This window comes from Mauremys mutica, chromosome 26 (genome assembly GCF_020497125.1).
Source record: "Mauremys mutica isolate MM-2020 ecotype Southern chromosome 26, ASM2049712v1, whole genome shotgun sequence".
NCBI lineage: Eukaryota > Metazoa > Chordata > Testudines > Geoemydidae > Mauremys > Mauremys mutica.
In genome coordinates, this window is record NC_059097.1 from 5,930,090 (window position 1) to 5,983,938 (window position 53,849).

Genomic DNA, 53,849 nt, shown 5'->3' on the forward strand with positions numbered 1-53,849 from the left:
ACTTGGTGCTACTTCCATAGACTCCTCCCCTTTTTCTATGGGACTGGCCGCTCGTCTCTTTTTCCTTGGCCTCCCACCGTCAGCTACCACCTGCTTTACCCCTTCCTCATTCTCCAAACCTTCAAACCTGTTCCTTAGCTCAATTTCCCCCTCACTGGCTCTCCTTTTCCTTGGCCTGCTTCTCACGGTCACATGCTTCCACCGCCCATCTGCCTCATCTGGTGGTCCCCCCTCATTGGCCTCAGCCCCTGCTCCCCCCTGTGCCCCTGGGTGTTCCCCTTCAGTTACTGATTGCCATTGCTCCATCAGCTGCTCGAACCCCCTTCTATTCTCTATCAGGGTTTCTACCTGCAGCTCTAGGCCCTGGATCTTTTCCTCCAGCAGCTCTATTAGGCGGCACTTCATGCATACACAGTACTGTTCTGGGTCCCCCGCTAGGACCAGGTACATACCGCAGCTGCTGCATGCTCTCATCCTCGGTGTGTCCTCTGCTGCTTGGCTCATGGCTGCTGCTGTCTCGGCCTCGCTCGGCGTTCGTACCTGGGGAGCACAGGGGATACGGTGCCGCCCCCTTCCACCTCCCCCTGCAAACTCCCTCTCAAACTCCCCTGTTTGCTGCCTCCTGTGCCGCTGCTCGCAGCTGTGCCGCTGCCTGGCTGGGCGGCCGCTTTTATAGGCCCCTCCTAGCCTGGCTCCACCCCCTACTCAGGGCTCAGCCAATCCAGGCTCGGCTGCCCCTTCAGCGGTCTGCCCCTCCGGGCCTCTACAGAGAGATACAAACACTACACAAACAGACGCAAAGACACTCACCTGCTCCTCCAATGGGAACTCCCTCTCAAACTCCCCTGTTGGCAGCCCTGTTTGCTGCCTCCTGTCCCCCATAATTACGTGAGATCCTTAGGCTCGGGGGAGGTCCTTTCGCAACCTGACCACTTCCAGGATCCCAACAGGACTCCACCTACACGCACAACCCCAACCCCCTACCGCGCCCTGCTCAGGGCAGGGGGATGAGGTGGGGCAGGGGGATGGAAGGACCCCCACAATCCCAGCCCATACACCCAGCCCTGACTCCTGCACCCCCCCACCTACCCAGCCCCCCGACATCAACCATGCCCTGACTCCTGCATCCTCCCACATCATCACCCCCCACCCCGAGCACTAAACGGGAGCTTCTGCACCCCCCCTCATTCTCACCTGCCCCCCTCACAGCAAACGGGAACTGCCCCAGGTAAGCGCTCCACACCCCAACCGCCTGCCCCAACCCTGAGTCACTGCCCTCACCCTAGCTCCTGGCCAGACCCTGCACCCCCAGCCCTGACTCCTGCACCCCCATCATGCACCCCCTGCTCTTCCCGATTCCTGCACCCCCTCGCACCCCCCCAGCCCTGACTCCTGCACCCCCATCATGCACCCCCTGCCCCCGCCCTTCCCGATTCCTGCACCCCCTCTCGCCCCCCCAGCCCTGACTCCTGCACCCCCATCATGCACCCCCTGCCCCCTGCCCTTCCCGATTCCTGCACCCCCTCTCGCCCCCCCAGCCCTGACTCCTGCACCCCCATCATGCACCCCCTGCCCCCTGCCCGTCCCGATTCCTGCACCCCCCTCTCGCCCCCCCAGCCCTGACTCCTGCACCCCCATCATGCACCCCCTGCCCCCTGCCCTTCCCGATTCCTGCACCCCCTCTCGCCCCCCAGCCCTGACTCCTGCACCCCCATCATGCACCCCCTGCCCCCGCCCTTCCCGATTCCAGCACCCCCTCTCGCCCCCCCAGCCCGGACCCCTGCACCCCCATCATGCACCCCGGCCCCCTGCCCTTCCTGATTCCTGCACCCCCTCTCGCCCCCCCAGCCCTGACTCCTGCACCCCATCATGCACCCCCTGCCCCCTGCCCTTCCCGATTCCTGCACCCCCTCTCGCCCCCCAGCCCTGACTCCTGCACCTCCCCACACCCTCAGCCCCCTGCCCACCCTGACTCCTGTACCCCCCCCACACTTTCCCATCTGCATCCCTTGCACCAAACGGGACCTGCCCCGGTAAGCGCTCCACACCCCAACCTCCCGCCCCAACCCTGAGCCCTCTCCCGCACCCTAAGTCCCGGCCAGACCCTGCACCCCAACGTTTTTTTTTTCATTTTTTATAACGTGCTCTTATCCAAAGCGCTTTACAATCGTTAGCTAATGGAACAAACAATACTTGGAAAGATCATTAAGTGGGCTGCTGAGTTTTCAAGCGGTCTGTGGAAAAATAACGGAGACGACAAGAACAATCAAGGTACCTCACTTTATTTTCATTTACTTCCTATTACTTACATGGAAAAAAAAAGAATGAAAAATGGAGGCGGGGGGGGGGGAGTCCCAAGGAAGGGCCCCCAAAATGAAGCTGCACACAGGGCCTCACTAACTCTAAATCCAGGGGATAATACTGCCAGATCTAACCCAGCCAACGGCCTGGAAAAGGTCCAGAGCCCCACGCCTTCTGCTCCCAGCGGGGAGGGGTGAGTGGCCCCTCCCGAGAACAAGAGATCTAGAGAAACACTAGTGTGGGTAGTGCACCACCGGGCCCTGCACAGACCCTGACTTAGGCCTGGTCTACACTAGGGGAGGGTGTCGAACTAAGGTACGCAAGTTCAGCTACGGGAATAGCGTAGCTGAACTCGAACTACCTTAGTTCGAACTACTCACCCGTCCAGACGCCGCGGGATCGAAGTCCGCGGCTCCCCCGTCGACTCCGCCATCGCCGTTCGCGGTGGTGGAGTTCCGGAGTCGACGGGAGCGCGTTCGGAGTTCGAACTATCGCGTCTAGACGCGATAGTTCGAACTCCGAGAAGTCAAACTCTACGCGTCGACCCGGCAGGTAAGTGTAGACCTACCCTTAGATCAGGGCCCCCGTTGTGCCAGCCGCTGCACAAACCTCGACTGATATCAGGGCCCCTGTTGTGCCGGGCGCTGCACGGACCCTGACTGAGATCAGGGTCCCCTTTGCATCTGAACAACAGGGGTCAGGAGGCAAATGGGGGCGGGGGTAGTTTAGCCCTTCATTGAGGGATCTCTTCCAATTTCTCATGAAGCAGCCGGATCTCGGCCACTGTTGGATAGTGGCCCGGTTGGATCCGCTGCTCTGGCCGGCCCCGGCAATGGCAGGGGATTGATTAGGTTGGTGTGCCCGGATGGTGCCAGCAGATGAACCATGCCGCAGAGGATGGAAACGCCCTCAAGGAACCTGACCTGGGGGAGAATTTCCTTCCTGACCCCCCAATCTGGTGATTGGTTGGACCCCAACACGTGAGCGAGACACACCAGCCAGGCAGCTAGGAAGAGGATTCTCTGGGTGCCGGCCACCCCGCCGGGTGTCCAAGCATCGATGCTTCAGAGGAAGGTGGGGGAGGAAAAAAAAGCAGAATGCACCCGACCAGCTATTGAGCAGGGAATGGGGGGAGGTTGTTCCTGACCCCTATGGAAAACCATCTTAAGCCCTGATGCATGAGAGTGCCTGAATGCAGAGCTGCAGGTGTTCTTCTCGGAAATTTCCCCCTTGGGAGATCCTCAGGAGACAGCTGCTGTGGAGGAGGGAGGACTCGTACTCACAGCTCCGGGAGCAAAGTCCTTTCCTTCATGATCCAGCCGGTGCTTGGGGGTCTCCCCGTGAGCTCCCACCAGGGTGATGGAGATAGCGCTGCAGGTGCTGGCCGCCAGGCCCTGCCCGGTGGTCACCCAGACGGTGTAGGTGGCCATGGGGCAATGTCAGGAGGTGGTTTGCTCACGCTCCCTCCAGCCGGTGAGTTGGGACATTAAGAGCAGCTCCCAGCGGGCGAAGGAGATTGTTCTTTGGCAGCTCTGCCCTGCAGACCACGTCTGGCTTGCTGACTCGCTCCTGGATGATCGCCTCCAGCTGTGGGCCAGGTGCCAGCTGGCCCCAGTGGGGCCCCTCCCAGCACCCACGCACCTGTGAAGAGACTCACCTGAGCCAAGATCTCGCAAAGAGGATTATCACAGACACGCCCACGCACACCCCATGCTCTGGCGAAGGCCTTGGACGTCTCGTGTCTGCTTTGAGCAACTGAGGAGTGGGGGCGTCTTTTCCACCAATGCCTCGCCGGGCAGCCCTTGCAAAATCCCCCATCGGCCCATGGTGGCACAACCTCCTTTTGATAATTCCCGTTTCTCTTCCAGCCTCGCGATTGCAGAACAGCTCCTGCTGGGCAGAGGCTGGGGCTCCCAGGTGCACCTGGTTACCTCCAATTGCCGGGGACAGGTGGAGACAAAGGGACTGGGGTTGTTTCGAGGCAAAGAGCTTCAAAGTTCGCAGTGCCCTGCCAGGATCTGGGGAACGGTCCCAGGCAGGCAGCGAATTGCCGCTGTTGTGAGCTGTTGGCTGCGCGTGTGCGTTCTCGGTGTGTGCCATCCTGGCCCTGCGCAGAGAGCCGGGCCAGCAGACCTCCCTCGGACCCCCAGTGAGGCCACCAGACACAGCTAGCAGCGAAGGCGCCCGGCCAGGGTTATTGCCGACAGAGCAGGGCAGGGACACCTGCCCCCTCCGTGGCTCCAACCCTGCCCCATCTCTTCCCTCGCAGGTCCCACCCCTGGCCAAGTCGTAAGCCGGAGTGGGGCCAGGAGCCGCGGACCCTCGACCTGCCCAGGGTGGGTGGGACTGAGAGCAGCCCCTGGCCCACGGCTCCCCACGGCAGCCTGCGCGGTGCTTACCCCGACCCGACTCCGGCCGGGGGACGGGGCGTCGGAGCCGCAGCCGGGCCATGGTCAGAGTCACCCGGGCAACTGTGGGGAGCCGCAGACCCTCCATCTGCCCTGGGCGAGGGTCTCAGGGGCAGAGGTGGGGCAGGGAGCAGGGCTCGTGGCAAAACGTGGCCAGACCGTGGTCCTCTGCCTTCCCTCCCTATATTGGCATCCCTGGAGCAGGGTGCTAATGCCCTGGCTGAGTGGTAACGGGGGCAGTACCACATGAATGCCTGGGACAATGCAGTCAGCTCAGTGACAGGCTGGACTTTCCGTTCCCCTCTCGGCCGGACAAAGACACCCGCTCCACAACCCCTCTTTATACCCCAATACAAACAAGCGACGCGTTGCCCGCGGGGCTGCCAGCCTGGGGTGTATTCCTGGCGATTTCATCATGACGTAATCTTTCATTCAAGATTCACCTTTCATTCCTGGCGACTCTGGGCCCACCCTAATTGCCCTTCTGATGCGGGAAAGTAGATACGGAGGTGTTATTTACTCCTTCTCATAACACAAGACCTAGGAGGGGTCACCCAGTGAAATGAATAGGCAGCAAATTTAAACCAAACAAAAGGAAGTATTTTTTTCACACAACCCACAGTCACCCTGGGAAACTCCTTGCCAGAGGATGCTGTGAGGCCAAGACTATAACAGGGTTCAAAAAAGAACTAGAGACATTCATGGAGAACAGGTCCATCGATGGCTATTAGCCAGGATGGGCAGGGATGGTGTCCGTAGCCTCTGTTTGCCAGAAGCTGGGAATGGGTGACGGGGTGGATCATTTGATGTTTACTGTTCTGTTCATTCCCTCTGGGGCACCTGGCCTTGGCCACAGTCAGAAGACAGGATACCGGGCTAGCCGGAGTGGTCTGACCCAGGATCACTGTTCTTATGTTTTTATATTAGTTACCACATTTACCTTGTACATGTTCATTCAATTAAAACATCTCTATCCAGCACGCTCTCATCTGACCTTATCTTCAGGAGAGGCCGACGTGTCCTTGTTATCTCTGGTTGGTACCAGGGTGTTCTCGTACCACCCTTCTGGACGGCGTTTATGTGCCGTGCCTCGTACGTCTCAGGAACACACGTGATTGTGCAATACCGGCCCTTGTCTTGCCAAGTTCTGTGCGCTTGCCAGTGGGCATGTTTTATACTGGCCTGACGTCTGCTCACAGCCAGGCTTTTGCTCACTTTGCTTTATAGCACCAGGGCTTGACTACCACTGTAGTCCAGGCCTCAGGCCTCAGACTGGGCCCCTTCTACAAGGCCTCACGGCTCAAGCTCTCTCTTTCTCCTACAGCAGCAGTGGGAGGAAATGTTTTGGGTAGAGCTAGTCAGGAATGTTCAACAGAACTTTTTTTGTGGGGGGTGGTGGGGGTTAGAAAATACTGTGTCAGTCTGTACCCCATATTCACCCTAGTGCAGGGGAGGGGGAACTTTTTGGCCTGAGGGCCACATTTGGGAATAGAAATTGTGTGGCGGGCCATGAATGCTCACAAAATCGGGGTTGGGGTGTGGGAGGGGGTGAGGGCCCTGGTTGGGGGCGCTGGCTCCAGGGTGGGGCCAGAAATGAGAGGTTCACCTCTTCCACGCCAATGTCACTTTTTCCTTCACAGTAGACACCTTCAGGCCACTCAGCGTCATCTCCTCCCTGGGCTGTAAATTGACAAGCCTTTAATTCTCTGGACTAAAAGGGCTTTAGAGAATTAACATGGTACACCTTAGGCTTTAGGGTTGAGGTGGGGGATGCTATGAGACAGCTACCAGGCGCTCTTGGACTGTGAATGGCCCATCCCATGACGCTTCCATCTTATGGGCCTGGAACGCCTTCAAGACCATGACCTGGTCCCCTACTTTGAAGGAACGCTCTCTGGCATGTTTATCGTACCAGGCCTTTTGCGCTTCCTGAGCATCTTTTAGGTTTTCTCTAGCAAGGGCTAAAGGGTTTTGGAGGATGTTTTGTAGGTTGTTTACAAAGTCCAGAATGTTAGTTCCTGGAGAAGGCGTAAACCCCTCCCATTGCTGCTTCACCAACTGTAATGGCCCCTTAACCTTGCGGCCATACACAAGCTCGAATGGTGAGAACCCTAAACTGGGATGTGGTACAGCCCTGTAGGTAGAATGCAACCGCTGCAACACAAGGTCCCAATCGTTGGAGTGTTCATTTACGAATTTACGTATCATGGCCCCCAAAGTTCCATTAAACCTTTCCACCAGGCCATTAGTTTGATGGTGGTAAGGGCTGGCAACCAAGTGGTTCACCCCATGAACTTCCCAAAGACTTTTCCTGGTTCCTGCCAGGAAATTAGTTCCCGAATCTGTAAGGATGTCGGAGGGCCAACCTACCCTGGCAAAAATGTCTGTTAAGGCCTGGCACACACTTTTAGCCCTGGTGTTGCTTAGAGCTACTGCTTCCGGCCATCAGGTGGAAAAATCCATGAAAGTCAGAATGTCCTGCTTTCCTCTGGGGGTCTTTTTCGGAAAAGGACCCAGAATATCCACAGCTACTCGCTGAAATGGGACCTCAATTATGGGGAGTGGCTGGAGAGGGGCTTTGACCTGATCTTGGGGTTTTCCCACTCTTTGGCATACTTCACAAGACCGGACATAAGTAGAAATGTCCTTGCCCATCCCCTCCCAGTGGAAGGACTTCCCCAAATGGTCTTTGGTCCTGTTCACCCGAGCATGGCCACTAGGATGATCGTGGGCTAAGCTCAAGAGCTTTACCCGGTACTTAGCTGGAAGTACCAACTGTCTTTGAGGATGCCAGTCTTCCTGGTGTCCACCAGAAAGAGTCTCCTTGTATAAAAGTCCTTGTTCTACAACAAACCGGGATCGATTAGAAGAGCTGAGAGGCGGAGGGTTGCTCTGTGCTGCCGTCCAAGTTCCCTGGAGGCTGTCACCTGCTTCCTGCTCAGCCTGGAACTGTTCCCTTGATGCTGGAGACATAAGTTCCTCACTGGATTGTGGACTTGGGCTTGGTCCCTCTGGAAGCGATGTAGGTGATGGGGCTGTTTCCACTGACTGTGAACTGCTCTCTGCTGGTGCACCACGTTTTATTTCAGCTCCTGCTGAGCCTCTTGTGTAGGTTTATCTACTGCTGCCAGTGCAGGGTCGGTGGTGCCCTCTGGCACTGGAGTTGTAGATGAGGTTGCAAGCACTGGATTCAGTGATGGCAATCGTTCTGGTGCTGGTTGCTCCACCAGTTCTGGTTCTGGGACTGCTTCTGGTTGGGTCTCTGGGACTGAATCCACTATGGCTGTTGCAGTTGTTGGCAGGGGATCCGGTTTTACCACCTCAGTTTGGGGCTCTTGTAGAAGGCTCAGGGACAGAGCTAGGTGTGAAGGCTTGCTTGGCCTGGCTGCGTGTGACCATTCCCACCCTCTTGGCTAGCTTCACATGGTTGGTCAAGTCTTCCCCCAGCAGCATGGGGATGGGATAATCATCACGGACTGAAAAAGTCCACATTCCTGACCAGCCCTTGTACTGGACAGGCAACTTGGCTGTACATAAGTTTAAAGAGTTGGACATGAAGGGTTGAATTGTCACATGGGCCTCTGGGTTGATGAATTTCGGGTCCACTAAGAACTGGTAGATAGCGGACACCTGTGCTCCAGTGTCCATCCACGTTTCCAGTGCTCATCATTGCTGCGGTGATCTGACTGGGCATCATGTTCCCAGTGCTATGGCGTCTGCGCTGAAAAAAGGTGCGAAACGATTGTCTGCCCTTGCTCTGACGGAGGGAGGGGCGAGTGACGACATGGCTTACAGGGAATTAGAATCCACAAAAGGGGGTGGCTTTGCATCAAGGAGAAACACACAGAATGGCCCCCTCAAGGATTGAACTCAAAACCCTGGGTTTAGCAGGCTGTTGATTTCATGGAGAGAGGGAGGGGGGAGCAAATGAATACAAAACAAATCTGGTCTATTTCTTGTTTTGGTCCACTCCATCTATCTTATACATCTTAGGCTGGCAGCAGATGGTGCAGTACGACAGCTAGCCATCGTCATCTCCTGGGTGCTCGGCAGAAGACGGTGCAGTATGACTGCCGGCAGGACTGAGTCTCCCGTAGATGAAACTTGAAAAGGGAATGACCTGGCTGAGTCACTCCCATGTCTTCCCAGGTGCCCCTGACCGACCACACCGAGGTCGGCTAAAAGATCACCCAGGAATATGATGACAATGGCTACCAATCGTAATGCACCGTCTGCTGCCAAAAGGCAATGAGCTGCTGCTGTGTAGCAATGCAATCCCACGTCTGCCGGCACCCAGGAGATGTACGGTGACGGTGAGCTGAGCGGGCTCCATGCTTGCTGTGGTATGGCGTCTGCACAGGTAACCCAGGAAAAAAGGCGTGAAACGATTGTCTGCAGTTGCTGTCATGGAGGGAGGGAGGGAGGGGGGTGTAGACGAGTGGATTCACCCCTGTGGCGCCTCCTGCTGGTTGTCCTCGGGAATTAGCTCACTGGAGCGCCCTCTGCAGGCCAGTGATCTGCCTTCCAGCTACTGGCCCCCGTGTCCCTCCCAGGACCCCGGCGCCCCTTTAACTGGGTCTCCCCCTCCCAGGGGAACCCCCACCCCACTATCCCCACTTTGCCTCAGTATTGGCTACTGCCCAGTCTCCGAATAGCCCCTGTTCACTGGGGCAGACTGCAGAATGAGCCACTCATCATAGGCAAAGGGGTTTGGACCTGCTGCCTTGGCCTACCCCTGGGCTGCCCCCTGCAACCCCCAGTACCTCTTGGCCTAACGCTAGGCCGCAGCCTGGGGCTTTCCAGGCAGGAGCTCCCCAGCGCCTCTGCCCTTCCCCAGCCCTGCTCCACTCTAGGTACCTTGTCTAGCTCCGTGCAGCCAGGCCCTTCTCCTGCTACAGGCAGAGGGAGAGTGACTGGGCTCCTGGCTCCCAGCCTTTTATTCAGGGCAGGAGCGGGTAACCAACCCGCTACAGGGGGCCTGACAACGTGTACCCAGAACCACCTGCGACACTGGTTTTGCCCCATCAGGCATTGGGATCTCAACACAGAATTCCAATGGGCGGTGGAGATGACCCACAGCTACCCACAGTGCAACGCTCCAGAAGTCGACGCTAGCCTCAGTACTGTGGACGCAGTCCGCCGACTTAATGCACTTAGAGCATTTTGTATGGAGACACACACTATCGACTGTATAAAAATGATTTCTAAAAAAACAACTTCTATAAATTCGACCTAATTTCATAGTGTAGAAATACCCCCTGACACGGGATAGCCCAGGTCTACACTAGCGGGGTGGGTGGGTGTGTGTGTGTCGACCTAAGATATGCAACTTCAGCTACGCAAATAGCGTAGCTGAAGTCGGCGTATCTTAGGTCAACTTACCTGGGCGTGAGGATGGCGGTGAGTCGACTGCTGCCGCTCCCCCGTCGACTCCGCTTCTGCCTCTTACGAGCTGGAGTTCCAGAGTCGACAGGAAGCATGATTGGGGATAAATTTTATCGCGTCTACACTTGACGCAATAAATTGGCCCCTGATAGATCGATCACTACCCGCTGATCTGGCAGGTAGTGAAGACCTGCCCAAGTAGCACTAAAATCGACCTTGCTGGGTCGAATATGGGGTAATGCAAATTGATGATATTGGCCTCTGGGAGCTATCCCAGAGTGCTCCATTGTGACCGCTCTGGACAGCACTTTTAACTCTGATGCACTAGCCAGGGACACAGGAAAAGCCTTGTGAACTTTTGAATTTCATTTCCTGTTTGGTCAGTGTGGCGAACTCAGCAGCACTCAGCAGCACAGGTGACCATGCAGTCCCCCAAGATCGTAGAGCGTAGAATGTTTCTACGCTCCCCCTATCATCTCTGTCCCTGAGGTTATTGCAGATTAGAAGGTGAAAAAAAATGCACTTGAGCTGACATGTTTTCTGACCTGATGCAGTCCTCCCGCACTGATAGGGCACAGCTTAATCCATGGAGGCATTCAGTGGCAGAGGCCAGGAAAGAATTACATGAGCGTGAAGAGCGGAGGCAGGACACGATGCTGAGGCTGATGAGGGAGGAAACGGAGATGATGAAGCGTCTGTTGGAGCAGCAGGAAAGGCAACAAGAGCAGAGACCCCTGCTGCATCCACTGTATAACCGCCTACCCTCCTCCCCATGTTCCATAGCCCCCTCACCCAGACGCCCAAGAATGTGGCAGGGGGAGGCTCCGGGCACCCAGCCACTCCACTCCAGAGGATGGACCCAGCAACTGAAGGCTGTCATTCAAACAGTTTGATTTTTAGTGTGGCTACAATAAGCACTGTGGCCTTGTCCTTCCCTCCTCCCCCACCCCACCCAGGCTACCTTGTGCGTGATCTCATTTTTTTTTAATTAATAAAGAAAGAATGCATGGTTTCAAAACAGTAGTTACTTTACAATAGTTACAGGGAATTAAAATCAACAAAGGAGAAACGCACACAACTGTCACACCGTAGCCTGGCCAGTCATGAAACTGGTTTTCAAAGCCTCTCTGATGCACAGCGCACCTTGCTGTGCTCTTCCAATCGCCCTGGTGTCTGGCTGCTCAAAATCGGACGCCAGGCGATTTGCCTCAACCTCCCATCCTGCCAAAAATGTCTCCCCCTTACTCTCACAGATGTTATGGAGCACACAGCAAGCAGCAATAGCAATGGGGATGTTGGTTGCGCTGAGATCTGACCAACAGCACCAGCGCGCTTTTAAATGTCCAAAGGCCCATTCTACCACCATTCTGCACTAGCTCAGCCTATAGTTGAACTGCTCCTTACTACTGTCCACGCCTGCGGATGCTCCACCGGAGCCGCGGGACCAGCGGATCCTCCGCAGGCACGTCCGTGGGAGGTCCACCGGAGCTGCGGGACCAGCGGACCCTCCGCAGGCATGCCTGCGGGAGGTCCACCGGAGCCGCCTGCCGCCCTCCCGCGGGACACCGCCCCAAGCGCGCGCTTGGCGCGCTGGGGTCTGGAGCCGGCCCTGGCTGCCAGCAGCACCCAGGAGGACCAGAACGGATCCCCTGAGCTCGTCACTGGGGAGCAGGAGAACAGAGTTGCAGCGGAAGCGGTGGAGCTGTACACCATGCCCTGGAGGTTGCTAGGAACCAGGCAGGGAAGACGTTCCCAGAACCCTCAGCCAAGCGACATGTCCGACGAGGACGGTTAGCAGTCGCTGCACCATCTGCTGCGAAGGCAGGGAGCTGCTGCTGTGTCGCAATGCCAGCTGCTGCAGGTGCTTCTTTGTCGAATGCTTGGAGGTCTAGGTAGGGCAAGGTACCTCGGCCAAGGCAAAAGAGCAAGAGCCCTGGAGCTGTTACACGTGTCAACCACAGAAGTGCTACGGGGTGTTTCAGCGCTGACCGGACTGGAATGTTCGGCTGCAAGACTTCTTCACCAGCGACAAAGGACAGGAATATGATGCACCTAAAATCGAAAAAGGCCGGCACATTTCCCAGAGTCACTACCCTTGATAACAGAACGTCAACGATTGCGTTGGCTAGTTGGATTACAGCAGCCACCCCAGTAGACTTGCCCACAACAGCAACGGTGACGGTGAGCTGAGCAGGCTCCATGCTTGCTGTGGTATGGCGTCTGCACCGGTAACCCAGGAAAAAAGGTGCAAAACGATTGTCTGCCGTTGCTTTCACAGAGGGAGGGGCGACTGACGACATGTACCCAAAACCACCCGCAACAATGTTTTTGCCCCATCAGGCATTGGGAGCTTAATCCAGAATTCCAGTCGGCGGTGGAGACTGTACCGCTCCGTAAGTCAGTGCTAGCCATGGTAGTGAGGACGCACTCTGCTGACTTAATGCGCTTAGTGTGGACATACACAATCGACTGTATCAAATCGAGTTCTAAAAATCGATTTCTATAAAATCGAGCACATTTCATAGTGTAGACATGCCCTTGGAGTGAAGTTCAAGGTTGAGTAGGGGCTTAGGGTTAGAGATGTGATTAGCGCTAGTATGTTGGTATTTACCTCTTTTCATAACACTAGACCAAGGTGGCATGGCACAATTGGGGAGGGGCCCTGATCTGGAGCGGGGTCTGTGCAGCACCCAGGGGCCTTGTCTCAGCTGGGGCCTCTAGGCACTACGGGAACGATATCAATAGCGCAATGAACTGACATCCAATAGAAAAGGAAATACATTTCCAGTGACAGATAACTCACTTGTGGAACTCCCTGCTGCAGGAAATAATTGAAGTCCAAAACCTCACATAGCCTCAGCGCGCTGGTCAATTTTTTCCCCTCGTCATATGTCACTTTCCAAAGAACCCAAATCAGCTTTAACCACGCTTTCGTGAAGCCCATGCATCATATCCTGGCAACGAAAGGACCCTCCACTCTGGCAGACTCCTTGTCATGGAATCAGTGTGAAGTGGGTGGCCTGCCCTGTATGCCCTTTGATCTAGCGGCAACATTCGTCCCGGCTATAAATCACAAGTTAATGAGCATTCTGATGAGGCTGAGACCTCTTGCAACACGATTTGGTCAAGCACTTCCTAGCTGGAATAGCTTGCAGGCAAGACATCAGCACAGCCATGGGACAGTGTGTCAGGCGGGGAACGGTTCTGGGGAGCTGGGTGGGGGGGCTGCGAGAGAGGCGTGGATCCAAAGAAGAGTGATGGGGAATTCAGAGCAGAACCACGGGAATGATGAAAGGGTTAGAAAACTGGTTAACAAAGAGGAGGTTAAGGTGTGACTTGATCCCAATCTGTAGATACCAACACGGGGAACAAATACTGGATCATGGGCTCCTCAGTCCGGCTGACAAAGTATAACACGATCCAGAAACTAGGCAAACTGAGACTGGAACTAGTGGTGAGAGCAATTAACTTCTGGGACAATTTACCAAGGGCTGGAGTGGATTCTTGGCACCTGGCAGACCCACTCAGCTGAGTCAGATCTCGCTGCTCACCCGCCCCCATCTCACGCATTGTAAACTCCTGGGGGTGGGCTGGGATTAGCTTTCCTTTCTAGCTGGCCCCTGGCATCCTTGGGCTGTCAGGACAATCCCTGGCAGGTTTCACCCATAGATTGCAATGGAGCCCAGTATCCTTAACCTCATTTTATTGGAGGGGAAACTGAGGCACACAAAGGCAGAAGGGAGTTGCCTGAGATCAACCAGCGGGCAAGAGCTGGGAATAGAAAGCAGGTCAGCTGTCTGTCGGGCCCTTGGGCCACCCTACAATGCTATGGGACAGAGGTTTAGCTTCCCCACGCATCTGTAAAAATGAGGTGGGGGCATTCAGAGATTTCCCAGGCTAAAAGGGACCTGGGTGATGATCTGGTCTGCCCTCCTATGGCAGGGCGTGGGATTTCACGGGAAGGAATAGCCATTTTCACTGACTCTTTCACAGCCACATGTGGGATTTGAGCCCATGAATTTGGCTTCAAAAGAAGGCATCAAAATCATAAAAATGACAGAACCAAGTGCATCCGTGACTGGTATTTGTCCAACCTCTTCTTAAAACCCTCCAGTGAGGCATATTTCACAACCTTTCTCGGCCACCTAGAATCATAGAATCTCAGGGTTGGAAGAGACCTCAGGAGATCATCCAGTCCACCCCCCTGCTCAAAACAAGACCAACCCGATAGTCCAGAGCTTAACTATTGTTAGTGTTACAAAGTTTTTCTGACTATCTAAAACAAATCCTCCTTGCTGCAGATTAAGCCTTGGCCTTCACAACATCTGGCAAGGAGTTCAACAGGTTGACTTTGCATTGGGTGAAGAAATACTTCCTTTCGTTTATTTTAAACCAGCTGCCTATTCATTTCATTTGGTGACCTCTAGTTCTTGTGCTATTAGAAGGAGTAAATAACACTTTCTTATTTACTTTCTCCTTGCTATGGGCACAGGCTTTGTTCCTCTACCAATTTAGCAAGGAGAGTGGGCTCCTTAACTAGCCCCCACCCCTCCTGCTGCCTTAAACATTTCTTTCCAAATTGCGAAATCACCACAATATCACTCACAAAAAATACCACACTGCCCAAACTCCTCTATGATTCAGAGTTTGGATGAACAGAACAAGATCTGTTTAAAAGGAGTGATTTCCTTAACAACAGGTGAGGTCGGGGCCACCTCCAATTTGACGTCCCCTTCAGGCAACAGCTTACCCTGCCTTTTCTTGAACATTTTTTAAAAGCTTGTTCAGACTTTCCCGTCGCACCTGACACGGTTCAGCGAGTGACACAGCCTGGATTCTCAATTCGTAGCTGAATAATATTTCTCTCTGCCTATATAGATCCTTCAAGGCAAGGAGGTTGATTGACCCCTGTCTACATATCTATATCCGTCAAGACCTAGGGGGTGGACAAACTCCTATATCCTTCAGCGTTTGTTTGGTTGGCATGATAGAAGTGCCCAGCTCGCTAAACCTGGCGGTGTGCACACCAATTTTCACAATAACCAAGACATATGCCAATATTCCCCCTTTCGCAATTCTCCACCAAAATGTTATACCAAGAAAATAAAAACCAGCAGGATCTTGTTAAAGGGGATAAGGCAAAATGCCATGGTTATTGTGAATACAGAAAGACTCAGAGTAAGCAATCAGTTATAGCTGTAACAGCTCATTCACTCACTCACACAAGTTCTGCAAAGTTGTTATAGTTCCCAGCCTAGGAGTTGCTCATGCCAAGTCACTGGCCAGGTGGCCTGGACACGAGGGTGGAGCAGGGTCTTGTCAGATGTGCATCCGATGCTCCTGGAGGTTGGTTTGCAGAATCAGACCCAAAGTCCTCAGTCGGGTGACCAGATGTCCCGATTTTATAGGCACAGTCCTGATATTTGGGGCTTTGTCTTATATAGGTGTCAATTACCCCCCACCCCGTCTCGATTTTTCTGGTCACCGTAGTCATCAGGGTCTGTTCTTATAGGGATTTATCCTCATACAAGTTTATAGGGTTTGCTTCATCATGCTGTTCTCACGTTTGAGGTGATAGTCAATCATGCAGATGGCACAGCAATGACAAAATGACAGTATGTTGTTATCTTTTTCTTCGGTTCTTCGGCCCTCCTGTCCTTGGGGCAAGTATGCCCGTAGGGTTACCGGGCTATCTCGTCCACTGCTTCCTTCAGCCAGACGACCTGATTTTAAGGCTGGCGCCTCAACCTTTACTCTTCCATTCCTCATTCAGTCATGCATACATACAATCATACTCACACTCCAACATTTTAACCACCTACCCATTCTTTAACAAAACCATTCTAAAATCAGTGGGACGTGGCAGACTTCAATAAGTCTATCCATCCCCTTGTTCTATCTAAAAGGAAACGAACAAGATAAGCATGGAAGAGTGGGGAGTTCACACATCTTATTCCAGAGTTCAGGAAAACAAAGTTGTACAGTACCAGCAAACGCTTTGTTTCTGGATATTTTTCTGCAATTAGCACAGACCTTGCAAACTGGCAGGCCTGTTTCAATCAGCACAAACTCAGCAGGTTGAGACAGCTGGCTGAGCAGGGGCGGCTCCAGACCCCAGCACGCCAAGCGCGTGATTGGGGCGGCATGCCATGGGGGGCGCTCTGCCGGTCGCTGGGAGGGTGGCAGGCGGCTCCGGTGGAACTCACATCACCAATTGCTTAATGAGGGCAATATAAAAACCAGCAGCGGGGCAGGACTGGGAGATACACCGGATCTCCAGCAAGGACGGCCAGCCAGACAAGGGATCCTGCCAGATACGCTCCTCCCTGCCTCACCAACTACGATGGGCACCTACAAAGTCCGCGTCGCCACGGGGAACTTCCTGCTAGCCGGGACCTTCAGCTCCATCTCCATCACCCTGGTGGGGACGCACGAGGAGAGCGACAAGAAGCCCCTCGACAACTGGGGGAAGGACTTCAACCCCGGGGCGGTGAGTACTAGTAGAACGGAGACAGGATCTGGGGACAGAACCTCCCAGTAGAAAGTGTGTGTGGGGGGGGTTGCCAACACTCATGAATTGGGGCTGTTTGATCATCAATCCCCAGCTTCTGGAGTCATGGGGTTACACTAGGCGACTCTGCATTCATCTGAAAAAATATTGAAGTTTCTAGTCCTTGTGGTTGCATAGAAAATCTGAACTAAGTGCAGCTTAAAAGATCTCCAAATAGTTAGCGTTTTTTTTAAATCTCCAGTGCTTGGAGTCATGTGACTATGACAGGAGACTGGCAGCTTTTATTGTGAGAATGTTACTGCTTATGCTAGAGAGGAGAAAGGGTGCAAATTTTCAACTGTAATTTTTTTTTATGGTGAAAGATGGCTATTTGGCACGACCTTGCACAAATTTGCACTGATTCCACTGAACTGTTTGAGTTCCAAAATAAAAAAAATCAGAATGTTTCTTTCTTCTCATTTTCAAAATGAAAGTGTTCAATTTTTCTAGGCAATGAGCATTTCTTTTATGTTTCATTTTGTTTAAAACGTTAAGAAAATGCTTGAGACAAAACAAAACATATTCTTTTCAGGTCAAATGAAATATTCTGTTCAACCTGAAATGATGTCCCCTGACTCTTCGATTTGCCAAAAATTTCATTTTTTCGGTTTGACCAAAAGTGAATCTCCCCCACCTCAACTTTGTTGGAATTGCCAGAACTGAAAAATCCCTTCTTTGTCCTCATTATACTATGTGGGGAGGATGGTGCAGTGGTTAGAGTAGTTGCCAGGGCTATGGTAGATCCTGGATCTATATTCCCTGTGCTACCACAGTCTCATTGTGTGAAAGCCTTTCTGTGACTCAGTTTTCCCATCTATATAATGGGGATAACAGCGCTGTACTACTTCACAAAAGTGCTGGGAGGGTAAAGGTGTTAAAGATTCAAGGTGCCTCCATACAGCAGTGATGGGTGCCAGATAAGTACCTGAAATAGACTAGCTGTAGAAATGCCTCAAAAATGCAGAGCACGCGGGTTACTGCTTTTTTTTTAAATCTCATGATTTGTAAAACAAACTCAGGATGGTTTGGGAGGGACGCTGCGGGATGGTGCGTGTAAGGGGGCTTTCCCTTCACCCCCCGCTCCCCGGTTCTTGCCACACGGACAGAAAGCAGAAGTCCCAAGTGCAGGCAGTGTGATGTTTACTGGGCTTAGTTCGAAGCAAACACCCATCGCGCGACACGCCGGCAGAGTCTATTTCCCAGGGCTCTGACGCTGCAGAGCCCGGCCTGTGGCCCTGTTCCTCATTTCCACCCCCCTCCTCCTTAGCAGCCCCAAAAATACCAGCCGTGCCCGCCCCTGCTCCCACCTCTTACCGCTTACGGTCATGTTCCGTTTGGAGGCGCGTGGGTCTGGGGTCTTTGTCCCACCGCTTCTGTACCCCTTGGGAGGGTGTAACGGTGCGGAGGATTCACCTCCGGGGATTAGCTCCGTCCGGCTCCGGAGCGCCCTCTGCAGGGCGTGTCCTGCCCGTTGTCTGCTCCTCTCCACTGTTTCAGACCCGCGTTGCTCTCCCGCTCAGCGGGGTTCTCTTGGGGATGCTGCCCCCAGCAGTGCCCCCTACTTCTTCCTCACCCCTCTTCCGGGGGTCACGGCCGTCCTGTGGCTCGCACCCGCCGCAGGGGCCAAGCACACCCCCAAAGCCTGGCCCCTCGCTGCAGGGGCAAGTGGCAGCCTGTATCGGCCCCGCTCCTCTGTGGCCAGGTGCAGTGCAAGGGAGGGGACCCAGGCCCACCTGAGCCAGAGACCCTCTAGCTGCAGCCTCCCTGCCCAGCCGAGCCGGTAACAGCTCCCCCTCCGCTCTCCTGATCCTGCTCTGTCTCCGGTGCTCTCCCTGGGAGCCAGTCCTCCTCCCTGGCTTGTCGGGGAGAGACTCCCGTCCGCTCTGCTTATATCTATATATCTATATATCTGCTTATATATATAGCTGCCCTAGCAGCAGCCTCTCGTCCGGCTCCGAACAAGCCTCACCCTAATTAGCTGCAGGTTTCCACAGCCTCCCTGGCAGCTTCTGCCCCACCCTCGGCTGCACCACTACAGAGGGGTAAGGAGCGAGGTTGTGTCCTGGGGAAAACCAGGCTCTTGTCCGGTTTTCAGTGGGTCATATGCCTCCCCCCGTCCCGCCTTGTCCCTCCTAACTGGTTGCTTGATCTTGGCTGGAAAGAGGAGCCAGGCAGCCACCCAGTGTATGCTCGTAGATTACACTCCCACCACGCCCTGTAACAGTTTAGTTCCATCTCTTATCACCCCATCTGGCTGTGGGCAGATGTAACACGCCGTGTCTTTCTTTCCTTCCCACATATTAGCATAAGGATAAAAAAGTCACACCCTAAATTCTATTTCAGGCTGACAAACAAGCCTGTATCCTCACACTCCACCCCCTTCTCTTTCTTTTCTTCTGGGATCCGCTGGCCCAGGTATCCTGGGAAAAGCCTAGGACATATGGCAGCACATTTCCTGATAGGGCCAGGCATCAAGGTGGAATGTGTTGATGTCCATTTACCCCACTGCCCCCTGTGCCCTGCACCTCCCCTCATGCGGACATCCATATTCCAACGAGTGTGCCAGACGCCCCATCATGGTGTGCCCGAGAGGCTGGGTCTGGGTTATCTGTCACACTGTGGTGGAGGGCCTCTTCCATGACAATTAGTGGTTGTACCTTGTGGGTCTGTGCCCCCCTTACCCACCGCAGTAGACATTGCAAAATTAGCCTAGTTAACAACAGGCCAATAGCCATAATAATCCACAGTAACATCGGGAGCCCTGATCATGGTAATATAGTCCAACATCCAGGCCACCACCAGAACTGCTTCTCCTCCTGTGACAGGGTCAAGGTGTTTTAACACCATTCTGGAGTGTATATTTTAAATCTGTCCCGTCGTTGGCAGTGGCAGTGAGCTGCTCCTGCAGGTTTCACGTGCTGTTGTCCGTATTATGAGTCCACTGGATAGTCACAGGCAAATGCGTGTAACCCTTCTGCCTGTCTGAGTTGGCAGCAACAAGGGCTGGGTTCAGTTTCTATAACGCAATGCAAAACCATCTCAAGCCCCCACCCAGTGACCTGGGACAATTACATACCACCCCCCAGGTGCCTCTAGGAGGCGATACTTCCCCTCTCGCAAGCACAGAGTCTGAGTGTAGAAAAATCTTTTTAATAAAGGAGGGAAACAATGTGCCATTATGTTGGGGAAACACCACAAACAGGATTCATAACACAAACCATGAGGAAAAGGCCCACCCCCAAGCTAGTTTGGCAGTGTCCTTTTCCCCTCAGGGTCTTAAGTCCAACCACCCAAAAGATCACCCCAAAATCCCAAAGTCCAATACCCCAAGAGTCCCTTGAGTCCAGAAACCCGAAAATCCCCGCAAAAGTCCAACAACCCAAAAGTCTCTGTCCCTGGTCAGTGCAGCCCCAGAGTTCAAAAGTTTATCTGCAGAGTTCTACACCCCGCCCCCCCCGCCAGCTGGGTGGAGGGGCGAACGGGGCATGCAGGGTGTTAAGGGGCACCTTACGTGGTCCAAGGCCGACTGCCCCGCCTCTCCGTTGGGTTCTGCTGCAGCCTTCACCATGAGCCACTCCACTCCACCAGCCGTCCTGTGAGCTGCTCCCGCCGTCCCACGAACTGCTCCACTCTACTCCGCTCCACTCGCCATCCTGCGGGCCACTCCAACCAGCCTGCAAACTGCTCTGCTCTGCTCCACTCCACTCCGCTCACCGTCCCATGGGCCATCCGCTCCACTCCACTCGCCATCCCGCAAATGGCTCAGCTCAGTTCCGCTCCACTCGCCGTCCCAAGGGCCATCCGCTCTGCTCACCAGCCCGCAAACAGCTCAGCTCAGCTCACCGCTTAGCAATAGACCTTCAGGCTCTCCTACAAGTCAACACAGCACTCAATGATCTTAGCTCTTTAGTGATTTCAGTTCTTAGGGATTTCTGCTTGTAGTAGGGGAGTCCCAGTGCTGGTGCTCCATTAGCCCAAAATGAATTCAGCATAGCAGCCTGTAACTAGACCCTTATTAGAATCAAAATTAGCTCTGCTGGTTAATAGTAGAGAGGAGATGGCACAATTGGTGTTTCACACCCTCAGGTACAAATGCCCATCACCAACTTCTCTCAATTCACTGGGTTTTGGAACCCATTTCCCTTGTCTAGCGAGTGCTCCTTAGTTGATGGTGAGTCCCTTTGTCATAAAACAGTTCCACTGGCCTTGATTCACATAATCAGGGTAACAACCCTGTATTCTTCCTGCCCCAATAACAGAGAAACTGGAGATCCCACAGCAGCCAAAGTGACCATTTGGGCAGCTGCGGGCTCATGCTAGGTGGGGTGGGTGTGCCTATGCAAACAAGACCAGCCCCTGAAGTTCTTTTCCACACTCACCACCATTCATCACCAGATGTCAGGGTAGAGCTCATCCTGACTCTGCTTACACGGGGTATTGCTTGCACCAGCTTGAGCACTTAGTAGTCACTGCTACTAATTGGAAGAGTTTAGCAGGGTTGAGCAGAGGGATTCAATAGAGGGCAACACCAGGACTTACGATCTGCATCTACTCAGAAAACGAACTTAGTCTCCTTTTCACTAGAACTAGATCTCACCGCAGTGGCATTAAGGGCCGTGCCAGCCCCGAGCTGCAGCTCCTTTGGGATGGCAGGCTGGTGTTTTGGTGAGTAGCCAGCACCAGGGGCTGGAGATGACAGGGGAACAGTTCGCAGGCACCGTAATGCCCAGGGGACAGGGCAGGCTAAGGGAGGGGAGGCTAGAGAAAGACTCAAGGGGTTGACTAGCCGGGATGTCAATTGGTATCAGAGACATCGGGGGTGATGTTTGGAGTTTTCATGGAGGGCTGGAAGATCTGGTGCATGGGGCCGGGCCAGCCGGTTGGGTGGAGATCAGGTGAGGCAGTGGGGCAGGGCCGGGCGAAGCCGTGAGGCAAGGCTGGGCGAGGCATCAGGCATCAGTCTGTCACTCAGCCAGCTTCCTCTGGCTCTTGGGGTCTTTATATAGTCTGGGTACCCACAGAGAGCATGGCCAGCGCAGCCCATCAGGGGCCTGGGCCGCTGCTGCCCTGGGGCTGCAGGTTCAAGGCTCAGGAGGGTGCCTGAGGACCTGGCAGCCTGGGGTTCAATACTGGGGCCCTGGCGGGGCCCTCGTGAGTGGGGTGTGATCAGTTTGATCACAGAGATCCCCATGGGACTGTTACCTGATGTGCTGAAATTACTTCTGAGCCCATTTTCCCTGCCAGCTTACGACTCCAGACACATTAGCCTGGGGCAAACACAGACCCAGGTCTGAACCGCATCCCCCAAAACTGCAGACTTAACTGAAAACAGCTCAGCAAGTGCTCCTGTCTCCAGCTCCCAATGGGATCCGAACCCAAATAAATCCATTTTACGCTGGCTGCAGGGTAAACTCATAAATTGTCCGCCCTCTATGAGAGAGATGCACAGCTGTTTGCTCCCTCAGGTATTAATCACTTACTCTGGGTTAGTTACTAAACAAAAGTGATTTTATTAAGTATAAAAGGAGGATTTAAGAGGTTCCAAGTAATAGCAGACAGAACAAAGCAAGTTACCAAGCAAAATAAAACAAAACCCGCACGTCTAAGCCTAATGCATTAAGAAACAGAATACAGGTAAATCTCACCCTCAGAGATGTTCTTTCCCAGACTAGAGTCCTTCCTAGTCTGGGCCCAATGCTGTCTCCTAGTACAGCCCTTGTTAGTTCCAGCTCAGGTGGTAACTCGAGGATTTCTCATGACTGGCAGCCCCCCCCCTTTGTTCTCTTCCACCCCCTTTTTATAGCTTTGGTCTTTCTGGGTCTCCACCCCTCCTTCTAAATGGAAAAGCGCCAGGTTTATTATGGATTCCAGTTCAGGTGACATGATCACACGTCACTGTAAGACTTCATTACCCACTTGCTGGCGTACACGTATCCAGGAAGGCTGCTGAGTAAACAGAGCCATTTACAAGCAATTGTCCTAGTCAATAGGAGCCATCCAGATTCCAAACCACCATTAACGGCCCACACTTTGCATAATGACAATAGGACCTCAGAGTTATATTTCATATTCCTAGTTTCAGATACAAGACTGATACATTCATACAAATAGGATGACCACACGCAGTAGATTATAAGCTTTGTAATGATACCCTACCAGAGACCTTTCGCATAAAGCATATTCCAGTTACATCATATCCACACTTATAAAAAATATTTTTATAAAACATAGGGAGTGCAACCTCACATGGGGTGCGCCTCTCATTAAACCGCAAGGCATGGATGGGGTGGGCTGAGCTCACGGTAGAGGGCTTGGATGGGCGGGGGCAGGATATCAGCCTTCGCTTTAACTGAGGCCAAGTTTAGAGGCACACGGCTGCTCTGGCCTGTTTCTGGCAGCTTCTAAAACACGGTGGGCGCCGCTAGAGGGCTCACAAAAGCTTTAAAGGGATTGGGCCCTTCTCCTATACACGGCTCGGCTACGCTGAGTTACCTCAAGCTGCAGTGAAATCGGAAAACCTTGGCCTCTCCCTCCAGGCTAATGAAAGGCAGGTGCTGAGTAGAACAGTAGTTGCAACAGTGACCTGGCCGAGCTGCGGTTCCTTGGAGACTTTCACACCATGGAGGCACAGGAGGCCAACAAGTATTTTATTTGTGGGTGGGGGTGGAGACAGATGCTGCTGGATTAATCCCTGAGTCACACTCTCATGCTCTGGTTCTTCTCTCACCCCGCTGCAGGTGGAAGAGTTCAAACTATGCTGCCGGCGCTGGCTGGGGGACATCGTCCTGGTGCGGCTCCACAAGGAGCCCTACTCCTTCTACCCCACCGACAACTGGTACTGCAGCTTCGTGGAGGTCATCTCCCCCAACGGCCAGACCTACCGCTTCCCCTGCTACCAGTGGGTCGAGGGCTACCGCACCCTGGAGCTGCGGGAGGGCAAAGGTAGGGGGCTGTTGGTTGGGGGCCAGCCTGCAGCCACTTGGGCTCATAGGGAGGTGGGAGGGATAGCTCAGGGGTTTGAGCATTGGCTTGCTAAACCCAGGGTTGTGAGTTCAATCCTTGAGGGGGCCACTTAGGAATCCAGGGCACAATCAGTACTTGGTCCTGCTAGTGAAGGCAGGGGCTGGACTCAATGACCTTTCAAGGTCCCTTCCAGTTCTAGGAGATAAATTAAATGACATATCCTAATAGCTAGCTATTTATCCCAGCAAACATCCCCCTCTATCTTTCCATCCATCCCTATACACCCCCTCTATTTATCCATCCCCGTACACCTGCTCTATCTACCCATCCCCATTTACCCCCTCTATTTATTCATCCCTGTACACACCCCTGTATCTATGTATTCCTGTACACACCCTTCTGTCTATCCAACCCCATCCACCCCTCTATCTATCCATCCCCGTACACACCCCTGTATCTATCCATCCATCCTCATACTACTTCTGTATCTATCCATCCCCGTACACACCCATTAATCTAGCCAACCCCATACACTCTCTCTCTCTCTATCCTTCCCCGAAAACAGCCTTTTGTCGATCCGTCCCCGTACACAACCTTCTGTCTATCCATCCCCCTCCAAACCCCTCTATGTATCCATCCCACACACACCCCTGTCTATCCATCCCCATACACCTCCTATATCTATCCATCCCCATCCACATCCTTCTCTCTTTCCAGCCATGTCCACCCCTCTATCCATCCCTCCCCATACATCCAGTCCATTTATCCATCCCCATGCACCCCCTCTATCTATGCATCCATGTCCAAACCGCTCCATCCATCCATCCCCATCCCCATCCACACCCCTCTATCTATCCATCCCCATACACACCTTCTGTCTATCCATCAATACCCATACACTCCTGGTATTTAGCCATCCCTGTACACACCTTTCTGTCTATCCAACCCTGTCCTCCTCCTATCTATCCATCTAATCTAGCCAACCCCATACTCTCTCTCTATCCTTCCCCGAAAAGAGCCTTTTGTCTATCCATCCCCGTACACCTCATTTATCTATCCATCCCTGTACACAACCATCTGTCTATCCATCCCCCTCCAAACCCCTCTATGTATCCATCCCACACACACCCCTGTCTATCCATCCCCATACACCTCCTATATCCATTAATCCCCATCCACACCCGTCTATCCATTCATCCCCATCCACATCCTTCTCTCTTTCCATCCCCATCCACATCCTTCTGTCTATCCAGCCATGTCCACCCCTCTATCTCTCCATCTCCATACATGCCCTCTCTGTATCCCTCCCCGTACACGCCCCTTCTATCTGTCCATCCCCGTACACCCCCTATATTTATCCATCCCCGTATAACCCCTATATCTATCCATTCCTGTCTATACCCCTCTATCTAGCTATCCTCATACACACCTCTCTATCTACCCATCCATCCCCATACACCCCCTCTGTCTATCCACCCCTGTCCACACCCCTGTATCTATCCCTCTCAATGAACCCCCTCTAGCTATCCATCCCTCCCCATACACCCAGTCCATTTATCCATCCCCATGCAACCCCTCTATCTATGCATCCATGTCCATACCGCTCCATCCATCCATCCCCATCCCCACCCACACCCCTCTACCTATATATCCCCATACACCCCCTCTGCCTATCCATCCCCATCCACACCCCTCTATCTATCCATCCCCATACATCTCCTCTATCTAGCAATCCCTATACATCCCCTCTATCTATCCATCCCTGTACACACCTTCTGTCTATCCAACCCCGTCCACCCCTCTATCTATCCATCCCCGTTCACACCCCATCTATCCATCCCCGTACACATCCCCTATCTATCCATCCTTGTACACACCCCTCTAGCTATCCATCAATACCCATACACTCCCGGTATTTATCCATCCCCGTACACCCCCTCTATTTATCCATCCCTGTACACACCTTTCTGTCTATCCAACCGCGTCCACCTCCTATCTATCCATACACATATACCCCCTCTACCTATCCAACCCCGTACACACACCCCTATCTATCGAACCCATACCCACCTGTCTATCTAGCCATCACCGTACACCCCCTCCATCTATCAATCCTGATAGACCCCCTTTATCTATCAATCCCCATACATGCCCTTCTGCTATCCAACCCCGTATACTCACCCATATCTAGCCATCCCTGTACACGCCCACATCTATCCAGCCCCGTACATACTCTTCTAGCTATTTAGCCCCATGCATCCCCTCTATCTATCCATCCCTGTACAATCCCTCTATCTGTCCATCCCCATCTACACCCCTCTATCTATCCATCCCGATACACCCCCTCTGTCTATCCATCCCCGTACAAACCCTTTTATCTGTCGATCTATCGATCTATCCCTGTCTCTCGCCCAGGCCAGATGATTTGCGACGATGCCGATTTCCCGTTGCTGCTGGAGCAGCGGCAGGCTGAGCTGACGCACCGGCGCGAGTGCTATGGGTGAGTGAGAACCCAGTGGGGGTTGAGGGAGATCCCTGGGGCTCAGGGCTGCGCAGGGTCCCAGGGATGGAGGTGGTGGTAGAAACCACAAAACAGGTGGGCCCGGGACTGCGGCTGAGTGATTGTCGGGGCAGCGGCAGGCCAGGGCTAATATCCCCTGGGTCTCTCCCTGCCCAGGTGGAAGGAGTTTGCTCCTGGACTGCCCCGGTGCCTGGACGTGGACAACATCAGTGACCTGGACTCTAACTCCACGTACTCCTTAACCAAGAGCACCAACTTCCTGCTGCGCGTGGGGAACGCGTGAGTGCGGCTTCCCCACGGCCCAGACCTGTTCCCAGCGCCTGCCCCTAGACCTGCCCTTAGAAACTACCCCCAACCCTGTACAGTAACCGTAACCCTGTACCCAACTCCGTACAGTAACCGTAACCCTGTACACCACCCCGTACAGTAACCGTAACCCTGTACACCACCCTGTACACTAACCCTAACCCTGTACCCAACTCCGTACAGTAACCGTAACCCTGTACCCAACTCCGTACAGTAACCGTAACCCTGTACACCACCCTGTACACTAACCCTAACCCTGTACCCAACCCTGTACAGTAACCGTAACCCTGTACACTAATCCTAACTCTGTACAGTAACTGTAACCCTGTACACTAACCCTAACCCTGTACCCAACCCCGTACAGTAACCGTAACCCTGTACACAACCCTTTACAGTAACCGTAACCCTGTGCACTAATCCTAACCCTGTACCCAACCCTGTACACTAACTCTAACCCTGTATCCAACCCTGTACACTAACCCTAACCCTGTACACTAACCCTGTACAGTAACCGTAACCCTGTACACTAACCCTAACCCTGTACCCAACCCTGTACACTAACCCTAATCCTGTACCCAACCCTGTACACTAACCGTAACCCTGTACCCAACCCTGTACACTAACCCTAACCCTGTACCCAACCCCGTACAGTAACCATAACCCTGTACACAACCCTGTACACTAATCCTAACCCTGTACCCAACCCTGTACACTAACCCTATACACAAGCCTCTACATTAAGGCTAACCCTGTACAGAGTCTTGTGGCACCTTATAGACTAACAGACGTTTATAAGGTGCCACAAGACTCTTTGCTGCTTTTACAGATCCAGACTAACACGGCGACCCCTCTGATACTTAACCCTGTACAGTGACCCTAACCCTGTGCACAACCCTAACCCTATACACAACCCTATAAACTAACCCTAACTCTATACACTAACCTGACACAGTAACCCGAACCCTTCATCAAGACCTCCCCCTTACTCGAGCACGGGGTCAATGTGTGACTGCCGGCCCCCACAGCCCAGGTGATTCCTGAGACTAAACCCAAACCCTAGCCCTAACCCTAACCCTGTACTATCTCCTTTCCCTAATCCCAGGGGCGGCTCTAGCGATTTCGCCGCCCCAAGCAGGGGAGGCTCTGCCGGTCGCTGGTCCCGCGGCTCCGGTGGACCTCCTGCAGGCACGCCTGCGAGAGGTCCGCCGGAGCCGCCTGCCGCCCTCCTGGCAACCGGCAGAGCGCCCCCCGCGGCATGCCGCCCCAAGCACGCGCTTGGCATGCTGGGGTCTGGAGCCGGCCCTGCCTAATCCTACCCTAACCCATATCCTATACCCTTTCTCTCACTCTACCTGTGCCCTATAGTCCTGCCCTAGCCCTAACCCGACCGTGTAGCCTGATGCCTTTCCATAACCTTAACTCTGACCCTTCTTCAAGACACTCACCTTCCCACAGTGTGGGAGGGATGTGTGTGTGCAGCCCAGCCCCCGAGGCCTAGCCCCAGGGACTAACCCCTAACCCTCCTCTATACCCTAACCCTTATCCCTAGCCCTACTCTATACCCTAAATTTATCTATTCCCATACACATTCATTCTTTCTCTCCCTCTCTTGCTCTCTCTCATTCTCTCTATCCCCACCCATCAACCTATCTGTCTGTCTATCCATCCCCAGACACCCCCCATCCCATATTACTCACTCTAGTCCTTGTTGTAGGGGAGAAGAGTTTGAAAACTCAGGTGTAACCAACCCAGCCATGCTGCCTGAGTCTGCTGAGAGCGTGAGCCCATCGCCCTGACAGAGGGAAGCTTCCCCGAGTGTGGCTCCACTTTGCCACCAGTGCATCTCTGGGGGGGGGAGGGAAAGGGGGGCCCTATTTGTTATTGTCGGGGGCAGAAAGGGCCAACCCCATCTCACATGTCTCTCTGCCCCCTCCCCAGGCAGGTGGAGCTGCGGCTGAAGGGTTTCCTGAGCTGCACCAACTCGTGGGCGAAGCTGGACGACATCAACAAGGTTTTCTGCTTCAACAAGACCCCGGTCACAGGTAGGTGACCCCTCCCCACCCCCACCCCGAGCCCTGCTCGCCTGGGCCCACCGGAGCCGCCCCCCCCCCCACAGAGCAGGGTGATTGGGACGGGTGTGACGCAAGCGGCTGGAGACCCCAGCACTGCTTGTGCCAGGCCCTGCCCAGAGCTTCCCATCCGCGATCAGGGACCCCCCCAGCCATGTGCCAGGTGCTGCCCAGACTCCCTCCGAGATCAGGCCCCCCTCATGCTGGACCGTTAGCCCCGTTCTCCAGCAGGGGGAGGCCGTGGCCTGAGAGACGCCGCAAGCTGCCCCAGGCACCCTGAGCAGGACTCGAACCCGGCTCCCCTGAGTCCCGGACCGTTAACCCCGCGGCTGCCCTGCCCGTGTCCCCCCCAGAGTACGTGCGGGCGCACTGGCGAGAGGACACGTTCTTCGGGAACCAGTTCCTGAACGGGGTCCACCCAATGGTGATCCAGCGCTGCACGGGGCTCCCCTGCAACTTCCCCGTCACGCCGGCCATGGTGGCCTCCTCCCTGGGGGAGAGCTGCAGCCTGCAGGACGAGCTGGAGGTAAGTGGGGCTCCGGGGACACCCCTGGGGGGACTTGGCCATGGTCTGAGCTCTTGGCTCCCTCCCCAGCATCACTCTGGGGATGAGCAGCCACAGGTCAGTGGTGTCCAATTCCAGCCCCAGTGGCTGCGCTCGCACTGGCCACTCGGCTCCAAGGGCTAGTCCCGGGGCACTGCTGTGGGGAAGCTCACAGCACTGGCATCCCCACTTTCTCCTGTGCCGTGGGGTCCCCGCTCTGCACCCCCAGATGCACTGGCCCCCGACTCTGCTCTGCTCCCTCTGTGCCTTGCAGAAGGGGAACATCTTCCTCGCTGACTATAAAATCCTGGAGGGCGTCCCGGTCAACACGATCAACGGCTACCAGCAGTACATCGCCGCGCCCCTCTGCCTGCTGCACCTGCAGCCCTCCGGGGAGCTCGTCCCCATAGCCATTCAGGTAACGGCCCCCACACGCTGCCTGGCGGCGCCCCCACGCAGCCCTGACACCTACACAGTCCCAGGGCTGGGCATTGCCATCTAAGGGACTGGCCCAGGGAGAGAACCCAGGAGTCCTGGCTCCCAGCCCCCCCTGTGCTAACCCACTAGACCCCATTCCCCTCCCAGAGCTGGGAAGAGAACCCAGGAGTCCTGCAACTCAGCCCCCGCCCTCCCCCACGGTAACCACTAGACCTCCCCGTTCTTCCCTTACAGAGCCAGGGAGAGAAACCAGGAGTCCTGGTTCCCTTATCCCCCTACACCCTTCTGTGTCTGCATGCGTGTGCCCACTTGCTTGTATATGCACACTCCAGCTCTGCGTGTGTGTACACACACCCCAGCTCTGTGGGTCGCCTCTTTCTAACACTGGATTTGCTGCACCATCATGTCCCCTCATCCTGGCAGCCGGGTCCCAGTCCCTGGGCTCCCCTGGGGGAAGCAGCAGGATTCACACCCCCGGCTTGCGCCAACCCGCCCCCCACACCCCTCCTGTTTCTCCCCCCAAACCCCTCCTGTGTCTCTCCCCCCCGCAGCTCAGCCAGTGCCCAGGCCCCGACAGCCCCATCTTCCTGCCCAGTGACTCCGAGTGGGACTGGATCCTGGCCAAGACCTGGGTGCGCTACGCTGAGTTCCTGGTGCACGAGGCCGTCAGCCACCTGCTGCTCACCCACCTGATCGACGAGGCCTTCGCCCTGGCCACCCTGCGCCAGCTGCCCATGTGCCACCCGCTCTTCAAGGTGAGAGAGGGGCCGGGCTTCCCCCCCCACCCCCAGCCAGCTGTGCCCAGATGTGCGGGAGAGAAGAGCCCAGCAGGGGGAGCGTGCCAGACGGGCCCCCGCTGCCGGCATCCAGCTGTGCCCAGCTGCACATGCGTGTGCCTGGCGGGTGCTTGTGCCTGGCATGCCAGGCCGGGCGTGCCCCACGCTGGCCGTGTTCCACCCATCGCGGTCCAGCACCTTCTGACCTCGTGGAAGAAGGGGGAGAAGGAGCTGCTGCTGGTTTCTTGGAGGGGCCAGGTCCTTGCCCCCTCGGATATGTGCAGGGGTGAGGGTGGGGAGAGGCTCCCTGCTTGCCCTCACCCACCCCTGTCTCTTCCCCTCCCTAGCTGCTGCTGCCCCACACCCGCTACACGCTGCACATCAACGTCCTGGCCAGGATCCTGCTACTCGGACGCGGAGGGATCATCGAAAGGGTGAGAGGACCCCACGATCAGGGGCACTGGACCCCGCTCCCCTTCCAGAGCTGGGGAGAGAACTCAGGAGTCTTGGCTCCCAATCCCCCTCCTCGGGCCCCAGCTCCTACTGCTCTAACCACTAGGCCTCCACTCCTGTCCCTAAGCCGGGGAGACAACCCAGGAGTCCTGGATCCCTGCTCCCCCAGCTCTAACCACTAGCCCCCACTCCCCTCCCAGAGCCATGTACTTGGGAATAAAATATGCCTGTCGCCCGAGGTACCAGCCTCACCTGGAACCCCTGAAGCTCTCTTCTCGTATTGTCTTGCCGTGAAAACCACATTGGGAACCTCCTGGAGAGCATTTCCAGCCTCCATCTCAGTTGGTCCTGGTGTTTGCACCATACGGCTCTGCGGACGCAACCTCTGCTTTCAGCTCATCGGTACTGTTAGCAATTAACTTCCAGAACTCCTGAAGGACGGATGAGGTCCCAGCGGGCTGAAGGGCAAACACGGCATCTGCCTTCGAAAAGAAGAACAAAGAGGATCCAGGGAATTATAAACCGGTCGGTCTATCTGGAAGATGCTGGAACAAATGATTAAACAATCAATATGTGCCCAGAGGATCATAGGGTTAGAAGGAATGGCCCACATGGATTTGTCAAGAACAAATCATGCCAGACCAACCTAATTTCCTTCTTGGACAGCGTTGCTGGCCTTGTGGCTGGGGAGAAGCAGTAGATGTGATATATCTTGATTTATATCTTGATTTGAGTCTTTTGACACATGCCAGGGAAATTTGGGCTGGATGGAATTTCTATGGGTGATTGAAAGACCAGACACCAAGAGTGGGTTCTCAATGGTCAGCTGTCAAACAGGGAATCTCGTGGGGTCCCACAAGAGGTCAGGCCTGGTTCGGCGCTATTCATTATTGTCATGAATGACTTGGATTACGGAGTGGAGCGTTGATAAAATTTGTAGCTGACACGGAGGCCGGAGGGGTTGCAAGCACTTCAACGGGCAGGATTAGATCTCAAAGCAATTGCGACAGCTCAGAAAATTGGGCTGCAATCGACAGGCTGAAATTCAGTGAAGACAAGTGCAAAGTGCACCACTGAGGAAGGAAAACTCCAACGCCCAACTGCACAATGGGACATAACTAGCTGCCAAGAGACGTACTACTCAAAAGGACCTGGGTGTTATAATGGAATATAAGACAACAACGTGATGCAGTTGGGGAAAAGACTAATATCATTCTAGGCTGTACTAACGGGAGTGTCATGAGTAAAACCCGGGAGGTCATTGTCTGGCCCTGGTGAGACCTCAGCTGGAGAACTGGGTGGGGAAAGGGCATCACACTTTAGGAGAGAAGTGGCCAAATTGGAGAGAGTCCAGAAAAGAGGAACAAACATGATAAAAGGTTTAGAAACCCTGATCTATGAGGCCAGGTTAAAAAAAAAAGAGGGCACATTTAGTCCTGAGCGAAGAAGACCAAGAGGGGAGACCTGATAGTCTTCAAATATGTTACAAAGAGGACGATGATCAATTGTTTTCTGGTCCTGCTGAAGGCAGGACAAGAAGTAATGGGATTAATCTTCAACAAGGGAGATTGAGGTTAGATGTTAGGAAAAGCTTTCTCTCGCTAAAGATAGTTAACTCTGGAGCAAGCACAGAGGATGGACTCTCCATCATTGGAGGTTTCTAAGAACTGGTTGGACAAACACCGGAGGTTGCGAGTGATTGGGTCATTTCCAGGGTACAACGCAAAGCGAAACATCGGGGAGGCACATTTGTCACGGGGCGTATTGTCAGTTGTCTCGTTGCGCTGAAATAGATGGTGGTGGTATTTCATTCTAACCCACCCCCTGGCTCAGAGGTTGAAGGCTCTGTCTCTGGTCCCTTCCCAGGCCACGGGCTCGGGGATCGAGGGGACCAAGGTGCTGATGGCCAAGGGCATGGCCTGCCTGACCTACAACTCCCTCTGCTTCCCTGATGACATCCAAGAGCGCGGGGTTGACTGCATCCCCAACTACTACTACAGGGATGATGGGCTGAAGATCTGGTCGGCCATTGAGAGGTAAGGAGCAGGAGCCGGGGCAGAGGGTGGCGAGGAAGCAGATGGCATGTGGGAAATTCCCACCAGCTCAGAGTTGCTTGGAAGCACGGCTTTCCTGCCACGTAAAGAATTCTGAGTAAAAAAAAACTGGAATTGCCCAAAAGGCACTTTTTCAGACACCTGCCCCCACGCACCCAGCTAGACTGCATGAAAGCTCCTTGAGCCACTCATGATTCACACAGAGAAGGGCACCAGCTAGTACTGGCCAGCCTTGCACACCAGGACTATACCATCTCGCCCTGGTCAGAAGCCTGGCCAGTTTCCCAGTCCACCCCTCCCTCACTGTGGGACTAAATCAGGGGGCCCAGATAATCTTCATCCAAGAATATTAAAGGAACTGGCACATGAAATTGCAAACCCATTAGCAAGAATTTTTAATGAATCAGTAAACTCAGGGGTTGTGCCGTACGACTGGAGAATTGCTAACATAGTTCCTATTCTTAAGAAAGGGAAAAAATGTGATCCGAGTAACTATAGGCCTGTTAGTTTGACATCTGTAGTATGCAAGGTCTTGGAAAAAATTTTGAAGGAGAAAGTAGTGAAGAACATTGAGGTCAATGGTAATTGGGACAAAATACAACATGGTTTTACAAAAGGTAGATCTTGCCAAACCAACCTGATCTCCTTCTTTGAGAAGCTAACAGATTTTTTAGACAAAGGAAATGCAGTGGATCTAATTTACCTTGATTTCAATAAGGCATTTGACACGGTTCCAGATGGGGAATTATTAGCTAAATTGGAAAAGAAGGGGATCAATATGAAAATGGAAAGGTGGATAAGGAACTGGTTAAAGGGGAGACTACAACAGGTCGAACTGTCAGGCTGGAAGGAGGTTACTAGTGGAGTTCCTCAGGGATCGGTTTTGGGACCAATCTTATTTAATCTTTTTATTACTGACCTTGGCACAAAAAGTGGGAATGTGCTAATAAAGTTTGCGGATGACACAAAGCTGGGAGGTATTGCTAACACAGAGAAGGACCGGGATATCCTACAGGAAGATCTGGATGACCTTGTAAACTGGAGTAATAGTAATAGGATGAAATTTAATAGTGAAAAGTGCAAGGTCATGCATTTAGGGAGTAATAACAAGAATTTTGGTTATAAATTGGGGATGCATCAGTTGGAAGTAACAGAGGAGGAGAAGGACCTCAGAGTATTGGTTGATCACAGGATGACTATGAGCCGCCAATGTGATATGGCTGTTAAAAAATCTAATGTGGTCTTGGGATGCATCAGGCGAGGTATTTCCAGTAAAGATAAGGAGGTGTTAGTACCGTTATACAAGGCACTGGTGAGACCTCATCTGGAATACTGTGTGCAGTTCTGGTCTCCCATTGTTCTATCCTTGGGGCAGCCGGTGTAGGAAGCAATCACTTGAGGCCAGAGAGCAGGCAGCTAACCAAAACCTCCATTTTATTTACATATATACAGAGAGCACCTCAGCCGGTTGAAACCGGTTGAGCTAACCCATAATAATCTAACTCAGTTGCCATAGCAACAAAACCATGACAACCAAATACACAACACCCATGTTTAAGAAGGATGAATTCAAACTGGAACAGGTACAGAGAAGGGCTACTCGGATGATTTGAGGAATGGAAAGGAGACTGAAAGAGCTTGGCTTGTTTAGCCTAACCAAAAGAAGGCTGAGGGGAGATACGATTGCTCTCTATAAATAGATCAGAGGGGTAAATATCAAGGAGGAAGAGGAATTATTTAAGATTAGTACCAATGTGGACACCAGAACAAATGGATATAAACTGGACACTAGGAAGTTTAGACTTGAAATTAGACGAAGGTTTCTAACCATCAGAGGAGTGAAGTTCTGGAACAGCCTCCCAAGGGGAGTAGTGGGGGCAAAAGACATATCTGGCTTCAAGACTAAGCTTGATAAGTTTATGAAGGGGATGGTAGGATGGGATAGCCTAATTTTGGCAATTAATTTGGCAATCATTGATTCTCAGCAGGTACGTATGCCCAGTGGTCTGTGATGGGATGTTAGATGGGATGGGATCTGAGTTACTACAGAGAATTCTTTCCTGGGTGCTGGCTGGTGGGTCTTGCCCACATGTTCAGGGTTTAACTGATCACCATATTTGGGGTCGGGAAGGAATTTTCCTCCAGGGCAGATTGGCAGTGGCCCTGGAGGTTTTTCACCTTCCTGTGCAGCATGGGGCACGGGTCACTTGCTGGAGGATTCACTGCACCTTCAGGTCTTTAAACCACAATTTGAGGACTTCAGTAACTCAGACATAGGTTAGGGGTTTGATACAGTGGTGGGTGGGTAAGATTCTGTGGCCTGCATTGTGCAGGATGTCAGACTAGATGATCATAATGGTCCCTTCTGATGAATGATGCATATGGGTTTTCCAGGGAGCTATTTTGAGGTACAGTGTGTCACAGATTCTATTCCCAATACCTGGAGATTCCCTGGTAACAAGGCAGCGTGGTGCCAACGGTCAGCTTTGGGCACTAAAAAAGTACCACAGTGGAAAAGTCAACCCCCATCAAATATTGATGCCTGGCTTGGTGATCTGGCTGACGAATGGCTGGCATTGCGAAGAAAAGGAATGCATGAAAAATTCAAAACAATTTGGGCTGACTTATTAGAGGTCTATGATCAATGTAGACACTGAAGATAGATATGTCACATCCCCTCCTCTGCGTTTATCCTAACCCCCATCACTTACTTTGTGTGGTAGATTGGTTGGCTTAGGAAAAATGAATGAAAACTTGTAAATACACAAGAATGGAGAGGAAAAGTCAAACTTTTGGGAATTTTGCCCCAAACCAAATTCCGGGAAAAGGTCTCATTGGGAGTGAATGGAAACACTTGGTTTCAGTCAAGCCAAGATGTTTTGTGTCAATGGCGATGCTTATTTAATGTATTAACTTCCACAAGAGCAAGTGCAATTTGAAATGAAAACTTCAACTCTGCTGTAGACAAGATCCAAGATCACCTGGAGGTCAGGCCAGCGGCTTAGCCACCAGGCCATGCTCCCACAGCTAGGAAAGGGCGAAGTGGAGGGGACACTAGGTAACGGCCAGGGTGCATGGTAGCATTGGGCTGTTTGCAGACGCTGGCTGTGATGCTGGTGCACTGGGGAGCGATGTGGCCTGCACTGACCCACCAAGATGACACATCTCTGTTCTTTCCAGCTTTGTCTCTGGCATCGTCAGACACTATTACCGCAGCGACGCCCACGTCCTGGCCGACTGTGAGCTGCAGGCCTGGGCAAACGAGATCTTCCGTGAAGGCTTCCTGGGGAACGAGGCATCTGGTAAGGGCCATGTGAACCCAGAGCTCTGCAGCCACTGGTCACTGGGCTCTATGCAGGGGTGTCTGGGGGACATCTCCAGACTGCGTGTCTGTCAGCCAGATCCCAGCTGATGTCAATGGGCATCTCCCCATTGGCATCAATGGGGCCAGATCCCAGCTGGTGTCAATGGGCGTCTCTCCATCGGCGTCAATGGGGCCAGATCCCAGCTGGTGTCAATGGGTGTCTCTCCATTGGAGTCAATGGGGCCAGACCCCAGCTGGTGTCAATGGGCGTCTCTCCATTGGAGTCAATGGGGCCAGATCCCAGCTGGTGTCAATGGGCGTCTCTCCATTGGAGTCAATGGGGCCAGACCCCAGCTGGTGTCAATGGGCGTCTCTCCATTGGAGTCAATGGGGCCAGACCCCAGCTGGTGTCAATGGGCGTCTCTCCACTGGAGTCAATGGGGCCAGACCCCAGCTGGTGTCAATGGGCGTCTCTCCATTGGAGTCAATGGGGCCAGACCCCAGCTGGTGTCAATGGGCGTCTCTCCATTGGAGTCAATGGGGCCAGACCCCAGCTGGTGTCAATGGGCGTCTCGCCACTGCAGTCAATGGGGCCAGATCCCAGCTGATGTCAATGGGCGTCTCTCCATTGGAGTCAATGGGGACAGACCCCAGCTGGTGTCAATGGGTGTCTCTCCACTGGAGTAAATGGGGCCAAATCCCAGCTGATGTCAATGGGCGTCTCTCCATTGGAGTCAATGGGGCCAGACCCCAGCTGGTGTCAATGGGCGTCTCTCCGCTGGAGTCAATGGGGATAGACCCAGCTCATATCAAGTGGCCCTGCAGGCAGGGGTCCTGACCCCTGGATGGGGAGCAAGGTGTCCAACCCCATAGGGACAGGGTGGCCTGGATCACGGTGGTGGGACGGGGCTGTGGGGTGACTGGGAACGGCCCCGCTGTGGGAACAGGCAGGGCGGGGAGATGGCGCGTGGCTGAGCTGAGACCCGGAGCAGGGGAGCGACTCACTGGGGTAGGCTCCGGCAGAGGGAGGCATCGAACCGGGCTCTAGGGGTCCCAGCCCAAGGCCGCAGAGCAGGGCTGGGCCGGGTCAGTGACACCCGTTCTCCATCCCGCAGGCTTCCCCTCATCCCTGCAGAGCGTCCCTGAGCTCATCAAGTACCTGACCATGTGGATCTACTGCTGCTCGGCCCGGCACGCTGCCCTCAACAACGGGCAGGTAGGGAGAGGCCAGCCTGGGCACTCGGGGGGGGGGCTCATTCCCTACCCCCCACAGGGCCCTGGGGTGCAGCCACCGACACCCCCGCCCTGCACCCCCCACACGGGGCCCTGGGGTCCAGCCACTGACATCCCGGCACCCAGCATGGGGACCTGGGATCCCGCCACCAACACTCCCACCCTGCACCCCACCCCAATGACACCTCAATCCCCAGGACCCTGCTCTAGCGGCCAATCCCCCACCCAGCACCCAACCCCAGTGAGATCCTGGACACCTCAGGACCCTGCCACAGCCCCCCAGGACCGTCCCCCACTGCCGCACTCAGTTCCCCAACGCCCCTTCACGCTTGATTCTCCCACCCGTTGGCCGTGGGAGAGATTCCAACCAAGCCCCGGGTGCCCAGGCCTCTTGATTGAGCCAGACCTTCCCTGTACTGGTGCCCCCTGGGCGGGGTGAGGAGGGGATCCCTGGCTGGGCTGGGGGGTCCCCGGCTGCTCTGACTGGGGGTGTCTCTCTCGGCCGCAGTACGAGCTCGGCGCTTGGATGCCCAACTTCCCGGCCTCCATGAGGAACCCCCCGCCCCAGGCCAAGGGCACCTCCTCCCTGGAGAGCTACCTGGACACCATCCCGGAGGTCAACAGCACCAGCACCATCCTCTTCATCCTCTGGGTCCTCTGCTGCGAGCCGGGGGACTCGGTGAGGACACGGGAGCTAGGGGGCGCTGTGGGGCAGGGAATGGGACAGGGGCTCAGCAGGGGGCACTCTCCCCTGGCAGGCGGGGCTGGCCCCAGGGTGGTGCTAGGGGGCGCTGTGGGGCAGGGAGCAGAGCAGGGGCAGCAGGGGGCGTTATACCCTGGCAGGCGGGGCCGGCAGGGGGCGCTCTCCCCTGGCAGGCGGGGCTGGCCCCAAGGTGGAGCTAGGGGGCGCTGTGGGGCAGGGAGCAGAGCAGGGGCAGCAGGGGGCGTTATCCCCTGGCAGGCGGGGCCGGCAGTGGGGGGCGCTGTGGGGCAGGGCGGGGGGCTTGGCAGGGGGCGCTCTCCCCTGGCAGGCGGGGCTGGCCCCAGGGTGGCGCTAGGAGGCACTGGGCTGTGGCTGGGGGTGTCTCTTTAATGAGCCTTTCAGCTGAGTTCTTCCCCCCCTTGTGGTAACAATAAAGGACCCACTGACATTTCCCACGAGCCGGGGCATGAACCCAGGTGTCCCGGCCCAGCTGCACTTTGGGGGATTCCGTTCAAACACCCATAAATTCCACCGTGTTGTTTCAACCGGCCGCAGGATTCTCCTTCCCTCCCTGGCCTGAACTCTTCCCAGTGTTGCTACACAGCTGTTAAACACCTGCCCTGCGCTCTAGGGCACATGAGGGATCCTTGTGTAACCAGCCGCCCCGCCCCAGAGGTGGCTGCATCTCAGCGCCGGGCGAGGGAGCCCTTCCGTGCTGTCCCTCCACCGCTCTCCCGTTCCCTTGCAGAGACCCCTGGGCACGTACCCCGACGAGCACTTCACGGAGGAGGAGCCCAAGCGGCTGATCGCGGCCTTCCAGGGGCGCCTGGCCCAGATCTCCCAGGAGATCCAAGAGAGGAACAAATCCCTGCCCATCCCCTACCGCTACCTGGATCCCCAACGAATCGAGAACAGCACGTCCATCTGAGCCCGACCGGCGAGCCCCAGGGACGGGCCCCACGCGGCCGCTGGCAACGCTGTCCCAGCGATCCTGTCCGGGGGCAATAAACCACAGACTGGTTCCAGAATGGCTGATTCTGTCTAGTGGGGTACAGCATGGGGGGCTGGGAGCCAGGACTCCTGGGTTCTTTCCCCAGCTCTGGGAGGGGAGCGGGGGCTGGTGATTGGAGCAGGGGACTGGGAGCCTGGACTCCTGGGTTCTCTCCTTGCTTCTGGGAAGGGAATGGGGGCTGGTGGTTATAGCAGGAGAGCCAGGACTCCTGGGTTCTCTCCCTGGATCTAGGAGGGGAGTGGGGGCTGGTGAGTTAGAGCAGGGGGGGCTGGTAGCCAGGACTCCTGGGTTCTACAGCTGACTCTGGGAGGGGAGGGGAGTCTAGTTGGTAAAGCAGGGGGGTGCTGGGAGCCAGGACTCCTAGGTTCTATACCTGGATCTGGTGGGTGTGAGGGGGCTGGTGGTTAGAGCAGAGGGGGTGTGATGTTACTGACATAACCTGTAACTGTATAGATCGTTGTTGCAAACACTGTTATATATTTGCAGCAAATGTTGTGCAAAGATTGTTGTGTGAGGTATCTGTGAAAAGGTTATGATTTGCTGATTATGATTATGCTATCTGCATGCATGTATCATTTTTGTAGTTGAAGTTATGAATATTGGCTCTGTACTTGTGTGTTTTAATTCTGAAGTAGCCTTGGTAAAGCATTTGGTCAGCTTCCTTGAGAAAGGAATTTGCAAGTTAAGTGCTCAATCAAGAAACACTTAACTCACAATGGACTTTGGAAGACTCCAATCCACATAAGAAATCTTCCTGGCTACTGTCGGTACTGCGGCTCCTCCAATGGGCCGTGAGCACGGGCGTGTACTTGGCGCGGTTTACCCCTGTCCCAGACACCTGCCCCTTCTGCGGCATGAGGGAGACCCTGGCGCACATTTACGTAGAGTGCGCCAGGCTGCAGCCCCTATACCGGCTCCTCACTAATCTCCTCTTGCGTTTCTGGCTGCACTTTTCCCCCCACCTCCTTCTCCATGCACTCCCTATCCGTGGCCCCACAAAGTCGCGGGACCTCCTGGTCAACCTCCTCCTCGCCCTGGCTAAAATGGCCATCTACGTGACCAGGGAGAGGCGGTTGGCCAACGGAGACTCCTGCGACTGTGGGGCTTGTTTCCGGTCCTTAGTCCGTTCACGTCTCCGGGCGGAGTTCCTCTGGGCGGCGTCCGCTGGCTCCCTTGACGCCTTCAAGGAGCAGTGGGCGCTGTCCGTGGTTCTCTGCTCGGTGTCCCCGTCAGGCTCCCTTCTTATGACCCTTTGACCGCACTCCTGTCCCTGTTCTTTTATTAGTTGTCCCCCGCAATTAGTGGGTTTCTGAGGCCCTGTGGAACCTCTCCTTAGGCTGGGGGGGATCCGTTAGCATGGGGCGGGCTTTGCCCGCCCTGTTTCCCGGAAACCCAATAGATACTGTCGGTACAGATCTGAGTCATGCATGGATATGTGACTTGCCCATGTGACTCCAAACTCCATTTTGCTGTAATTTTCCACAGTAAGAACAAAGAGGTGTCCTTACACCTGGAGGAGACTATGAAAGGCAGCTGCATCATCTCCATCTTGTCTTCAATCCTGCTTCATACCTCTGGAGAGACTTTGCTACAAACTGAAGCTCTGAACAAAGGACTGACTGACCCATCCCAGCTGTGGATGGCCTCCAGGGACTTGATTTGAACCTGATTTATTCCATCACTGCTACAAGCCTGAACCAAGAACTTTGCCATTACTGTCTGTAACTGATTCCTTTAACCAGTTTTAGCTCTCATCTAGATTTCTTTCTTTTATGAATAAACCTTTAGATTTTAGATTCTAAAGGACTGGAAACTGTGATTTGTGGGTAAGATCTGATTTGTATGTTGACCTGGGTCTGGGCCTTGGTCCTTTGGGATCGAGGGAACCTTTTTTCTTTTATTGGGGTCTTGGTTTTCATAACCATTCATCCTCATAACTAGTGGCACTGGTGGGGATACTGGGAAACTGGAGTGTCGAAGGGAATTGCTTGTGTGACTTGTGGTCAGCCAGAGGGGTAAACCGAAGTCTTCTCTGTCTGGCTGGTTTGGTTTGCAAAGGACCCCCAGCCTTGGGCTGTAACTGTCCTGCTCTAAGCAATTTGTCCTGAATTGATATTCTCATAAGTATCCCACAAAAGGCAGCATCATTACAGGGGAGCTGGTGGTTAGAGCAAGGGGGGGCTAGGAGCCAGGACTCCTGGGTTCTCTCCTCAGCTCTGGGAGGGGAGTGGGGGCTAGTGGGTTAGAGCAGGGGGGGCTGGGAGCCAGGACTCCTGGGTTCTCTCCCCGGCTCTGGGAGGGCAGTGTGGGCTGGTGGTTAGAGCAGGGGGGGCTGGGAGCCAGGAGTCTTGTGGGTTAGCGCAGGGAGGCACAAGGCTCAAGTGAAATCACCCATCCCACACCAAGTCCTGTGTCTATGGGTAGCAAAATACCTGTCCCCAAACCCTGCCCTGGACAGGAGGGCAATACAGGACAGCTGTGGCTTTAATTAACCCTGAGCAGCAATTAAGGCCTGGAAAAGCCAGAACATAGGCTAGGACAGGCCTGCACAACATGCAGCCCGTGTGGGCTCGCGGTGCGGCCCGCAGGCAAGCGGCGGGGTGGGGGCTATTGGGTTTGCCCAGGGCCGGTGCAACTCTCTGGGATTTTTCCTGCTCCCATTGGCTTCCAGCAGGCAGAGTCTCTCCCCCTCCCCCTGCCTCAGGGTCATGTTGCAGCACTTTGTGTGTGACATGCTGCTTCTATGATGAGCTGCATGCAATGCGAGGCGGGGCTCCCCACCACTACCCTACCCCTGTGCATGGACACCTGCAATAGGGGTGAGGAGGAGGAGGAGGAGGAGGAGGAGGAGGCTAGCGCACAGCACACAAGCCGAGAAACCATTCTTCCCGACAGCCAGGAACTGTTTATCACCCTGGAGCCGATACACTCACCAGAGATGCCTTCTCCGGCTTCATGGTCCATGAGCTTGGGTTGGGAGGGTATCTTTGTAAATATAATGCATGGTTTAAAAGCAAGCAGCAGAATTAAAAGCAGGGTAAATGTTTCAGTCAATTTAAGGACAGAATGAAAGGCAGCCCTAACCCTAACCCTAACCATGCAAGAGTTGTAAGAGGTGCCGTTTATCGCCTCACTTTTAGTTGATAAGGATGGAACGCTGGTTTCAGCAGAAACCTTGAGATAAGGTCGTGTCTAAAGGGAGTTTGTATTAACAAAGGATAACCGTTAGCCACTGATGTATGTAACGGGAAAGTGTAAATACTTGTCTTATACTGCCTGTAGGGGGAAGATCTGCCTAAGGTCGGGGGGGGGGGCCTGTCCGACCGCAGTCTTCCCTTGCAATTGCTCGTAATAAACTGTCTCTGACTTGTTGCTAACAAACACAGAGTGAGGACTTGTTTTCTTCCACAAGGATTAATTTGCCCTGAAGACTTGGGATGCATTCGCGGCCAGTACAGCCCCTCCTCTTCAATGGCCAACAAAACAGGTGCTTGGTATGGGGAAAAGAGGGTGCTGCGTGTGTGATCTCTCACACCAAACCGGCAGGGTCTCAATGTAAGAGGCAAAATGTGACCTTGTACTGAAAGTACATGTGGTTTGTAATGTTAACAGCTTGGTTCACTGTGAAAGAGTCTACCCATTGTTCTCTAAAATGTGTCTTTTTAAATACTATTCTCCCTTTTTTTCCTCCCACAGCTGCCAATGTTTCAACGCTTCCCCTTATCATCAGCAAAGAATCCTGTGGCACCTTATAGACTAACAGACGTTTTGCAGCATGAGCTTTCGTGGGTGAATACCCACTTCGTCAGATGCAAGTAGTGGAAATTTCCAGGGGCAGGTATATATAAGCAAGCAAGAAGCAGGCTACAGATAACGAGGTTAGATCAATCAGGGAGGGTGAGGCCCTCTTCTAGCAGCTGAGGTGTGAAAACCAAGGGAGGAGAAACTGCCTCTGTAGTTGGCAAGCCATTCACAGTCTTTGTTTAATCCTGAGCTGATGGTGTCAAATTTGCAGATGAACTGAAGCTCAGCAGTTTCTCTTTGAAGTCTGGTCCTAAAGTTTTTTCGCTGCAGGATGGCCACCTTAAGATCTGCTATTGTGTGGCCAGGGAGGTTGAAGTGTTCTCCTACAGGTTTTTGTATATTGCCATTCCTAATATCTGATTTGTGTCCATTTATCCTTTTCCTTAGGCCTGGTCTACACTAGGACTTTAAATCGAATTTAGCAGCGTTAATTCGAACTAACCGCTCAACCGTCCACACCAGGAAGCCATTTAATTCGAACTAGAGGGCTCTTTAGTTCAAATTCGGTACTCCACCCCGACAGGTGGAGTAACGCTAAATTCGACATGGCTAGCTCGAATTAGGCTTGGTGTGGATGCAAATCGAACTTAGTAGCTCCGGGAGCTATCCCACACTGCACCACTCTGTTGACGCTCTGGACAGCAGTCGGAGCTTGGATTCTCTGACCAGCCACACAGGAAATGCCCTGGGAAAATTTGAATTCCTTTTCCTGTCTAGGCACTTTGAATCTGACGTCCTGGCTGGACATCGGGGCGAGCTCAGCAGCACCTGCAACGATGCAGAGCTCTCCAGCAGAGGAGTCCGGCCAATCCAAGAATAGAAAGAGGTCCCCAGCATGGACAGACCGGGAAGTCCTGGATCTGATCGGTGTGTGGGGCGAGGAGTCTGTGCTGTCGGAGCTGCTCTCCAACAAGCGGAATGCAAAGACCTTCGAGAAGGTCTCCAAAGCAATGATAGAGAAAGGATACAGCCGGGATGCAATGCAGTGCCGCGTGAAAATCAAGGACCTGAGACAAGGCTACCAAAAAGTCAGAGCGGCAAACGGACGCTCCGGAGCCCAGCCCCAGACATGCCGCTTCTACGAGGCACTGCATGCCATTCTAGGTGGGTCTGCCACCACTGCCCCACCAGTGACCGTGGACTCAGTGGATGGCATAGTGAACCTGGACAGTTCCTCCTCGATGTTCGCCGATGGGGAAGATGAGGAAGGGTCTGTGGAGGACGGCGCAGGCGACAGCCAACACAATACCGCTTTCCCTGACAGCCAGGATCTCTTCATCACCCTCACAGAGATCCCCTACCAACCCTCCCCGGCCGTTAACCCGGACTCTGAATCAGGGGAAGGATCAGGCGGTAAGTGCTATAAACATGTAAACATTTATTTTTTATAAAACAGGTATAAAAAATAGAAATACTATATATAAAGTTTTCAATGAAAAACTATATGAAAAGTAGGTCCACACATATAGGGATTGAACAATAATCCTCCAGGGACAATTCAAGAAAGGTCTCATTTAGGTCCTCGAAAAGCCTCCGCAGGAGGTTCCTGGGGAGAGGTGCCTTGTTGGGTGCTCCGTGGAAGCACACTCTTCCGCGCCAGGACATCCTTATGTAGATGGGAATCATCGCCTCCACAAGCATGGCCGCATATGGTCCTGGTCTCTGCAGGGCTTCCCTTAGCATCCGCTCTTTGTGACTCCGAGGGACCCGCATCAGGGTGATCTCGTTCATGAAATGCTGCATCTAATTAGGGCAATTAGTGTATTGTTACTGTTGTGAATGGTTGACTTTTACTTTGCATAACAATGACCCTCGCTTAACAGCCACGTGTTGTAGGCCACATAGGAAAAGCATACATTGATCTTTCCCGTGCACTGGCGGGAGTGGCTGGAAAAGGGTCAGAGTATATGATTTCCAGATTGCCTTTAGCGGGAGGGCACAGCTATCCATAAACTGATAAGCAGAATGTACTGTAAGGCTTACCAGGACTGTCTGCTAGACGGATTCAGCTGTCTCTCCCCACTTGTCCGCTCTCCTGTGCAATGCCGCAGCCAATGAGAGCGTATTCCGAAATCTCGAACTTGTCCTGAGATCTCGTGAGACTTGTTGCCCTGTATGGTCTTGTTCAGAGAAACTGACTAGACTGTGTTCACTGTTCGCAAACATGTATCTGTTCAAGGAAATCAGTTACTTTTCCCATCACACAGCTTCGGCTCTTTCCCGGACTGCCCCGGCATCCCCCTCGCAGAGGCTGGCGCAGATTAGGCGGCGAAAGAAAAAGACTAGGGACGAGATGTTCGCGGAACTGATGGCCTGCTCCAGAGCCGAGGCGGCAGAGCAGAGACAGTGGAGGGAGACCCTATGTCAACAGCATCGCACACACATCGAACGGGAGGATAGGTGGCGGCAGGAAGACCAGCAGGCGACTCAAACGCTGCTTGGGCTAATGAGGGAGCAAACGGACACGCTCCGGCGCCTTGTTGATGTTCTGCAGGACCGCAGGCAGGAGGACAGAGCCCCCCTGCAGTGTATCTGCAACCGCCCTCCCCCGCCAAGAAGTCCTGCCCCCCCCGACCCAAAAGTACAAGACGGAGGGGCGGTAGGGGCCGTGAGAACTGTCACTGCACCACTGCATAGCGCTAATGTACCACACACCTCTCACGCTATAAATTTGTAGAAGTGCTTCCCTTACAGGCTCACCCAGTCCCAAATCCAAGTTTCATCCCCCCACTGTGTATTAGATTATTAAAAGCTGTTTGCTGTTATTCACTGTTTCGGTCACGTCTTTCGTATCAGAGGATTTTTTTGTGTATGGGGGGGAGGGGATTTATAATTGCACGGTATAGCCTACATTACCAGGGTACAGACTTGGGGGCATGATCAACTGCAGGGCACACACACACTGCAGCCAGTAGGCACCAGGGTCACTCTGTGTGGTGTATGCTGCCCCGGGTCATTCTGTGATGTGTATGCTTGTCCAGGGTCCTAGCGCCTGCCACCCCCTTAATGTTAAGGCACGCTGCCCTTACCATGCACTTCCACCGTAGCAACGAGCCTCTCCGCTGCCCTGAGCCCCAGCAAGAGCCCTCATCCACGGACACATACTCACCCTTCCCCCACACCCCTCACCCCTTCCTACGCCCAAACCCGCAGCCCACTGCCGTCATCCAAACCCCTATCCAAAGAAGGCACCACTCACCCCTTCCTGCAAACCCACCTCTTCCTGCAATTCCTCCCCTTCATGCACAACCACTTGCAACCGTCCCCCACCCCAGAGACCTATGTAGGAGCAGGAGGATGTCATTCCTCTATGGAACAAGTGGTCTGTACATCAGTGCACACCATGCCCAGCACAGTATGCGTCCATGTTTCAACACCTGAACAGAAATGCAAAGTAAAACAAAGATTTATTAATAATGAGCGTAACAATTAATTTGCTTTAAAACGTGCTTTGGAAGTGGGGGAAACTTGGAGAACGGGGTATGTAACCGCAGATCGAAATCGACACATACAGACACAGGCCCAGGGTCAGTTTCTCTTGAAAGTAAGTGGAGAGTCATAGGTTACCCTGCTCTCTGAGGAAACTTGCTTTCAAAGCCTCCCGGATACACAGCGCTTCCTGCTGGGATATTCTCTCGGCACGGGTGTCTGGCTGAGCGTAAACCTCCCATCCGGACAAAAAGGTCTCGCCCTTGCTCTCACAGAGATTGTGGAGCACACAGCAAGCAGCAATAACTACGGGGATATTCTTTTCGCTGATGTCCGAGCGAGTCAGGAAGCTCCGCCATCTCCCCTTGAGACGTCCGAAAGCACACTCCACCACCATTCTGCACTTGCTCAGCCGGTAGTTGAAGAGTTCCTTCTCACTGTCCAAGGCGCCTGTATAGGGCTTCATGAGCCAGGGCATTAGCGGGTAGGCTGGGTCCCCGAGGATCACTGTAGGCATCTGCACATCCCCAACCGTTATTTTGTGGTCCGGGAAGAAAGTACCTGCCTGGAGGCGTTTAAACAGACCAGAGTTCCTGAACACACGCGCGTCATGAACCTTGCCCACCCACCCAACGAAGATGTTGGTAAAACGTCCCCTATGGTCCACCAGTGCTTGCAGCACCATTGAAAAGTAGCCCTTTCGTTTAATGTACTCGCTGGCCTGGTGGGCTGGTGCCAGGATAGGGATGTGAGTCCCATCTATAGCCCCACCGCAGTTTGGGAATCCCATCGCGGCGAAGCCATCTATGATGACCTGAACGTTTCCCAGGTTCACTACCTTTGAGAGAAGTTGCTCAATGATTGCGTGGGCTACTTCAATCACAGCAACCCCAACGGTAGATTTGCCCATGCCAAAGTGGTTCGCTACTGACCAGTAGCTGTCTGGCGTTGCAAGTTTCCAGAGGGCTATGGCCACTCGCTTCTGCACACTCAGGGCTGCTCGCATCCGGGTGTCCTGGCGCTTCAGGGCAGGGGACAGCAAGTCACAGAGTTCAAGGAAAGTGCCCTTACGCATCCTGAAGTTTCGCAGCCACTGTGATTCATCCCAGACCTGCAGCACTATGCGGTCCCACCAGTCCGTGCTTGTTTCCCGGGCCCAGAATCGCCATTCCACACCATGAACTTGACCCATTGCCACCATGATCTCCACGGCGCGGCGTACCCTGCTTTGTGAGAGGTCTGCGCCACTCTGTGAATTCCTGTCCTCACCGCGCTGCCGGAGCCTCCTCACCCGATTTCTCAGCAGCTGACTGTGGAAGAGGTGGACGATAAGGTGCGAGGAGTTGACAATGGCCATAAGTGCAGCGATGATCGCAGCGGGCTCCATGCTCGCAGTGCTGTGGCGTACGCGCTGTAACTGACAAGAGAAGGGCGAGAACAGATTTCCCGCCGGAGCTTTCAGGGAGGGAGGGCGTGATTGACGGTTCAATGACAACAGTTACCTGTAGCAAGTCGGTGTGGCTCCCCTCCTGCCCAGCAGAGGGCGCTCCCTCCCAGAAGCCCAGCTGGGCTGAGCCACCACTTCCTGTCCCCGCCCCCCGGAAGTCAAGGGGCGGGACAGGAAGTAGAAAAGGAGAACGCCAGACCTCAGTCAGGAGCCAGCCACCGCCGCGAGCAGACGTGCCGGCGGGAGCTCCGGACTGGGAACCCTCCAGGACCCGAGGCGGCAATCCGGACTGGCCCCCACTGCCCCGCGCCCGGTACGAAGAGGAACCTGCGGAACTTCCCCGGGATCGGAACCCGGAGCTGCCGCCAGGACTTCCTCCCGCCCGGTACGAGGAGGAGCCGCCGCCGCCGCTTCCGCCCTGCTGTTACCCGGAGGAGCCATCGGAGGCAGCCGGGCCGGACTTCCAGCAGGAGTTGCCGGACCTGCCCCCAAGCCCTGGTCCCGAGGAGCCCATGCAGATGGACTGGCCCGACCTCCCGGCGACCGAGGAGCAGGTACCCACGGAGGGGGAGATGGACTGTAGCCCGGGGATAGCCGACCCCTGTCAGGCTATAGGCACCGAGGTGCCCATGTCGGTGTGTTTCGGTCAGGACCCCACTGACCAGCGGCCGTGCTAGCCGCTAATAGGGCCCCGGGCTGGGACACAGTGGAGTGGGTGGGCCTGTGTCCCCCCTGCCACCCCATTCACGGGTGGCAGTCTCCCCCTCTCCCCAGCGCTCAGGCTTAGGCTTACCTGAACTGCTGCTCAGCCCTGCCTAAGGGTCTGAGCCCTCTGTGTGTTGCTGCCCGCCCTGAGCTAGGGCCTGGGCTTATAAACTGAACTATGGCTCAGCCCTGCCTAAGGGTCTGAGCCCTCTGTGTGTTGCTGTCCCGCCCTGAGCTAGGGCCTGGGCCTATAAACTGAACTGCTGCTCAGCCCTGCCTAAGGGTCAGAGCCCTCTGGGGGTTGCTGCCCCGCCCTGAGCTAGGGCTGGGGCTTTATAGACCGAACCGCTGCTCAGCCCTGCCTAAGGGTCCGACCCTGCCTTTTGTTGCTGCCCCGCCCTGGACTAGGGCCGGGGCTTATAGACTCGAACTGCTGCTCAGCCCGGTCTGAGGGTCTGAGCCCTGTGTTGGTTGCTGCCCCGCCCTGGTTAAGGGCCTGGGCTTAGACTGACTGACGGTGTGCCTTCTGTGCAGCCCCTGCCTGAGGGCCTGCACCCGAGAACCTTCCTCAGAGACTGATTGCTGTTACCCAAGCCCCTGCTCCAGAGGGCCTGGGCTCATATTGAACTGCTGTCGCCCAGCCCCTGCTCCAGAGGGCCTGGGCTTATATTGAACTATTGTTATCCAGGCCCCCTGATCCAGAAGGCCTGAACAGGAGACGGTACTAACCCTGATTTCTTGCCGTCCCACCAGTTAAAGGGGACAAGGAGTGAGTCGGTGTGGCTCCCCTCCCGCCAGCCGGAGAGTTGAGCCCCGACCAACAGCTTACATTACCCAAAAGCACCCTCGGCACATTTTTCCCCCAGGAGGCATTGGGGGCTCTACCCAGCATTCCAATGGGCAGTGGGGACTGCGGGAACTGTGGGATAGCTTCCCACAGTGCACCGCTTCCAAAGTCGACGCCAGCCCCGTTACTGTGGACTCAGAAATTCGAATTAGTGTATTTACTGTGTATACACAAATTCGACTTCATAAGGTCGAATCCACAAATTCGACTTAAGTAGATTCGAAATAGTCTTGTAGTGTAGACAAGGCCTTAGAGACTGTCCTTTTCCTTAGAGAAAGAAACCAACAGGACTCCACTGGCCATCACATACAGTCCCCAGCTAAAACCCCTCCAACGCATCATCAGGGATCTACAAACCATCCTGGACAATGATCCCACACTTTCACAGGCCTTGGGTGGCAGGCCAGTCCTCGCCCACAGACAACCTGCCAACCTGAAGCATATTCTCACCAATAACTGCACACCGCACCAGAGTAACTCTAGCTCAGGAACCAATCCATGCAACAAACCTCGATGCCAACTCTGCCCACATATCTACACCAGCGACACCATCATAGGACCTAACCAGATCAGCCACACCATCACCGGTTCATTCACCTGCACGTCCACCAATGTAATATATGCCATCATATCCCAGCAATGCCCCTCTGCTATGTACATCGGCCAAACTGGACAATCTCTAAGGAAAAGGATAAATGGAAGTAGCGGAAGTGAAGGGGGTGGGGAATTTTGCTGGCTAGTGACGAGTCTGCTATAGCTGGTAGCTGGGAGCCCACAGCTGGGCCAGAGTCACCGTCCTGTTTGGGGGACACAGGGGTGTCTGACCCAGAGGGGAGCCCAGATAGCGAAGCCCAGACAGAAGGTGAGTGGGGGCGGAGAGTCCGTTTCCCAGGAGGAGGGGGGAAAGTCTGCATTTAAAATGCCAAACCCCTCGCCTGTAGATCCGGTTTGAAGGGAGAACTGGGGGTCAGATCTCCTGGAGGGGGAGTCCATCCGGCTGACCTGTCGGGAACAGAAAGTGGGGTGTCCAACGGGGCCCATTGAAAGATGTTGTTCTTGCTACTCTTGTAAGCGAGAAGACTGGCTCGTCAAGGCGGCAGGGGGAAAACATCTCTGCATGGGTGAAACTTCACGAGGGAGTGGGGTCCAGCCCAGAGAAATGCCAGAGGGAGGGGCGGAGGCCCGGCATGGTTGCGGTGCACCCTTTCCTTGCCAAAGCCCCGAACACCTGCCTGAATTAAAAGCCTTCTACAAAGAGGCAGGAGAATGGGCATCAGAGGGCCTACCAGGGGGCCACAAAAAACTGGGAATATGTCGTAGATACTAAACAAGCTAAATTGTGTGGGGAAAAAAAGCCTGTCCACTGTAGCTTTGCTGTTAATCTTGTGTCTTTTTCCACTTCCTCTATGGGTCAAGACAAAGGAGTTAATACTAGTGGTTAACCCTTTAAAGATCTGGGACCTACCTGATTGGTGGAAGAAACCGTTGTACACGCTAGCGATGGTGACAAGCCAGCCCCACCAGCATGTTACTTTTCAGCAGACTGGAAGCTTGCCACAGCAGCAAAAGCAGAACAGGCCCCTGCTGCTGTGTAGAAGGGGAAACTGAGGCAGGCCACCTCATGGCGTTGGTGGCTAAATGCCAAGACACCTACACGTTGACAGATATTGCTGTCTGCGTTCTGTTAGCAATACTACACCCAGGACTGGACTTACCATGAGGCGAACTGACGCGGCTGCCTCAGGTGCCAGACTCGAGGGGGGGGGTGCACCCGGAGTGTAGAAAATTGTGTCTGCTGCTGGTGCATATGTATTCTCTCTGCTCGAGATGCACAGAGATGGTGGCGTGCTGTGCTGGAGGAAGGTCGTCACAGGAGACAAAACAGGCAGGCAGGAGAAAAGGTGAGAGGGAAGAACAGAAAACAGCTGGAGCTGCAGGCAGAGAGAGGCAGAGGAGCTTCTTATGTACCTCTCCAGCACCCCCAAGAGCCTGGACTGATTCACACCAGCTTCTTAGGGAGCTTCCTGTCTCCCGCTGCTTCCCTGAACCCACTTGAGGAGAACAGGCCGTCAATTGACGTAGTAGGAGCCAGTTAGTCTCTTAAGATGCTGATATCAGGCCCTGCTACCAGCCTGCTTATCTGTCCCCTTCAACTGAGTGTTGAGAGCCTCTCTAGCTGGCACAGACCCGCATTCATGAGTGAAAGAAGAAAACGCCCCTCTGGGGCAGCATTCAGAAAAAGCAAGAAAGCAAAGGAAGGAGCTCTCTTGAGATCCACAGACACACATGTTCACAGTGAGCCTTCCGGCCCCAGTGAGGATGGGAGTGGCGAGGAGATGCCTGATCTCCCAGTTAGTCAGAGTGCAGGTGACCTGGCAGCTACTGCAGCATCCATAGCTCCATCCCAAATGGAGGTAACCATGCACACGCCTGAAGAAAAGTGTAGATCAGAGAAGAGTGTGGTGGAGGCACAGGAAACAGCTGCTGCTGAATTTAGTTCCTTAAGTCTAGATGATCCCGGACTGTGGACCCACTTGAGCAGTAGCCGGAGGGACTTCCTTGTAGTGCCTGGGCCACAGCAAGTGAAAAACTTCATGTTCCCCAAAGACAATGAAAATAGAAGTTTCCATCCAACACATTCCTGGCGTGAAATCCCCAATAGTGAAAAGTGGAGAGTCGATGGCTTATGTATTCAGAAACTCAGAAGGCTGCATATTGTTTTTGTTTCAAACTCTTCCAGTCTAATGTTCCAGCCACATTGGGTTCTACAGGAACAAAGGACTGGAAAAATCTGGCCAGAAATCTGGCAAGCTGAGAGAAGGCAGCAAATCACCAGAGAGCACTCCATCGGTGGAAAGAGCTTGAGATGAGACTAAGGTTAAAGGCCACCATAGATGATCAGCATCAAGAGAAGATTGCATCAGTCTCTTTACTGGCAAAATGTTCTGAAAAGGCTCATTGTCACTGTGAGAATGTTTGCTACCCAAAACCTAGCACCGCGTGGCACTTCAGATCAGCTGTATATTCCAAACAATGGAAACTTCCTTAAAATTGTGGAGCTGATGGCTGAGTTTGATGCTGTACTCCAGGAGTATCTATGAAGAGTCACCTCCCAAGAAATGTACACACACCACAACCTTGGAAAAACAATTCAAAATGAGATCATACAGTTACTGGCAACAAAACTCAAACAGAAGATTGTGGCAGATCTGAAGTCAGCAAAATATTACTCTGTTACTCTGGACTGCACACCTGACATCAGCCATATGGAATAAATGACTTTAATGGTGCGTTTTGAACAACAACAGAACCTAGTGAAAATGTCCCTGCAATGGTGACTGTCAGAGAGCATTTTCTAGAATTTATTGACATTGGTGATACCACAGGAGCTGGTATGACAAATGTGCTTCTTAAAAAGCTGGAAAATACGGGAATTGCGATAGCTGACATGAGAGGTCAGGGCTGCGATAACGGTGCCAACATGAGAGGAAGGAACAGAGGAGTGCAGACACGGATCCGAGAGTTAAACCCTCAAGCTTTTTTTGTCCCATGCGGTTCTCATTCATTGAAATTGGTGGTCAGTGAAGCAGCATCAGCTTCTAGTGAGGCTGCTGAATTATTTAATGTAATTCAAATCACCTTTGTATTTTTCTCTGCATCAACTCATCGATTGCAAATTTTGAAGCAGCATCTGGGAACATCCTCTCTGACACTGAAACCACTGAGTGCCACACGATGGGAAAGTCGAGTGGAGGCGATAAAGCCTATCAAACACCAAATTGGAAAGACAGATGATGCCATGGTTGCCATTATGGAGGATAATGCTATGTCAGGAACTGTTCGTGGGAGAACAGTGGCAGAGGGAAATGGAATCACGAGAAACATACATAACTTCAAATTTCTGTGTGGCTTAGTGTTGTGGCATGACCTACTGTTTGAAATAAATGTTGTAAGCAAGAGACTCCAAGGTGTTGACCTTGATACATCTGCTGCACAAAGCAAAGTCACACCTACCGTCTTACCAGTCAAAGAAGGGATTTCAAAATGTTCTGAAGAGTGCACAGAAGCTGGCAGAGGAACTTCACTCTGAAGCTATTTTCCCACCCATTCAAGAATACAAGAGTCACCGAAGAAGACGACATTTTGATTACGAGGCACGGGATAATCAGACCCCAAACAACACTACAAAGTTGAATTCTTTAACCAGGTGCTAGATTGTGCAATACAGTCAGGAGAAGAACGTTTCATGCAGCTCAAGGAACACTGCAGCATATTTGGGATGTTGTGTGATATTCCAAAACTCCTCCCTAAACCTGAAGAAGACCCACACCAGCAATGCAGGGCACTAGAGACAGTGTTGACACATGATGACATGCGCGATATTAATGTGAGTGATTTAGGTGCTGAACTGAAAGCCCTTTCAAGATACATTTCAGCAGGATCAACTCCAAAGGCTGTTCTGGAATAGATGTGCACAAATAAGATGACCACCCTCTTTCCAAAGGCTTTTGTTGCTCTGCGCATACTTCTAACACTTCCTGTAAGAGTTGCCAGTGGAGAACGCAGCTTCTCCAAGCTGAAGTTAATAAAAACGCAT

At 53.8% G+C, this 53,849-nt stretch overlaps 1 protein-coding gene across 1 annotated transcript; it reads left to right on the forward strand.

Moving 5' to 3' along the window:
* The first annotated feature begins 16,437 nt into the window (after positions 1–16,437).
* Positions 16,438–38,936, forward strand: LOC123356735 (hydroperoxide isomerase ALOXE3-like). The gene is made up of 14 exons (XM_045000108.1): positions 16,438–16,584; positions 23,382–23,586; positions 26,023–26,107; positions 26,285–26,407; positions 28,373–28,476; positions 28,857–29,029; positions 29,322–29,465; positions 30,037–30,240; positions 30,609–30,695; positions 32,581–32,750; positions 35,949–36,070; positions 37,188–37,288; positions 37,814–37,984; positions 38,757–38,936. Exons 1-14 carry the CDS (start codon positions 16,438–16,440, stop codon positions 38,934–38,936), a joined length of 2,016 nt encoding a protein of 671 aa, XP_044856043.1.
* The last annotated feature ends 14,913 nt before the right edge of the window (positions 38,937–53,849 follow it).

Excerpts from the sequence above, each read along its gene's own strand:
- LOC123356735 (XM_045000108.1), top strand. The coding sequence starts at position 16,438 with ATGGGCACCTACAAAGTCCGCGTCGCCACGGGGAACTTCCTGCTAGCC. Across the intron at positions 30,696-32,580 it reads GCGGAGGGATCATCGAAAGG|GCCACGGGCTCGGGGATCGA; the intron begins GTGAGAGGACCC and ends GTCCCTTCCCAG. Across the intron at positions 36,071-37,187 it reads CCTGGGGAACGAGGCATCTG|GCTTCCCCTCATCCCTGCAG; the intron begins GTAAGGGCCATG and ends TCCATCCCGCAG.